The 69531-nt window shown below is 42.4% G+C and overlaps 7 protein-coding genes across 13 annotated transcripts; 3 read left to right on the top strand and 4 right to left on the bottom strand.

Annotated features, from left to right (window-relative positions):
* Positions 1-11988: 11988 nt before the first annotated feature.
* Positions 11989-14065, bottom strand: org (oogenesis-related gene). 4 transcript variants are annotated; one of them, XM_085264252.1, is made up of 6 exons: positions 13861-14065; positions 13679-13750; positions 13391-13565; positions 12499-12671; positions 12192-12296; positions 11989-12115 (listed from the first exon to the last, which is right to left on the bottom strand). In XM_085264252.1, exons 1-6 carry the CDS (start codon positions 13933-13935, stop codon positions 12071-12073), a joined length of 645 nt encoding a protein of 214 aa, XP_085120378.1. In that variant the 5' UTR covers positions 13936-14065; the 3' UTR covers positions 11989-12070. The 4 variants fall into 4 exon arrangements, with proteins under 4 accessions (XP_085120378.1, XP_085120380.1, XP_085120377.1 ...); XM_085264254.1 differs by having other exon boundaries at positions 11989-12132; positions 13391-13610; positions 13861-14064; XM_085264251.1 differs by having other exon boundaries at positions 13391-13610; positions 13861-14061.
* Positions 14066-15482: 1417 nt separating this feature from the next.
* On the top strand, positions 15483-18790 carry LOC146546784 (uncharacterized). Its single transcript, XM_085264250.1, has one exon. The coding sequence runs from the start codon at positions 15569-15571 to the stop codon at positions 16445-16447; it is 879 nt and encodes a 292-aa protein (XP_085120376.1). The 5' UTR covers positions 15483-15568; the 3' UTR covers positions 16448-18790.
* A 199-nt stretch (positions 18791-18989) lies between these two features.
* Positions 18990-23352, top strand: LOC146546783 (inactive tyrosine-protein kinase PEAK1). Its single transcript, XM_085264248.1, has 4 exons — positions 18990-19949; positions 20110-20234; positions 20836-21389; positions 21693-23352. The coding sequence occupies exons 1-4, from the start codon at positions 19885-19887 to the stop codon at positions 22722-22724; spliced, it is 1776 nt and encodes a 591-aa protein (XP_085120374.1). The 5' UTR covers positions 18990-19884; the 3' UTR covers positions 22725-23352.
* Positions 23252-28407, bottom strand: oaz1a (ornithine decarboxylase antizyme 1a). The gene is given in 6 exon segments (XM_085264255.1): positions 23252-23853; positions 24431-24516; positions 24826-25001; positions 25094-25180; positions 25182-25248; positions 28199-28407. Coding segments are annotated over 6 exon segments (666 nt in total). The 5' UTR covers positions 28318-28407; the 3' UTR covers positions 23252-23722.
* A 1152-nt stretch (positions 28408-29559) lies between these two features.
* On the top strand, positions 29560-33217 carry LOC146546781 (uncharacterized). Of its 2 annotated transcripts, none has more exons than XM_085265642.1 (5): positions 29560-29704; positions 29995-30047; positions 30132-30266; positions 30403-30479; positions 32942-33217. In XM_085265642.1, coding segments are annotated over exons 2-5 (330 nt in total). In that variant the 5' UTR covers positions 29560-29704; positions 29995-30046; the 3' UTR covers positions 33059-33217. The 2 variants fall into 2 exon arrangements, with proteins under 2 accessions (XP_085121768.1, XP_085121769.1); XM_085265643.1 differs by having other exon boundaries at positions 29586-29704; positions 30008-30047.
* A 78-nt stretch (positions 33218-33295) lies between these two features.
* amh (anti-Mullerian hormone) lies at positions 33296-36803 on the bottom strand. The gene is made up of 7 exons (XM_085265640.1): positions 36531-36803; positions 36160-36408; positions 35918-36087; positions 35396-35507; positions 35218-35317; positions 34717-35138; positions 33296-33856 (listed from the first exon to the last, which is right to left on the bottom strand). The coding sequence occupies exons 1-7, from the start codon at positions 36610-36612 to the stop codon at positions 33450-33452; spliced, it is 1542 nt and encodes a 513-aa protein (XP_085121766.1). The 5' UTR covers positions 36613-36803; the 3' UTR covers positions 33296-33449.
* A 3234-nt stretch (positions 36804-40037) lies between these two features.
* dot1l (DOT1-like histone H3K79 methyltransferase) lies at positions 40038-68649 on the bottom strand. Of its 3 annotated transcripts, none has more exons than XM_085265637.1 (29): positions 68242-68649; positions 61635-61678; positions 61468-61542; positions 61143-61206; positions 59475-59703; positions 59142-59236; positions 58374-58436; positions 58191-58246; positions 57901-57980; positions 57104-57172; positions 56912-57018; positions 56236-56277; positions 56062-56148; positions 55743-55965; positions 55473-55586; positions 54139-54230; positions 53937-54038; positions 49841-49978; positions 49556-49681; positions 48887-49326; positions 48706-48802; positions 48454-48603; positions 48203-48245; positions 47166-47779; positions 46639-46844; positions 46351-46424; positions 45566-46246; positions 44199-44993; positions 40038-44069 (listed from the first exon to the last, which is right to left on the bottom strand). In XM_085265637.1, the coding sequence occupies exons 1-28, from the start codon at positions 68320-68322 to the stop codon at positions 44353-44355; spliced, it is 4833 nt and encodes a 1610-aa protein (XP_085121763.1). In that variant the 5' UTR covers positions 68323-68649; the 3' UTR covers positions 40038-44069; positions 44199-44352. The 3 variants fall into 3 exon arrangements, with proteins under 3 accessions (XP_085121763.1, XP_085121764.1, XP_085121765.1); XM_085265638.1 differs by having other exon boundaries at positions 55743-55962; XM_085265639.1 differs by lacking the exon at positions 44199-44993 and having other exon boundaries at positions 68242-68644.
* Positions 68650-69531: the final 882 nt, after the last annotated feature.

Genomic DNA, 69531 nt, shown 5'->3' with positions numbered 1-69531 from the left:
AAATATATAGATTCAGTATATAACACTGCAAGTGAATCATGGTGAAAACTCGTGAGCTAAATGTGGATTATTATGAAGAGAATTGTGCATCGTTTTAAGCTTGTGCTTCTCTTTCAGAAAATCAGCTGCAGATGTGATGTCATTCTTTGCAACTTCTTTGCCAACACAAAAATAACTTGGATTTTTTTTTTTTTTTTAAAGCATGCAGCATCCTGCAGAATGCGTCAGCAGGGATTATGGGAGCTCGGTCAAAGTGATGCTGAGCAGTAAGTTAGAAATCATCCATATGCTTAGCACAGGGGGATAAACAGGTCAAAGGACAAAGCACAGGTCTGCCCTCTCAGCATTTCTCTGACTCATATTTAAATGCGTGAGGTCAAGTGTGACATAAAAATTGCACACTGAAAATTGGACATCAACACTGCTTGTAAATATCTGGAGGCAGCGGTTGCTTATAAAGGCTCTTCTGAGCTTTCCATGGCATTTATTTATGCTTATTGAGATAAGCATGCAAATATAAGCAAGCAAATATTGTCCCCAAACCAAATTATAGCACATCAACATCCCCAGAGTATCCTCATCTTCTGGCCTCACGTATGCAACAACAAAAGCTTCTGATTTCCTGTTTGTCGAGAAATCTTTAAATGCAGATGAACTGCAGGCAGCGAAAAGAAGTGACACATCTCTATCTGTGCTCATCGCTTTAGGCCTAGAATACGGTTCAGGTACTTTTATCGAATGATAATATGTGTGAGGCGCGTGCATACGCTTCCCATATTTAATGTGGCATTAGATCAGCGAGTTCACACAATAGCCTCCCACATTGTATGCAGATTGAAGCAGAGCAGAGGATTGTGGGTGGATTAGAAAGCTCTGGGGTTATGCTTCTCTTTTACTGTGGTTTCCAGCCAGCTTTAACAGCTCAGACAAGAAGAATCCAAATCGCTACAGATCATACGAGCAAACGAACCAGGGTAGATACAATAAAAACCAATTAGATGTGCACAAAAGGAGACGTTTTCAATGTTTCGGCTTTGGCAGAGTAGGAAAAAAAATCTTATCAGTAAGTGTAGATTTCACAAATTGGATTCTTAAAATTACTTTAAGAAGGCAGAGATATCACGTTCTCCCTTCAGCCTCTGTTGCCCCGCTCGTGACTTTCACATTGCACTGCTCCAGCTGATTATGTATATTTAGCTCCAAGCGGCACGTCTGGAACAACAGGATAAATACTTCTTTCATATTTGCATTTTATAGGCACATTATGGCACCAGTGGTCAACTGCAGGAGGAAAATATCCATGACAGGCTGATATTTCTTGCTGACCGCTGCTTGTTAGCGCTCAAGCCAGAGAGCCGATTAGGATGGGTGGCCGGTTGAGTTAAGCCGAGCGCTGCGATGCACACAGCTTAGATAAAAATCGCTTTGAAAGTCAGAAAGTGAGTGGGAGCGATAGCAAGTTCACCAAAAGAGGATTTGGGGGGTGGCATAATCAAAAGTTATGCAGTCACTTAAAGCCCAATGGAACAGGATGCCGTGACAAACTAGAGTGGTTTGGTGTACTTTCAGTGTCTTAATATATTTCAGAGAGGTGGGCGAAAAGATAAAAAAGGTTTTTCCATTGTTCCCGTTCACTCTGTGTCACCACATTGTTCTCACCTTATTTTTAGACCTGTCAAATGACCTGTGCTTTGGTGCCTCCAGGTTTCAGAGGAGCGCTCCCTGCCCGGCAGTTCATCAGTTGTGCTTGTGTGCCTCTGGCTACTCACTTCATGCTTTTTGTGTTATGTAAGCAGACTGTAGCAAAGTAGCACATCTACAGTTGCCAGGTTCTCTGTCTGCTCCTAATGCTGCAAAGCTACTCTGACTCCATCGCTTCATCTCTCTCTCCCTTCTTTCTTTCTCTCTCTAAGGGCAGGATTTTAAAAGCTCACCCTCAGCCCTAACAAGTATCAGCTCACTCTGTAGGCTTTAGTCTTTTTCTGTGTGACATGCTCATTTCTGTCGTTTTTACCACAAAATCTTGAAATTCGAATAATAAACAGAGAGGCAGTGGCTGTCAGTTTGTTCCTGGAGACACCAAATGGGCTGTTGGTCCTAATGGCCCATCGCAGTCAGATCAATCAAACAGCTGACAAACCATCTGATGGATGGGGGGCGTAGTGTCAAGAAAAAAAACAGTGGCGAGACAGCCAAGGTGAGGAGAAATGAAAGGCCATTAAACACTGGAGTCTCCAGAGAAATATATATACATATATATACATACATATATATATATATATATATGTGTGTATATATACATACATATATATATATATGTGTATATATATATGTGTGTATATATATATATATATATATATATATATACACACACACACACACACACACACACAAAGCAGTGGAATACGTGGAGATTGTAGCCTTCGGCTCTTTGAGTTGTTTCAACCTCGATGTTGAGAATCAAAGGTCTTGCCTCTTGGTTTAATTTCCTGTTGCTTCTCCAGTCGCAGATATCATCAACACCAACAACAGCCTCGGGAGGTCTCAGAGTGAAAGGATACATTCATATAGCACTTAGATCACACACGCACACACACACACAGATCTATGTTTTGGATCTAAAACAAGGCTAGGCTTTACGATCACAAAAATCTCCAATATCTCCGATATTGAAAGGCCATTTGTAATTAGCTGAACTCCTGATGGAAGTTCTCCAGCATGCTACAGTTAGTCATGCAGCAGCCATGAAACATGCGTGTCCGCGTGTGGGTGGAAATAAATGCATACAGTGAACAAGGAGCGCAATTCTGTGTGAAAAGACGACAAATCTTATTTGTTCCACTGGCCACATCAAGGATGTTTAGGATTTGGCTTGCTCTGTGTGTGAGAGAGCGGGAGAGAAAGGTCTCACTGTGACTAAGAGGAAGTTTAACATTCACTCTGCATGTTATCAGCGCTGTCACTCAGCTGTGCCTGGCACATTCTCAAAAGCACAGGACTACGCTGAGCTGCGGGGGAAAACATAATGACAAACAAAACGACAGCAGAGAGTAAACCGCAGAGAACATCATCCCAGAACTGCCTCGACATCTAGGAGAAGCGACGTGTAATTTCTCCATGATACATCGGGTTATCTAACTGCATAATGAATAGTATTTTTCCTAAGATCCAGCAAAAATCATCTGCGGTGGATGTTCAGCTTCCGACAGCAAAAGCTTTAACTGTCCTTTTATTTATCTGTCCTACTTCTGCGACCAGCATCATCAATACGGAGTCAACACAAACTGTTTTCACCCGAAGAACAAGAAAAAGCACAGAAATGTGGGTTAATTGGACAGCTGGTAATTGGAGCGTATTAGTCCCTTTGCTGCCACAGATTGTATTCTGTGGGAATAGGAAAGTGGGGCATTTTGGAGAATCTCAAGCTGTTTACAGCCTGAAAGCACTCTGCTGATGAAGGCTAGAGCATGTAGAAGTCTGGCATTCAAAACGGGAAACGAATATCACAATCAAAACATCAAATCAAAGAAACAGTTGGTTTTCCTTTCCATCTAAAAAAGAATGGCAGTGTCAAGCAGAACTAAGCATACAGATCAGACAGCAGGGCTTTAAATGGTTTCCACACCTGGGATTAAGGTGTGTATGTGTGCGTCCCTCCCCAGGGTGTCGCAGTATCTCTTAAATTAAGCCGTTTGTTTTAGAAGCATTGAAAGGCCAGATTATGTTCTGTATGCTGGGATCTAAAACAATTGTGTCTCATGTTACTTGATATCTTTAACTTGCTGTTGTCATTCACCTCACCTGCCGACGCCAGATCTCCCCACTGCAATGGTGTAGTGCAAGTAAGCATATTTACTCAAACACAGAGCACATGATGCTTGTTTTTTTGTTATTTATGGCCACTTGGGAACAGTAGATACGAGCTGTGAGCACAGCACAGACGTATCACCTTCTGAAAATGAGCTGTGAGAGCTGTGAGAGTGAATGAAAACAACAAAATTACAGAACATCTCAACAATGGTGCAAAACAGAGGTGGAGATTCAGGTGGTAATTATCACACTGTCATTTTCTATCATCTCACTCTCATTAGATAGATTACTATAGTGTTAAAAAAAAAAAAAAAAAAAGAGGGTATATGTATAACAACAACGAGAATCAACCCCACGGGCCACCAAGACCCACATGTCCATCCTAGACTCCTTCTTGTTCCGCTGCTCTGTTCTTATTCCAGGAGTTGTTGATATCCGAGAGATGGGCACAAGATGTTCTTTAAATTCCCCCCTGTGAAAAGGTCACGGTGACGATGCAATGTTGCAAAAGGGCATATTTCAACTCATTCTGTGACTATTGTAGTTTTGGTGGTTGCTCCTAATCAAGTGGCAGGTTGCCATTAAAGTAACGAGCGAGTGAAAACGAAACGTATTAGTGAGTAAATGTGAAACAAAGTAAAGTTCAAAAGAAAAAATGACACACAATGACACAAAACAACATTCTAATGGGGCAAAGGGGTAACCCTCCCCTCCTGCAGAATTTAATGCTCTTTAAACGAGTCGTCAGGTGTCTGGTTTCATTATTCATGCAGCAGGTACGACGGGGTATGAGTGTGAAAGGAAAACCGCTTTTCCCCTTCTGATTTCTTATCTTTTCTACATTTGTCACACTTTCATGTTTCAAGTTGAATAGGCTTTAATATTACAGGAACATAATTCGAGTAAATACAAAATGCTGATTTTTTTTTAAACAATTTAATTTTTAAAATAAATTCAAACCTAACTGTGTGAAAAGGTAACTAAACATGGTAACAGCTGTGCCGTCCTTGGCTGCCAGAACTGCAATCAAGTGTTTGTGATACGTTCTTTCACATCACTGTGTAGGAATTGCAGCACTTTTCTTTGCAGAATTGCTTTAATTCAGCCACACTGATGAAGTTTCTTTTGAATCATCCAAGCGTGCTTGAGCTTCAGGACATGAAGTAATGGCCGGACATCCTCCTTCAGGGTTTTCTGATATGGAGCAGAACTCATGGTTCCCTCAGTTACAGCGAGTCGTCCTGAAGCAGCAGAGCAGCCCAGACCATCACACTACCACCACCCTGTCTGCCTGCTGCTGGGATGTTCTCTTTATGAAACGCTGTTAGTTTGATGTAACGGTACTCAAACCTTCCAGAAAGTTCAGCTTCTGTCTCGTCAGTCCACAGAAGATTTTCCAAAAAGTCTTACCTTTAAGCCTTGTTAAATCACTAATAAACTGTGGCCTGATCACTGTCAGACCTGCTGAATCACTTAAATAGAAGCTGTCTCACAAAGTGAAGCAGGCTAAAAGGTTTAAAGAAACAGCTGAGAAACAAAGTCACTGACATCCATCAGTCTGGAAAAAATTACAGAGACATTCCTGAGGCTCTGGGACTCCAGTGAACCACAGTGAGATCAGATATCCGCACATGGAGAAACTGGGAACAGTGCTGAACCTTCCCAGGAGTGACCGGCCAACCAAAATTCACCCAGGAGGTCACAGAAGAACCAGAACAACATCTGATGACCTGCAGGCTTCGCCTGGCTTTGTTAAGGTCAGAGGTCATGACTCAACTATAAGAAAGAGACTGTGCAAAAATGGCCAAAACATATTTTAAGCACATATAAAGACATATTACTAGAGGTGAAATCAGACAGAACAAAAAAGTATCACCACATAATATTTTACTTACTATTCTTAACATTTAATGCAGAATAATTATTTAATGAATTTATGGATATTGCTTTAAGCAGCTGTTTGAGCAGTAATCTCACCATTAATGATCAGTCTATGTTTCAAATTCATAAATCAAGCGAAAGTAACTGTTAAAATCATCTGTGTACAAAATATGTGAACAGGTGGAGTCAATGTTGGCAGCATCAGAGGAAGCAGCTGTCCCTTTTCTAACCTGGTAGAATATAAATCCCATGTGTTTGTCTCGAAACCAGAAGCCGAGGTTATAGTTGACTGGCAGCAGAGAGGAGTGAATAGAAGGAGTTCACCCTCAGATAGAGCTGAAGAAGCACACGCTCACAAAACCTGATTTTACAAACATGAAATAAATTTGGTGTAAAGATTTCAACGTTGGGAACACAGCAATTTTTTTCTTTTGAGAGTTTTTCAGCCCAGAAACTCCAGTTTGTACCTTTACGCTCTGCTCTCTTCTTAAAATCACAAAGATAACCCTGCTCGTGGCGCTGAGGGGACCAATGCGGGGTTTAAAAGCTGCTGTTAGAATCTTAGTGTGAACGTGGAGCCGCGACCTCTGCTGCCGTTCAGGATAACGGTGGGTGGAAAGTGTCAGAGCGTCTTTATTCAAGAGCTGTGCCTACTGTCAGTACAGGTTTGAGATGCTGACATTTAGGAGTAAGAAGATTTTATACTATTCAGCTTTGACTTTGACAGAGTTTCTTACTCCCACTCACAACATGCTACGAATTTTATATTCTCAAGTAGCCCAAAATGCAGTCGTATAGTTTATTTTAACAATATTTTAAATACATTGCGCTGTTTAATACTTCTTCGTCACTTACTGGCCTTTTTCTAAAGAAAAATAGACTTGGTAGAAATAGGCAATCAAATTAATTTTAAAAGATATTCAATACAAATACCAAAAGTTTTATATTTGCAACAGTCGGGAGCAGCTTACAGCACTGCTCAGTGTCAACGATAGAGACAGAACACATTAAAAAAAAAAGCAAAAGAGTTACTTCTAATATCCTCTAAGTCTGTAACGAGTCTAACACTAAAACAGAGCTACAGTATCTATGCTGCATTGTTGTTATTCTGCATCTACCTGCTAATAAAGTTTATCCAATACATTCACTGACGAAGTGCAGGTTTGACACCGTGCCCATGAATAATTGAAATCTGCTGTATAAACTCTTCATGGTTATACTTCATATTCAAAACGTTACTCTGGCTTGCAAAATCACATCCAGACCAAAAAAAAAAAAAAAAAAAACCCACGAGGTTTTACAAAAAACTATGAGAGCGCAACAAATTTTTTAAATTCATTTAAAAAAAATGGATCTGAAAACTTTTCAAAGCTCAAATCACTGTCGTCCATCTTGTTTGGTATGAACTGCCTGATAAAATTTGATGTTTGACCTTTTCAACTCCATCCAGCTTTTTGCGAGCCGAAAACGCCACGACTCCTGCAGCTGGTGCAAACAAATTAAATAAAAGAGTCAAAGGTCAAACCACTCAGAGCAGGAAGTCGTCTGCACTGCAGATCCCGATCGTGAATTAAGATCTACAAGCTGTCAAACTGAGCCCCCTCTGCACACATACCACGAATCCACCAGTGGTCACGTGTCTTGTTGGTCTCTGTGCTCAGAATAGCATCCTAAATGTGTAAATGGATTTGCTCACTGCCATCAGCGGGGGCTGGCATCACACACTTCGAAGGCCCAACACAATTTGCTGGTGTGACTCAGAGGTGTAACCGACCTCAAGACAGACAAGGACTATCGCAACACAGATAGAAGCAGAGGCTTCAACTCCAGCCGGACTGTTCGAGAGGCACGGGGAGACCTAAAATACTATGATCCAGATGATAAGATGTGGTGAAGCTACCCGGTGACTCCGGTGGACTTTGAGGATAAGCTGGCCTCTGACGGTTCAGGGCACCAGATTATGATGTAAAATTATGTGAGGGGGATAAAACAGCATTAAGGAAATGAAAAATGCTGCCATGTCACATTATCCTTACTGGATTGTTTTGTTCCAGAAAGCCGACTTGATTTTGAGCGACAGCTCCCCAAGGCGGGAGCAAAAGTCGGCCCTTCGCTCATCCATCAGCAGCAGATCAACGCCGCTTTTACAAAATCTGCTCTTTCCTCTTACTTTGAAACTTTTTGAGAACCCTCAAAGTGTATGACTAACTAAAGGCTCTGTCTGTCTGCTTCATTTTTCATGCCTCTTTTCTTGCTCTGCTGCTCTGAAGATGATGGATGCTCCTGAAATCTACGGGGACAGCCGGTCATTAGGCTTGAGGTAAAGTGAATCACGCTGCATGACTGTGCTGCGGAGGGTGCGGAGGGCCAGCAAAGAACGCTACAGAGAAAAAGTGAGAGACAAGGGAGTTGGTTTGAGCAGTCTTGTTGGCTGACATTACAGAGTCACATTGTAATGTGGCAGATAATAGCCCGCAGGTCAGGCTGGAGGCCTGGAGAGCAGCCGGCACCTGCTGCCATTCACTCAAGGTGACAATAAGCCAATGTCGTCAAGTCCTAGATACGGCTCTGCCTCTAGGTTTGTGCATTTCAGAGAGGTTTTCAAACCATCTGTGCTGCTCACATAAATCCGGTAAAAACAAAAATAAATATGAAAGCACCTACCGCCTGCAACACAGCCACCCTGCATCTGAACTGATCTTCTCTACAAATCATACTGCATGCAACCACCCGTTACAGAACAAAAGCCCCACTATATTCTCTGCATGAGCCAAAAAGTCTTTGTTCCACAGCAGGTTTGAATATGCAAATGCATTTTTTTTTTTTTTTTGTCCCTTCCAGACTTCATGATTTTTACCTTGCACTTGAAAGGCAAAGGCAGAGCTTGTGCTTTAAAAGCAGGTCTCCAGCTGGCTACAAACAGCAGAGATAGAGGTCGATGCTCTCTAGTGCTGCCTCCGCTGAACGGTCTACCCTTCAAACGTTCAGACAGCCATGAGAGCCCCAAGAGACCATAAGTTCCTGTTCTGTAGCCAGCTCTCACTGCTGCTGCCCTTCCTGAAAACGCGCGCACACACACACACACACACACACTAAGCGTTTAATTCACATCAGTATGTGAAACTTCAGCGAAGCTGCTTTTGCACCCCAGCATCACAGGGTGAAAAACACCTCTGAGGGAAGGAAAAAAGGAAGTCACAAACTTTACTGCCAAAACAACCTCGTGTGTTTTTAGGAATTAATTGAAGGCAGCTGGATTTTTTGGCACCAACAAGCAAATAACTGATCTACCCTGGATGTGGCACCTCCCTCCAAGTAATTTAACTGTAGCACAGGTCACTGCAAGAGGGGAGAAAGCACTTAAATGTTTACTGCTGTTTATTTTTTAACTTGCAAATGATAAATTTAAAGTGAAGAATACCTGCCCTCGCTAATAATCATTAGACCTCAATGAGCTCCAAAAAAAAAAAAAAAAAAAAAGATCAAAGAAGGCGGCAGCTTCGCAAACTGAATTTTCAACAGCCAAACATACAGTAAAAACTTCAGAAAGAGACATTTGAGGAGGCAAAAATCAGAGCAGAAAGGGCCAGGACATCCTCACTTCTAGCACGGGTTCAGTGTGCTACGGTGCACTCCGAGTCTGTTAAAATTTCCAGGTCAGGCTTTTACTTTCCCTCATCAAAGCAGACACTGAAACTGAAAGAGCAAGAATTCAGTTGTTTTCCAAAGTGAATTCTTTATATGACTAATAAGTGACCTTTATGAAGAAAACAGGCGGAGTTCCCCATTTCAAATTACAGCACAATAACAGTTCAACACAGTGTTACTTTGAAGAGTGCTCCTTCCTCCAGCCTCGTTCGCATCCATCCAGGGAATGAAAACTGGATAAAACCCAAAAATAAATGAAACCATTAGCGAGCTGATCCGCTCCCCCATTACTGACAATGCAAAATCAGTACAGCGGCAGCTCATCCGCGTGGGAGCAGATTGTTGAACAAGTACCGGTTCAGTCATTTTTCAAGAGGTTTGCAGGGCTCTTCACAGCAGCCTGCCATCAGCTTCTGTAAGTACACCTCACACTCAGCAGTAAACAGAGGGACCGTGCGTGCACACGGATAGAGGTTCGGCTCTGTGGGCAGCAGAAAATGACACTCGTCAGCCTCTTATGAGAGCCACATGACAGCAGCCGTCCCCCTCACCGGCAGCACAGTCAGATGTGAGCGCTGTGGTAACAGCACTTTTCTGCTTGGATGAACTCGAGTCAAACAGCTGAAAGTCACCTGCTTTAAGTCAAAAATAGTCCTGGTTCATCTGCCGTCACGGTTTGAAAGTGTCACACCTTTGATGTGCATGTCAGACATGAATTTTTGAAACCTAAGCTAAAATCCTTGTCTTTAAATACATGCATATCAACAGTAAGACTGCACACATTTTGTACTAAGAAAAACTAAGCCGACAGCTCAGAGGCTGATCAGAACCTCACTCGTGGTGAGTCCTATATAAAAGACTCTAGCACAATGAGTCCAGAGCCTTCAACCTTCAGCTTGCCCATTATTGCTTGCAATGTTTAGTACTGATCTTGTAAAGGAGAAATATTTTAAAATACACCTGCACAACTGAAGTGCCTTAGATGTTTACAGATACGACATCAACATGAGGCTGCAAGATTTGAAGACCAGTGTGAGCATCTTTTAAGTGCAAGCTACCAGCTGCAGAAAACCTACCCTACTAATATTCTTCAAGTTTAGTGCAGAACATTTGCAAACTTGCAAGGTTTGTGTTCATGTTGTGCCGTACATGAACAGTAACATGTCCAAGCTGAAATCCAGTTCCCCTTATGCTCCCAACTCTAGTTTTATGTAGCACTACTGCCATCTGGTGGTAACACACAAGCAGGCCAAGGCAAAGGCAAGGCAAGGCAAATTTATTTGTATAGCACAATTCAACAACAAGGTGATTCAAAGTGCTTTACAGAGACATTAGAAACAAAAACAAATAAAAAGCATGATTTAAAATTGATTAAAACAAACTAACTAACTAAACACACACATTTCAAACCTGTTCGCGCGATCTGAACCCTTATCGTAAGGGGAGCTACCAGTCCTTCTGTGGACGAGCTACTTTCTATTTTAAATTCCCTGAATTTAAAATACTCTCTAGACCCAGTCTAGACCCAGCTGGGGAGCTACCCAGAGCTCTAAACCCACTTAACAAACAGTATATAAAATCAAAACAGATAAAATCAGAACAGTAGATAAAATCAGTAGTTAATGTAAGTTTTGAAATTTAAGCTTAACAAACAAAACAGTATATAAAATCAAAACATAAAATCAGAAATAGATAAGATCAGTAGTTAGTGTAAGTTTTGAAATTTAAGCTTAAAAGTGTGGATTTGGTGCTTTATTCAAATGCAGCTGAGAATAGGTGAGTCTTCAACCTGGATTTAAATAAACTGAGTGTTTCAGCTGATCTGAGGCTTTCTGGGAGTTTGTTCCAGATATAAGGAGCATAAAAGCTGAATGCAGCTTCTCCGTGTCTGGTTCTGACTCTGGGAACTGATAAAAGACCGGATCCAGATGACCTGAGGGATCTGGATGGTTCATACTGGGTCAGGAGGTCACTGATGTATTTTGGTCCTAAACCATTCAGAGCTTTATAGACCAGCATCAGAACTTTAAAGTCTATCCTCTGACAGACAGGCAGCCAGTGTAAGGACCTCAGAGCTGGACTGATGTGGTCCACTTTTTTGGTCTTAGTGAGGACTCGAGCAGCAGAGTTCTCAATGAGCTGTAGTTGTCTGACTGATTTTTTAGGTAGACCTGTAAAGATGCTGTTACAGTAATCAAGCCTACTAAAAATGAATGCATGGACTAGTTTTTCCAGGTCCTGTTGAGACATCAGATCTTTTATCCTTGATATATTCTTGAGGTGATAGTAAGCTGACTTTGTTATTGTCTTAATGTGTTTTTCTAAGTTTAGGTCTGCATCCATCACTACACCCAAATTTCTCGCCTGGTTTGTGGTTTTTAGATGTATAGATTGAAGTTCTCTGGTGACCTGTAATCGTTTTTCTTTGGCGCCAAAGACTATTACCTCAGTTTTGTTTAGTTGGAGAAAATTGTGGCACAACCAGTCATTAATTTCCTCAGTGCATTTACCAAGAGCCTGTACAGGGCCTCGGTCTCCTGGTGACATTGTGATATATATTTGTGTGTCATCTGCATAGCTGTGGTAGTTTATTTTGTTGTTCTTTATAATCTGTGCCAGTGGGAGCATGTAAATGTTAAACAGAGGGGGTCGCAAAGGGATAAAGTTTTATTGAATTATGAAATATAAACATACAAGAACAACCTGCAACAAAGACACTCAATATGACACGCTAAACAGCAGGGCAGGAGACTTCAGGAGTGGGCACATCAACTCCCTGTAGAGACAAGAAAGCTGAGCCGATTCAGCCGTTCAACAATTCGTTTACAGAACCGTGCCGCCACTCAGCTCACCGTGTTCACGTCGTCAATGACGACATCCTTCTCCGAAACCTCAAGGTCACTTTCTGTGTCATTGTGCGAGCGGTATTCTTCACTCTCCGTCTCTACAGAGCTGGGCTTTAAAAGAAAGGAAGCGGCCATGTTTTAAGATGCTCTTCATGTCTGTAACTACAATTAAAACCACAGGCTAAAGAAACCAAGCGTGTGGTCTCTGGAGTGAGTTTTACAACTTTAAATTTACAGCTCTGCATAAAACTAATGGGGGAGAAAAATACACAGCAGAGTTTGCTTCCTTGTCTCCCCCCCGCACAATACCAACCTCATAGTCAGGGTCAACCTCAGGTCCATCATCGTCAGCAGCAAGCTCCTGAGAGAGCGCCTCCACCCAAGTCTGCTGCTCCTCCACATCATCGTCCTCCTCCTCGTCATCTACGTCATCCTGTTTTCTCTTACTGCCCTTTCCACAGGGCTTTGCAGGAGACACTCTGATTTCTGTTCACAAAGCATGACCTTTCATGATGCAGTGTTCACTCAATTTCAGAGAAAACTTTAAAAGTTAATTTATATTTAAACCTTCAAGCAGGAGAAAAACACTTTAATTAAATCATGTACAAGAGTGTCCTGCTCAGAGGGGACAACAGTACAATCATAAGTTCCATATACTGTATGGCACATCCAAACACTACTTAAGCACAAACAATATAACACTTATAAACTTCAGGATCAAAGAATGAATACCTAGTGAAAGTAAACTGAACTTGCCACGAGTGTCTGAAATTCTTAAGTTTTGTTCAGTAAGCGGCTGCAGAAGGCCAGACAACTTTTTAATTACACAAAAGGCTGCTTAGTCAATCAGCTTTTTAACAAGAGGTTCAGATAAACATTGTTTTACTGCTGAATTGCTCAAACCGTTTGTTTCATGATTCTAAACAGAGTCCCTCAGTAACTCTAAAAACTGAAATATTCTGTAGGCAAAGCTGCAAGCCAGCAGTTATTCACATTAACAGTTGAAGAGTCAAAGGTAAAACGTAGAGCCAGTAAAAGTACATTTGGCCCCATTTTCAAATTCTTTTCTCTACTAATGTCACAAACTGTCATCTAATTGTCTCCACTGACTTATTTTAAGTATCAGCCGTGTCTGAACAGTGTGACAGTGGGATCAGTCCGTGTCCTGTTCATATTATTCGACAAAATAAACAACATGCACCTACCTGGGGACAGGGACAGTCCGATTCTGCTGGACACCGGATAGCCGAGGGCACTCTGCATCCAGCGGGGCAGGACGTACAGCAGCAGGCGGGTGACCCGGCTTAGGCGCTTGCGGCCTGTGAGGCTCTGGCGCCCAGGGCTGGAAACCGTGGGGTTAACGAGGACGTTTTCCTTTGTCTGCCGTAAGCCCAGCACCCACCAAAAGCCGCGGTATGCACGCACCTGCAAATCAGAGCAATGTTACTTTAGCTAAAGCTGGAGAGAGGGGTGTAACTTTGTCAGCTACGTACAACGATGCCAAAGGGCCAGAAGAGGCCGCGCAGCAGGGAGGGAAGCACCCCGTCTCTCCTCACAACTCTGTCCTGCAGGTAAGTAGACACGACCGGTGAAAAAACAAAACACAAACAACCTTCCTGCTAGTGCGAGAGGACCCGAGCAGCTAGCAGAAGCGAGAAGTCCCCCTCTCCTTTACCTCAGTATTGTTAGTCTGGACCCGGACCTGATCCTGCCCCAGCTCCACAACTTCGCTGACGCCCTCAAGACTCATTCTTCTGCGGGCTAAAACCTGAAGCTGGAGGGCTGCGATAGACCGAGGACGAACTGAGAAACCACAGCTTGTGAAGGAGTTAGAGCATGAAATGTACCCTGAAGCGTCAACGCTGCAGCCAATCAATGCAGACAAATGCACCTGCTGCAATCAGCGCGAGCCAATGAGCAAATCGCCAATTAACCTCCATCAGGCCAAAAAAGGCGGGCAAAACGGTTTGGGCTGGGAGGGATCACAAACGGGTTATAGAAAACTTAAAATGCAGCCGTGAAATATACACGTGTCTCTGCAACTGAAAAATATATATGTTTTCTATCAGCGCTTAAACATGCGATCTGTAAGTCAAAGTTTTGGGTTGTAATCTCAAAATTTCTGCTACATAACTTGAATTTCGGGGGGCCAACTTCTTGTTATTTTTACATTACTAAGTCTAAGACCAACGCTAAAATTTACTTCAACCCCAGTTTAGTTAGAAAGTTGAAATGTATTATTTTATTTATTTTTTAAAATGTATTATTCATTTATATCTCTGTCGATATAAAGCGGTCAGGGGGTGAAGGCCGGGTTCTTGAAAGATGGGAATAAACCATACTGGCCCCGTTAACAAAGACTGCCTCCAGACTGCAGGGAACTGTGCTACTGTTGGTGGAAGAGTGGATGTAAGATTGGGGACTCTAAATGTAGGGACAGTGCAAAAGGTTGGATGTCAAAGGTCGGGTGTGATGGAGGCAGATGAAGCACTGTGGTGAGTCCTAAATAGAGCAGCTGAAAGAAGGAGAAGGCTAACATTTGTAATATAAAGTTATTTCCTAAGAAAATGTTTTATTGTCACAGAAGCTTGCTTTCTGCCCACCTCTGATCAGATCAGCTGGGTGACCTGTGTGTGCTGTTTTACCGACAGGGACGTTGCAGAGCGCCCTCTGGTGGACAAACATTCCAACATCAACAATCATAAAATACAAGTGTTTGTGTTTCCCTTTTTTAATTTTTAATTTTCATTTAACGGCCATTATAATTGTAGATACCGATGTATCAGCTAAAATCAGCCCCACTTATATACTGGGTGGGTTTTACAGTTTATTAATCAACAGAACAGTTTACTAGAACTTTTTAAATATCACAGATAAATATTTACTTTGTAGAATTCATACATATTTGCAGCTTAGCTGTTTGTTTTTAAACATCCTTTTTGCAAAAGCTGCAACTTTACAAAATCTAATTTATAAGGGAGCGATGGGTACTCTTCACTGTTTTATTAGTCACTAATAAAATATGCAATAGCACCTGTGCCACTGCAAATAAAAAAATGTGCGAATCTTAAAATGTTAAACAAGTTTCTTTTCAAAATCTAAACCCTTCATGTAGTTACCAGAATACAACATCTGTCCTGCGTGCTCCTTGGCACACAAAGAGGTTTAAAAAAGAGGCCCATCATTAAGCTTCCATACTTGACAGTTTCCCTAATTGGAAACTGTTTCCGCTACCTGTCTTCGTCACATTTACGCACCCTTTGATGCATTTGCTGGAGGACAAAGGGATGTGGAAAAGCATAAAAGGTGCCTCTCCCCACTCCTATTTCAAAATCTACAGACGCTCCGAGCCTGTGTGCAGAGAGGGTTAAAGAGATTTAAACATGAATAAGAATCCCGTCACCAGAACGTTCACCATTGGAGCTATCTGCAGTGGAAGCAAAGCTTCAGATGATTTCCCCACAGGACGTAGGCACAACAGTGCAGGGATCCAGGCGCTTTCGTGGGCTACCGGCACCGCAAAGTCCTTCGATTCCCATGAGAACATTTTTCCGAATATCCTGACTCCTGACAGCATCCCACAGTTCACCATTCCAAGTCTGTCTGTGCAGACTGGCTTCAGATCACTGGACAAGGAAAGTAACAAAGAGAGAGAAGGGGGCTCAGAGATGACGCCAGAATCCTCAGTTTCTTCGGCCTGCGCCACGGTCTCGTCATCTGCATCATTCTCCAGCTTTGCTTTAGTTCTGTCAGAGCGCAAAGCTGAGCGGTGTGTTTCAGACCCTTTAACCAAGAGGAGATCTCTCCTTCAGAGGGAGCTGCACTCTCCTTGCTCCTACAGTGAGACCCAGCATTGCCTTGACCCCGCAAGCAAAGCCGCTCTCTCCCTGCCGCACTTGACCAAAATCACCACCCCCTACGGCTTCGTCACCTTAAGTCAGAGCCCCCAGATGGCAAGCGAGGAGGCACTTCTCTGCCAAGCAGGCCCGCACCGCTTAAATAAAAATGACAAGAATTCATACTGGCTCAGCAGAGCTCCCGGGAAAAGCACAGAAGACATTAAAGGCAAGTCCTCCCACCTGTCAGGGCCGGAGAAGAGACTATCCAAACACTTGGCTGACTCACAGTCTAAGAGAGCACTACAGGCTTCTGCTGTCTCCTCCACCACAGTTTCATCGTCTCCACCACCAAGGCAACCAGATGAGAGCCGTAAACCCCGCTTCTACGAGGTCATAAAGAAACACTTCATCTCCCGCCATTAGAAACATCACTATATATTTGACTGTGTGGTAACAATGCCAAGAAAATATGTTATGTATTTATTTAAATTTGCATGTAAAAATAAAAGTTTTCCTCCCGTGTAAAACACTGAAAACTAATTAAATTGTACCAGATTTTGTCACTACTCTGGTGTCACTTTCAAATATCGATTTAGTATTGAAGCACCTAGTTCTAGTTAACCAAATTTCAGAACCCTTTGGGACATTTTTTCAGGTCTTCTGGTATACCCACCACACGTCTGGTAAACACTTCCTCTTCTGTCTGCTTGTCATTGCACACATTGAATACTGAAAAAAATTTTAAATGCTTATCACACCGTCACAAGGTTTCGAGACAGCTTGTCTGTATACCTGCATGCAACTAAAACTCAGACATGATTGGTTAATACAACCAGACACAAAGCAGAAGTGGTTTGTTTCGCAAAAAGTTCAAAGTCTAGAGCTGAGCACAGAGGAAGATCACCTTTAAGATTCACTGAGGATATTCCACATCACCCGTGAGGTTAAGGTTAATGGATTCCTCTATCGCTTAAATGTCAGTCACTCTCAGTTTGCCTGCTCCTATTCACTTCCTCGCTGAACACGTATTTATGAGCCCTGAGTCCTGCAGCGCTGAATGCGTCCTTCTGCCAGATGAACCAAGCGCTTGCTCTTTAGCATATGAAGAGACCGCTGGTCGCCTAATACATCCTTGGAGCATGCGTCCTTAACCCTCCCACACACTGAAATTAAGCAGGTAAATATCATTATGGCCCAGAGTACCCTTATCTAAGCCGAGGGCGAGGGAAACACAAGGCTGACCCTTGAACACGGGAATAGATAAAGGTGATCTAAATTTAAAATCACCCGCCGTGCTGTTTCTGCGCGTGATTTAGGCCGTTCCTCGTGGCAAACAGGGGTTTCAGCTTTAATGAAAGTAAAAGAGGAGGAGATGAAAGAAAAAAGGCATGCAGAACATCTGTGTTGATTAATATAAAACAAGTTGGAGAGGTTCATATCGCAGTCCATCTGAATGTATTTTTATTGTGTTGTTATTGTATGTTCCTTAAATTGGACTCCACTGGTCAATATAACAATACAAACAAAAGCTGAATATTATTAGTTGAATTTTTTTTTCTTTTTTTTTTTTTTTGCTTTATTTTAACATGTGCTGACTGTGGAGTTTGCATGTTGTCCCTGTGCGTGGGTTAAAGTCACCTTATGCAGATGCAAGAGAGATGTTTGCATTTCCTGTCTCAGAGCGATGCTGAGAAACACGCATTCATTACTTCTAGGCTGAAATATTCATTTTATCAGGTCAATCCAAAACACCACAGTGAGTGTACTGACAGGGAAAAGAAAGAGACATATAGACAGACCTCATGGTACCTTATATCCCAACAGAGCTCTTCGCTCTCAGACTGCTGGTTTACTTGTGGTTTGTATGACATTTAAAAGTAAAATGAGAACCTGCTCCCTCTACTTTCAAGAGACTCTAAACCTTCGTGTTTGATAAAGCAACCTAGAAACCCAGAAACCTAAAAGATTCAGAGAGTTTCTCTCATCCCAACCAGTCGCAGCAGATGGCCGCCCCTCCCTGAGCCTGGTTCTGCCGGAGGTTTCTTCCTGTTAAAAGGGAGTTTTTCCTTCCAACTGTCACCAAAGTGCTTGCTCATAGGGGGTCATATTATTGTTGGATTTTTCTCTGTATGTATTATTGTAAGGTCTGCCTTACAATATAAAGCACCTTGAGGCGACTGTTGTTGTGATTTGGTGCTGTATAAATAAAATTGAATTGATTTAAAGAGGAGTGGGCCAAAATTCTCCTGAGCAACAACAAGAAACATCTCACTGCTGTTCTCACCAACAAGGGTTTCTTAACTAAGTACTCACTCATGCTTTGCTTGGGGACCAAATACTTATTTCATTCTATGACACACAGATGAGTTTGTTTTTTGAAATGTGGTTTTTCTGGATGCATACATAAGACTGGATGCACAGTGACATCTGGATTTTGGGTTGAGTTGGGAGATTTAAAAGAAATCAAACCAGAAGATATTTTAATCCAGATGAGCTCAGATATTTTGGGCATTCTAGTTTTGACACTGTGTAAGTACACTGGCTTTAAAGTTAAATGTCAGCTGAGGAGAGTTTGTTTGGCAGGAATGAGGCAGCGTGACCCACATTGTACTTGTGACCCTCTGATGTGCGCGTCCTTCTTCATTTCAGTTCTCAGACAGAAGTGAAAATTCAAAAGAAATTGGTCTGGTTACTTTCACTGAAAACACAGAAAGAGATTCAGCGCTAACGGCCTTCGTCACCGCCACCGTGCTGGAAGCCTCCATGGACTCCACAGTCAGCCATGATTACACGCTTTTACATGTGTTTATCAGTGACCTGCTGACTGCTGCAGTGAGTGTAAATATAACAGATACTGAAAAACTGCTTTTAGCCAGAGGCATTCTGGGATAGGACTACATTAAGGGAGCTTCATGGTGCAGAAACCAGCTGCACACAGAGATTAAAATATCATACAGCAACCTGTGTGCGCGCATGTGTGTGCATGTGAGGAGGGTTTCATACATGTCTCCGTTTATCAGTTGCATCACATCAAACCTTGTCCCCTGTAGTCAGGTGTTGATGCTGTCACACGGTTGTTTTTCTGTGCTGGCAGAGTGCGGTTGTAAGATTAAACTTTCTGCAGTCATTCATGTAATTAGAATATGAATATGAATTTCCTGTGTTTCCTGTCGCACTGTTTTCTCTTCAGGTGCACTGTAGTGTCAGTATTTGTGATCAGTAAACTATCCCTGGATCAAGTTAAGATTATATTCCAGACATTCATTCAAAGAGGTTTAAGGAACACCAACAGAAACACGGGCAGATGTTTATCAGAAGGCAGTTATTTGGTGTTTCCACCTGCACAAATATGTTTTCCTTCCATTTAAACCAGCGGTAGCAAGTACTTCAGAGAGCAGCGTGTGCATGAAAGCTACAAGTGCATCGGGCACATGAGAAAACCTAAACAGCACATGCAGATCAACTGCAACTGACAGAAGGGAGCAAAAATGAGTGCATGCTGAAGGTGCTCCGCTGTAACTGCTCTTCCCCATTTTGACAAGCTGAGGTTAGCTCAGAGAGCAGCTTTGCCCTCAGAACAGACATAACTTTTCCGGTGCCAACCTCAAAGTCTAACTAGAAACGATTAGAACGAAAGATAAGCAGGGCAGCCTCAAGAAGACACAAGTTTGCTTTAAAAATGTGCGACTACACGTGTGTGACTGTGAGAGGCACCGAAACGCAGCAGGGGGAGTAACTGAAGCGGATGGGAAGTGTTTTATACTGACTGAGCTGGCCCCCTGAGCTTCACATGCACTCAGTTCAGTGACAGAAGCAAAGTGTGAGAGAAGTGGAAGAGCGGGTTAGGTGTTAGAGTCCCGATGGCGTCTGCTTCAAGCAGCAGAGTGGACGAGCAGCCGCCGGCACTGCCTGTCAAACAGCACAGGTAAGCATTATCTTTCTGTCAGAAGGAGAAACCTTTATGGCTCCTTTTGACATGTTTTTCATTGAATTTTAATAATATTTTCACTCCACACCCAAACCTGACAATGGAGCAGCAGGCAGCTTTTGCTGTGCATATATTGCAATTGCATGTATTTCCTCAGGCATTCCAGCGTGGAGTCTGACTGCAGCCCTGTGGTACCACAGCATCAAAGTTCCGCATACAACGATGTCTTTCCTGAACCCACCGACTGCAATGCAGCCCAGTGCCCCATACACCAACGCTACGGTAGGTTTGGAGAACGATGACACCAAAATATCTCTGCAACAATAAATTAGGCAAATAGCACTGTGGTTTACTGATTACTGAAGTATATGGCTCGGTGTGATGGGGAAAAAAAATACTATTACATCTGGTTCTTTTTTCTCAGTTCGCCTTTCAGTTCATGAGAACTCGAGAGGAAGTCACCTTACAAAACTTTTACTTTCACTGAAAAGGCAAACGGGGTAAATGTCCTTATACTGAATGACTCCTTTGGAGGTGTGATTGTACTATGCAAGCAAGTTCCTCTCAAATAGGAGTGTCAAACTTTCTCTGGGCCACATGCATTCAGTTTCATATTAAGTAGGCTGCACCAGAAAAAGAAACTACTACTAAACAATTAATAATGAAGTACATTCTTAAAATATTCCCATTTATTGAGCCAACCCTCACCGATCAGCTCATGAACAGTCAGTGTTGTTTTTGTAAACATAAGTGCAGTTTCAGCAGTATGTCTGTTTTACAAAACTATTTTACCTCAGTGTGTCTCTGTATTGTGTTTAAACTACTTCCCCTTCTTTGCCTGCTGTTGTTGTCTGACTTTAATTCCTCTGATGGTGTTGCTCAGATCCGTGCAGACACCTGGAGAGATTTTACTCTGATATCAACCCACCGCCTGTCCCGAAGAAGAGGTTACATCGTGCTTTATCCCTCCCGCCCACCCATGTGCCTTCGTTGCCTCACATGTCACCCTTTTCTCCTCTGCAAAGATTCCCCCAGAACTTTGACAATCCGCTGTACATGATGGCACCCAAACAAGATCTTTTTTTCTCAGAGGAGCTAGAAGAGTTTAAACCATCCACAAGCAGTCCTGTCTCCGTAGTGTCCTTCTCCCAGCTGTCGTTTGACACTCCGGACGAAGATCTTCCCTACATCTTCCACAGCTTTGTCGATCAGGGGGTTGTTTCTCATGGGATTCAGCATCGCCATCTACTCTTTCTTAGAAGCATGGCACAGACTGTGGAGGCAAGGAATCTGCTAGAGGGCTCTAGAAGGGATGTGAGCTCATACCAGCCTCAGGACTTCCTCTTGCATAAGGGCAGCCAGCCAAAGGAGATTGGAAACATGACTTACTACAGCCTGCACAGCCCAAAGTTCCCACAGAGAGTGCTCGGTTTAAGGGTAATGTTGCATGTCTTTTATTCATTTTGCATAGTTTACAACCAGCTCTGTGTGCATGTTGTGATTTGTAGTTGTTACATTTCCCTTGAAATTGTCTGCAAAACCAAGTGGTAGGAATGTTGCTCATAGCAACCAGTAAAACAAATATGATCTTTATCGGCACTTGCAAGTGCTACAATGGCTTGTGGTGGCAAAAACGCTTCCTCTGAACTATAGTATACCCACGGCTGCAGCAGAGTCGACTTTTTTTGACATATTTATCACTCAGCACTTCAGTGGTTTGATTGCTGCTTCTCTGTGCAGGTACACAAACACATTGATGAGGTTTTCTCCACTCAAATCCAGCGGCAGCCGCCACACGTCAACGTGCGAGATGTTATTACTTATTTCCCAACCAGCAACAGCTACAGAACCAGTGAAACTCGAGATCCTGCTAATCCACCAGGTGGAAGCAGCACTGAGCGTGCAGCAGAAGCCACGAACCTCTGCAAGCTCACAGTTCAGTCTTTCCTCCAGAAAGGCCATGCCGTGAGCGTGGAAAGAGACCTGCCACACGCCAGCCTGGATGATTTTGTTAAAGACAGCAGCTCGCTGCAGAGCACAGACTCTGTGCGTTATTATAGACAGGTGTGTGCTCTGTTGCTGCAGATATTAATGGGTACACACCATCTATACAGTAAGAGAGGCACTGCAGCTGAGCTCAAACCCCAGGAGATCCTTCTAGTGTGGCCCGATGGGAAGAGGGACAAGGCAGAAAACAACTTGAATAAGGACGCCTCTGAGGAGAAGGAAGAAACGGAGTGGGTAAACACTCCAGAAAAAGGGAGGATTCAGACGTTATGGAGGACGAGAGGCTGTCCTCGTGTGGTGCTAAAGCCACAGACTTTCGCTCAACCCCTCACCTCCATCAAATCTCAAATTACAGCTTTAATCCAGTCCTGCTGGCAAGAGAGTGCGACATCTCCGGGTTCAGTACCAGATGTTTGCAAATCCTCCTACCAAAAAGGGCTTCTTCATCTGTCCTCTCTGCTTGAGAGCGACAGCGGGGCTCAGATGGTGGACATGGTAGCCATGCTTCAGGTGCTCCTCTGGGGCCCACACGTCTCTATCTTCAACCAAGGAGGCCCTGCAACCACCATTATACATAACTGGCTGACAGTCAAGCGGGCGCTGCTGGTTATGAAGTTGGCCGAAAAGGGGCTGATCGAGGATCGGTCTCTTCTGGACTGGGAGGACTGTATGTGCTTGCAGTATCTGTCCTTTACAGACTCTGAAACAGTTGCGAGTGTGGCCAATGAGCTGTGGCACACAGTGAACGCTGAGCAAAGTTTATAGTCGATATCAAAGGAGTCCGTCGTTATCGCCCGACTGAAAGGGAAAAACAGTCCAGATTGAGGAATAACCCACTTCAGTGCATTCTCCTTCATCAGCTGTTCATGTGCTGCACTTCATAATGTAAAACTAGTCTATTAAAAAGACTCCACTGGTTTAAAAAAAAAAAAAAAAAAGGCTGTTTTGTCAACTTCATCTGACTCTTGTGTCAGTTTTTGTCTGTACACTTTACTTCTCTCTAGTTATTGGGTGGGTTTCAAGTTTAAAAAAAAAAAAGGTGTGAAGGTGGGGCATGGTTTCTGTTCTCAAGACCTTCACAAAAATACTGTGTGTAAATGAATGCGACTTCATGCAAGTTGTTGACTTTCTGAAGGGGATTAACCTTATTCCCCGTATCCCAAATCAAGACGTTACGAAATGCAGCCAGGAGCTTACACAACTACTACTGGCTCTAGCTTTGGCTAACACAACTAAATGCTTTCTCCTTTTAGAGGGTGTAATTATGTTTCATGACACCACAGAAACCACAGTTTAAGGTGAGCACTTTTATTTAGTACAGTTACAACATGCACGTCCCTATCAAGTGTATTGAAACAAATTAAAATCATGCACACATTAAAAAAAAAAAAAATCAACAGGAGAATCAACTGAAATCTATATTTCTAATTACATGAGTAAGCTCAATATAACTCATAAATATATTTGAGATGATGAGGGTTTAGAGAGAACGAGCAGGAAGCCAACACTACACATCGGGGAAAGTATCACAGCAGTAAGGATGCATTGCCCAAATATTACGTGTCGCTTGATTTACATTCCTGACATATTAACATCTTACCCTAGTGCAAATCGTAATGAAACACAGCACGTGGCAGGTAAAACACACCTCAACCATACTGAGCTTGGATGACATTTTTATAAACAAAATTATAAAGATGTGGTTGTGGATTGAAATAAAAAACAACAAACAAAAAAAAGATTTTTAACTGCTCAGCGTAATTTTAATCATCATCTGAAGAGTCACGCTCGATGCTGTAAGCCATGAAGAAAGCGTCAGGGCGGGAAGGGACGAGGGGATGACCTGGTCTCACAATCTCAAAGCCCAGGAAACTGAATGTACGCAGCAAGGATGCTATGGAGGACGACACAAGGAGAGATCAGAACAGAGCAAAAGCAGCTCATCTTCCATGAACATATAGACACGACACTGCCACTGTGAGTGTGCTGAAAAGCACCATGCAGAGAAAAGCTCTCAGCACTGTAAACACATCAGTACAGACTTGGACCAGATGTTAGAATCAACACACCCGTGACATTTCATAATCACACTGTTCACTAACAGCATCTGTGGTGGTACAGTGGACATTAGTCTGCATAACATGAGTAAGTTAGTTAATTATTAGATAAATCAGCAAGACTGTGCTCAGAAACATCCGGCACGTGTTGCAACATCTGAGCTCTTTAACGAAGAGTCTGGCCTGAGTCCAGTGCTACTTATTTTTGGAGTCGTGAGCAGTACATCGCACATTTATTACAGGTCTGGAAACTAGTGTGAAGAGGTAATGAGGTTCATAACATCTGCAGGCAGTATGCATTTAAAACATGCTTAACAACAAAAACATTACTCTGTTTCCTGATATAGCTCAGTATTTTATATAAAGCGTTAACAGTTTTAATTTGCATCAAAGAAAAAACAAAAAACCCCTCACCTCTATCATCACGGCTCTTATGAAAACAGATGAAAACGTGGTCAACCTGCAGCTGCTCTTCTGCAAACTCCAGCAGAAGGGCAAAACTGGAAAGAAACAGAGCAAACAAGAAGGGTTAATGTTTTGTCAGAGGGTTGTTAATAATTTGAGGCAGAGCACATTTCACCCAAAGATTAGAGGTCCTTCGTTTATTTATTTATTTTTTTCCAAATACCATTTTTGCTTTTAAGATTTTTTTTTCCAGTGTGGATGTGAATATTATTATACCTGCCTATATACTGCATCAGGAAACACGAGTAGATGTGTGTTTCTGCTTTAGCAGTTACCAGTAAGTAAAAGCGTCTGGTCTACTTCCTCTTACTTGAATCACTTGCAAACAAGTTTTGCCTGCTCACCTGTCTTTGCTGCCCTCGGGCAAAGCTCCAGGAGGGATTTCAACGTACAGGTTTCCTCCTTTCAGCGCCGCCCTCCATACACAGTGCTTTCCTTCGGAGCGCCGGGGCTCAAAGAGTAAGAAGCGCACTCTGCTATTGGCAGGGGAAGGTTCCTCAAGAACCAGCAACTGAGCATCCTGGGAAAGTGTAGTTTAGGTTATGTTAAAAATTAAATTGCACATACCAGCAGGGAAATTTCTGTATTTCTTTTTAAGCTTTCATCACTTACAGAATAGAACAGCTTAGCTGAAAGATTGCGATCCCGTTGGTCATTCCCTCGCCCACCTGGGATCTTCAGGGGTGGGAGAGGGGCATCAGGAGCACCACAGAGGCCCCGGACACGGGTTACTGCAACAGCGGGAGCACCTCAAAGGACTTGAGATACTGGATAGCGAAACAAACGCACACACAGATGGAACCATCATGAGCTGGGTATTCAGTCGAGATTCTGCTACCAAACACAAACCAAACTCTTTATAAGCAGCAGGTTCGGCACAAATTAAACTGCAGAGTGACTCATCTGCAATACTGCAGTAAAACATTTGCTAACCCCGAGTGAGTCTTCAGACACAAAAGCACAAGACTGGGGGAACCGGTTCGATCAATAACCGTTCCTGTGTTGAGCACAGATGCGTGCATGACGTGCCGACGGATGAGGAACGCGTAACGGAAAGGAGAAGTGGTTTATGTCACACCACCACATCACTGATGCCTCACTTAAACTGTTAGCAATTTTCTGTCAGCTGTCAGTCAAATATTGACCACCAACTATGAGAAATTGTTTGCTTTTGTCTCACAAAGACACATCGAGGCTACGGCTCATGTGGGAAAGGAAGCAAACTTCAGAAAGCTAACGTTTGTCAGGCACACTTCTGCTGCGGTCACTTTAAGCTTGTTCCACGGTTCTCACAGGAAACCTGCCAGAAGAACGGGCTATTTTTTCCTCTAGCCACTAGCCTACTTTAGCCCTTCACTCACTGTGTAGCTCCAGTTTAAGAGACGGGGATAAACAATACTCAACAGCCATTATAATCCAGTGCTGTGTCACAGCACTCCTCAGATTTAGCTTGCTGTGACTGCATACATTTACAGCTTTGAGCAAAGGCCTGTTCACTGGGATTCTATTAGGAACAAAAATAACAGCACCGCAAACACCATCACACACAGAGATGCTCTCGTACGCAAATGCCACCAATGCGCTACATGTTGAGCAGAGGTGCGGAAACCAGTGTCATTTGCAGTGTATAATATTCAACTTATGATCTCACAGAGGATTGGGATTTTAACCAAATGCAGTTACTCCCTAAATCCAGTAATCAGATTAGGAAAGGAAGCCACTTGCCATCCTTGCAGAACCCCTCAACGCCTCCTCCCTGCGATTTAAAGAGAACACGAAGTTCTCAGTCAGTTTCTACCTTTAGCGTTCTTTGAGACTGACATGTGAACAGTAGGCAGCACCGCACAATGACACCCTGGGGGTCATCTTAATAAAAACAGCTGCCGTGAATAGTGTTTGTAGGAGAGTCTGCTGTAAATGAACATCATTGTAAAGGACATCTGCACTAAATCTCATGCATCCATCTAGCAGAGAATCATCTTTAATCTCATGTTCTAGCCTGCACTGTTATAATGAGACTCTTTAATGTAGTATGACATTTGCGATGTGGTTTTTTTAGCTCACCTAACACGTTCTGGCTTTCAACAAAAGACAAATTAGCAGGTTAAAAAGGTAACATTCTTTAATGCAGGGTTAAATTTGCACAAGTTTAAATACCTTTGATTTTATCAGGTGGTCAAAGATGAAAAGAATGAAAAGAAAAGGCCTAGCCTTCTCTTAAGGTAACAGACTTTTTTACCTTGGGAGGGGGGGAGGCTATTAGCTGCTATAATAGATGTTATTTTAATGCATGCTTTATTATTGGAAGATGTGGATGTTAAACCACCCTTATCGCACATGATAGCTCTGTGTCAGCATATTCATAAAGCCATTTTTTCAAGCTTCGGCTTAAAGAGAAACACTATTATATAATATACATACATAATATCTAACCATGACAATTACATAACTATATCCAACTTCCAACCAACTAGTTGCCACGAGAAGCAAAAATACATCAAGATTTGTGTGTAGGCCATAACTTCCAAAATTCCCCATACAGCACCCACCCTGCCCCCCTCCGTCCCTCCTCCCCCGCAGTGGAAATTTCCTATGAGCGCCTCAAACACTATAGATCAGCACAAACAGAGCGCGTCAACAAATCCTGTCAGGGCACGAGTGGTGCAACCACAACCGACCACCAGACTGGGTTAATCGCTAACAACCAGTTTCGAGGCATCCATCCCCACCAGTCTCCTCACTTCCAGTCAATCGGTACTTTAACTGCACCCAAACAGGCACACGGCTTGCTGAAGAATGGCCCCGCAGCAGCTCGCATAAATCAAACCGAATCGGATTAAAAACATTACAAAGGTTTTTCTGAACGTCGGTAAAACGTATTCCCTGTCCGCCCACCTGGAACCCGTGTTTTCCAGAAGTTACTGGGTGTCTTATCGTGGGTTCAGAAGGGCGAAAAGAAAAAAATAAAATAAAATATATAAATAAATAAATAAGAAAATCCCTGAAACCACGAATTAATCCGTACAGCCATCATTTTAACTACATGGTTAGCTAACTTTACATAACCCCGCGCAAAAAATGTCGTACTAGTTCTACATCACAAAAGCCACATCAAAAAAGATAGTAACATGGTTTCAAAGCCATTGATCATTTCCATTGCCAAGGACGAAAATATGAACGCATCCGTCAGATTACCTAATGCTAAAGAGCTAGCATTTAGCTTAAATGTCTACGCTAATATTTAAAGGGGAAACACACCTAGTAATGATAAAACACTCTTATTCCGCTTTTTAACACGCAAAATTTGTATTTTAAATGTTATAAATTATAATTCTAGTCGCAACCAGGTCTTAATAGAAAACCTTACGACACGTTAGCCCAGCCATCGATAACGCGAACCTGTGGCGTTTGACATATTAGCTGACGCGTTAGCATCTGTGAAGCTACCAAAGCGGCGCTGTCACTTCTAACATTTTGGTCATAATCCCGGTACTACGGTGTATTTAAGGTGATTAATATGCATCTTTTATGGAATTGAAATAAGCTACCCGTGATTAATAATGTTCTCTAGAAATGTCAACTGAAATAAGTGTCGCTGTTATGTAAACATGAAAGGCTGTGCTAGTCGCCCCACAGCGTATGCGAAAGCTAGGCCGCGGTTTTTAAACGTAGCTTAGCTTAGCTCACTGAGAGCAGCTGACACGGACCACAACATACCTTTCACTTTCAGGTTTATTACTGGACTTCTCGATAACAGGCATCTCGGGTAAGTTTCTCTCTTTTTCTCTAGCAAAACAGTGACTATTCAAAATCGTCTGTAGGTTAGATTTAACCATCCGGCCAGCGTCCACACCAGCTGCTCCCTCTGTCCTCTCCTCGTCACCGTATGCTGGGCTAACAAGCGGGGAGCTGCGGTATTTGGCAGAGGCGTGTTCTGTCAGTCTGACGTTTACTGTCGAAATGTGACGCAGTTACTCAGTACCATCACTTCACGGTGTAATAAAATATACAACAATAAAACAACGCGTACAGAATAAAAAGATTTATATCACAAAAGAATATCTAAGTAGTAATACATTGGGCTTTAGATTTGGCTTTAGATTGGGCACATCTTTTAAAAACAGCTGAAGACATTTTTATATAGAAAAGCTTTTGATTAATTTGTTATTACGTTGTTTTTATTGTTTTTTTCATTGGTTTACCTTGCTGTTTTATTTACTGTTACATTGTTTCCATTTCTTGTACTGTAAAGCACTTTGTGATTTTTTTTATCTATGAAAAGCGCTATATAAATAAATTTTACCTACTTACTGCGTACCCCTGGTACAGACGGTCTTGTTTTGTGTAGAATTAGCATAGCTTTTTCTATTTGTCTTTTGTTTTATATATATAATTTATCCCAAAAATAGAATTGAGTTGTATCATTTTTGCCAAGTCAAGTGGCTTTAATGTCATTTCAACCATGTGCAGTGGAACAGTAGACCATGGTTTAGCCGAGTACATATTTGAGTAGTAGGTTATTATTGCTGATCAAAAAGACTGGACTGCTCCGGTTGAGTAATTTTTTCAGACAAAGTTTGGACATGTGCAGAGCAGGGATATGGATATACTGGACAAATGCTGTTAAAAATGGAGCTGCCAGGCCGGAGGAAGGCCTGCAGAGAGTTGATGTGACAGGACGATGGTAGGTAAAGGATGACATGGATGCAGATGATGCGCTGTGGTGACCCCTGAAGGGAGCAGCCAAAAGAAGAATTGAAAGAAGAAGGAGAAGTTATTACTGATGATGATGCCTTTATTGACACTATATACAGCAATACACTGAGACTGCAGGTTCCCAATCATACACATCAGTGTCATGTGAATTTAGTAACATACAGAATCAATGAATTGGGACTAATTTATTATGTGATGAACTTTTAACAATGTGTTGTGTTTTAGGACCTCCTCATAATTAAGTAAACTTTTACCCCACCCTGGTAACTCTGGCTTATCTTCCTCTGAGCTGTGGAGGAGTAGGAGTGTTCATGGCACTGGAAGGCGGGTGTTACTAATCCTTGTTCACCTACTGGCTTACTGCTATTAAGTTTGAGTGTCCCTTTCCCTGTTTTCACACCCGTGCCTGTCAATCAAGCAAAGAAGCAGGTGCAGAGCGTGTACACAACCGCAGCAGCACAGCTCTACTATCCCTCACCTCTGTGGTTAAGCACAACTGAAAATCAGGTAAGCATATTTTTCTGTCCAGAGGTTCATATCAAACTAAACCCTGAGCTCCATATTTGTCTTTCTAAAGAGCTGCGTGTGCCTATTTTAAGCTGTGTTAGTGTCACATGTTAGTGTGTGGCTTGGAAGAGGGTGCAAAAGGCAGTACAGGGGAAAGTGGAATATGATCACAGATATAAGATATCGAGGATTATACAAACCCCACGTGTGATCATTCTGTGTATTCTGTGTACTGCTATTTTACTAAATCTCAACCACACAGTCCTACTGAATCTTTCCTCATCTTGCAGTGTTATTTTTCAGCCTTAAGAAGCTGGAGCAGGCCTGTCTGAAGGCTTCACGAGTAAGACACATGTTTCACTAAACAGCCACCAGACTGATGAAACTGAGCATGGACTAAATGCGTCTGACTCGTGTCTGTCTGCAGTGTCTTATGAGCGGATTCTGTGCATTGAAAATCTGAGCGATGTTCCAAATCCGTGGAAAGGATTCACTGTGAACCGCTGTTTAGTGGCGGCGCTGGTTGTGCTACTGGTGAGCTCAGGAGTTAACGAAGTGCATGGTGAGTGCCAGTGCACTGTCTCTTTACCCCCATCAGACATGTTTTGAGCTTGTTTCTGACAGATTGCTGTGATTTGTAACAGCCGACAGCTTCTGTGTAACACGCTCTCAGTCTTTCGTGCGATTGTGTTTTCTAGATGCTCTGGACTATTTTGTTGAAGAGACAGGTGTGTGGTCTTTCTTTGGAAGTCTGCAGAGTGCTTCAATAACACAGGTATGGTTTCTCGTGATTCTGTCAGTTAGCCTGCAACTGTTCTTGTTTAAAGACTGAGGGTGATTTTATGTGTAATGTACAGATACAGTAAAGTTTTCCTCCTTTCGATGTGGAGGAGCAGCTGCTCCTCCACATCGAAAGGAGCCAGTTGAGGTAGTTCGGGCATCTGACAAGGATGCCCCCTGGGCGCCTCCTGGGTGAGATTTCCGGGCAGGTCCCACAGGAAGGAGGCCCCGGGGCAGACCCAGGACACGCTGGAGAGATTATATCTCTCGCCTGGCCTGGGAACGCCTTGGTGTTCCCCTGGATAAGCTGGAGGAGGTGGCTGGGGAGAGGGAGTTCTGGGATTCTCTGCTTGGGCTGCTGCCCCCGCGATCCAGCCCCAGTTAAGCAGAGGAAAGTAGATGGATGGATCGACAGTAAAGTTTTTTACTCGGTTTTCTGGATCAGCCACAGCTGAATACAGAGTCGTGCTCATTTCCAGCTCGGTATTTTAGTACTTGGACTTTTAATCATATATCTTAAACATCATCCTTTAATGGGGCAACCCTTCAGTTCATCCGCTGTGTGAAATGAGCCATTTTAGCTTTTCTGCCTTTAAAGCCGTAATCCATCTTCTTCTCTTGGTGTTCAAGCATCTCAGTGACAAGCTATCAGTCTGAGAGGGCCATATTAGTGATATCTGCTTCTCCTGGCATCATAAAGCAACAACAGTAGGATAAACAGGGCAAAATGGAGAATAATGGGCCTGCTGTAAATTCACAGAGGTTTTGAGAAAGTCTTTGTCAGATTTGGAAATAAGGGAACTGTAAAGTGTCCGTTTGTATGGCTGAGAATTAACAAATACCCGGTCAACACACAGCTGATGAACCACTGGATGGCTCCATACTCCCCTTACATGTAATCTTACCGGTTTAAACAATTTTATTCCTCTTTTTTAAAGACTGAATGAGCAAACCTACCCTCTCATAGCTGAAAAAATAAAGTTTTGCAAGACTGACAGTAGCAGTATCTGTTCAACCCAAAGCATAAAGCATGAAACACTGTGTAAAGTGCACGTGTTGGTGTACTGAGCAGAGCTGACTGGTGATCCTGTAGACTAGAGCAGTGAACAGCATTTGGAGCTTCTGTGTGTTAAAAGAACAACATTAGAAGTGTATCTTATAGTGCGTCTTATTTTACATACATCGAGATTGCTATGTTCTACAATCAAGGTCACCTGTTTCTGATTCTTCCACACGTTTTTAAGCGTTAAAGACATCAGAGTGCATCCCGTGTCTAGATGACATCATCTGTGCACCCATCTGGACTATTTCGGTGTGATTTTCCCATTTTTGGAGATGTATGCCTTAATGAGACTGTTGTGAGCAGTTTCATGCTGAAAGTATTTTCCTTTGAGAGAATTACAAATACCAACCAAAAGAGGTTTGCAGCTAGCTGCAGTTCAGCTGAAGGGGGGGGGGGGGGGGGGGCACGATTACATCCTGTCACCAGAGTTATTATAGTATTTTGTATTCTCTAATAAGTTTTTATTGTATTTTGACTTTTTGTTTTTACTGTTTGAAAATTTTTCGTTTTTATTCGGTGCAGTGTTAGTTTTTATCTTTTGTTGTATGTCAGAGGTAAGATTTAGAAAAAGCAGAACATCTATTTCAATCAAACTATAAGTTTTTGTCTGGTAAAGATCCAAAGCATCAAACACGTTTATCAAAACCTCATCAACTTACAGGTTAAACAAGATTAACAGATGCTAAAACTCCACAATATTTCCTCTATATTTAAATTTTAGTTATGTTACGAGCCAGCTCAAAAGCTGCAACATAAATATGGAGACCAACACCAGAATTTCACAGAGAAGATTTTATTTTTTATTTTAAATTATATGATAAGTTAGCTAAAATAGCTGGTACCACTAAGACAAAGACTAGTGCACCTCCATGAAAACTTGCCTCAAGTATGTATAAGGTGTGGTCAATTAGCAACAGCTGAACACTCTTGCACTGCCACTGCAAAGAGATTAGGGGCTACAGAGGGGCGTAACAAGTTAGTTTTAGTTAACAGTAATAACCTTGCCTATCACAGGTTAGTGTATACTTCTTTGGGTGATGGATGCCGAACCTTTCGCAGCTATTTTTGAGAGTAACAGAGTCATTATTGTATTTTTGGTACTGCAAGATGTGTGCTTAATGATTTTCATAAATGTTCCAAAGACAGCAGAAACGTCTACAGCCGGTTTCTCCAACTCTAGGAAATGCACACTAAACTGCTCAAGCTGGACAAACAGCTCTACAGCTCAGAGGACCGAAAATAAACTGGACTTTGGATCATCTCTTTAAATATCACGTGCTCAAATATTATTATAAATGAGAATTTTTATTATGCAACAGTATAGGATTTCCACAGTATTTAGGGCTGGTTGATATGGAATCACACGTGTCTTGTCTCCCATTGTCTGCCTCCAGATCTCCATATGGGACAGCTTAACCCGGTGGTGGGGATCTGAAGAAGTCGGAGCGATTAGAAGAAGGAAGAAGCCAGTTGCTAATAAAGCAATCCTGAAACCCAAAATCAAAGCATAAAACATATACTGTAGCTTATGTAGCTGTATGGCTACGAATACAGAACTTTAAATACACTTTGCATTTAATTATCACAAGTTTGAGAAGGCTATATTTCATCCTTTTAACAGTTTAACACTCAGAAACATTATTCCAATTAAAATATTTTCAAAATGACAAGATCTGATTCATTTTAGCATCACTAATTATCAAATATCTTAACATGAATAGCATTCACATCAACTTTGTGATCTTAAGACTTGTGATCTTTAATAAAGCATAAAAGTAGTTATATTTAATTAAAAGTACATGTGGTGTATTGTAATTGATATTTCATAACTGAAACATGCACATAACTATCAGTTGTGTGAAAGTTATAAATGCTGGGGTAAAGTAGCTGTAGAGAACAGCTCTAGCGGCATCCACACTCTCTCGCAACCGCATCTGGCTTGATTGAGATGAAGGTCCCATCTGCGTTCCAGTCCACCACCTCCAGAGCTTCGTAGGCCACGGGCACGCAGCAGGGCGAACGCTCATCCGCGTTGCCGCTCTCGATGTGGGAGTTGAGCAGGATGGCGTGGTTGTTGCCGTTGGTCAGAGGGAACGCGCAGGAGCCGTGGCAATTGTTAATGTTTGCGCTGCTTGGGCCGACAAGAAGCTTCGTCAGGGACACGGTGAGAGCCCTCAGCCCACAGACGCTGCCCCTCACTGACGAACTGGGGTCTGCTCTGGTGGCCCGCAGTTTTCTTTGCGCGTCGTACGTTTGGGCCACCGTCTGCAGAGCCTTCAGCAGAAGAAACGCACGGAACTGACTCCCTCCTGGCGGACGCAGAAAGAAAACACATGCAGCACTTAAAAAGGGGATATACGTGACCTGTACAGCAGTGACGACAAAATTCACGCTAAGCAAAAAGCAAAAGTGGAAACGAGTTCCAGTTTGTAGAGTCTGTGGAGCTGATAAACTGATGAACACAGCAGAGCAAAATGACAAAATAACAAAATCTAATCAAATTAAATTTAATATAGTTGCTCATCTATATATGTCAAAGGTCACTGGTTAATATAGATCCAAATTTTACCACTGACAAAACAGCAAATGATATAATAATAGAAATGAACGTCAGCCAAGCTCACACACACTCACATGATTAGTTTTCTTAAAGACATCTGCTGATATCTAAATATTTCATGTCCAGGTTTTTGTTCTTTTGATGAATGAGATCTAATTTATTTATTTTTTAATCTGCCGTCTTCAGAACTTTTAAAATTTGAATAATAGGAATCTGTTTGTGCACAAGACTTAAAATAATCTGAACTCATAGGTCACTGGGGCCGCTGTAGAACTGAACAGACAGTCTGCAGCATGATTACTGTTTTTGGCCCATAAACCTTTGACTGCAAGGCCTGTTATAAATGGGGTTTAGAGAATCTGTGGCCACTCCCTCCACCCAACATCTCCTAAAGCTGGAAGCTGAAAGCTGCAGAGGGATACTTAACTCATTCACTGCCAGCCATTGGCAGTGAATGAGTTAAACCCATTGACTCATCCACTGCAATTGACGGCTATAGACGTCAATGGCAGTGAATGAGTTAAATGCACCCGACTGTGCAGCAGGGTGTTGTTTCATTAAAAAAAAAGATGCTTCCTATGTAACTATAACTGTTCTTGCACATGTCACCTGTGGCATGTTCTTTCTTCTGTAACGCACTCAGTTCTTTGAGCCTCCCCAGGCTCTCCTTGGCTCCCGGTGAAACCTCTTCCTCTCTGATTAGATCTGTCATTTGCACCAAAGTCTGGTCCAGTTTCTGTCTGAGCTCCTCTAACAGTGCAGCAGACAGGGCCAGCTCTCCGTGGCACACCGGCAACACAGAGCTCCAGCTCGTGAAGCCAAAGACTGTGGGAGCTGTGGAGTTGATCATTACTGCCAGCAGGGTCTCGCTGGAGGATAAGCCAAGCGAGAGGGGAGGCAGAGACTGTAAGGAGTCCAGAGGAAGTGGAGGGGATGCGAAGTGTTCCTGAGGAAGAACACCACCCAGGAAGCGTTTCATCTCACAAAGGAAGGAGGTTTGCAGAGATGCCGGGGGCGAGCCCGAAGCACATCTGGGAAAGCAAACAAAAAAACAAAGCTGAACGCGTCTCTGACGACAGTGAATGTCAGCAGAAAGAAAGCCGGGCCGACCTCGTATCAGTTCCCGTTCCCCCGGAGAAAAACAGAAGTGGACTCATGCTGATGTTACTTCCTGATTTTTCACCAATCAAGATGCTTTTTAGGTTTTGTTCTACAATGAGAGGAAATGTAAGGAGGGTACACAATGAACCACAGATGGGGAAATAAAATGAAGAAGATGATATCTCACTCATATGAGGGGGTTTTGTCTCAGCAGTAATCTGCCACCTGTCATTAACGCTCCCCTCTGATGATTTTCCTGTCAGCAGTACATACTGCGTGTCTCCTGAAATGCACACAGCCTGGAAAACAAAGCAACACAAAAACCCAGAGTTAGAGATCTGCAAACCTTTCATTACATTTTATCACCCAAGGCAGGGATGGCAAACTCGTTTTACATTGAGGGCCACTTGATGCAGCTCGATGTGAAACTCCTCTTTCAGTGAGTGTGAGAAGTTTAACTGCACATTTCATTACTGAGACATCTTAATATGAAAAAAACAAGTGCAATTTGTACACCAAGCCTCAGTTTTTGTGCATGACAGAGAAAAGTTTCTGTAGTAAATGAAGGAAATAAATGTGCAAAATTACAGAAAAACGTCCAGTAGCTCAAAGCCGTCTAGTGTGAAGTCTTTGCTGGGCCCAATCTGGCTCCCGTGCCTTATGTTTGACAGCATCCTTGAAGCAGCGTTTGCACCTGAGCTCTCTTTACCTGCGTGTTTGGCTGCAGAGACCGACTAGTGAAAGCAACTTCCAGGTCTCCTCGTGCCAGTGGACTTTCAAAGGCCAAGAGCAGCACGGGGTTCGTCCTGAGCGAAGGAGACCGTGGGAGGTCAAAGGTCAGGGTGATTGTTCCTTGCTCCTCTTCCTCTGATACATGTACTAAAAGAACAAAACCAAACAATTTACAAAGTGAAGAAAGAAAAATAGCAAGAATGCGGTTTCGGCTTTTACCTGCAGCTGGGTGCAGAACCTCCAAGCTGCTCTTCTTGTTAGCGAGGTCTAACGAGAGCGAGGCTGATGAGTGGGCAGACTGTGAGCAGAATCCAAACAGAACCAAACTGCTGTTTGTCAGTTCGCCGCTGTCCCCCACACCCTCACGCAACGCTGCAAAGATGTCCTCCACGAAGCATGGTACAGCATGAGGCGCTACTGCTGCTGCTGATGGTGATGATGGGGTCTTCGCTGATGGGAGTGAGTACTCTGAAACGGACAAATTAGTTCACGCACTAAAGAACCAGTCTGAAGCAATAACCACATGCACGCATTTTTCCATTCAAAGTTAACGAGTTATTAATTAATTAATCAGCCGAGCGGTGTCTGACCGGTTACTGTGGGGTCCTGGGCCGGTTGCAGGGTCCAGCAGAGCGTCAGCGCCTCGCTGTAAAGAACGAGCAGACCCAACATGTTTGCAGTGTCTGCGCGTGCGTCTGTGTGGTCAGATCTCTCACAGGATGGGAGTTACATCCTCGGACCTCCCATTCTCACCACCTGGGGTCCCCTTTCTGCCAAAATAGCAGCACTGTGTGTCCTTGATGACTGAGATTATCAGTATTTGAGATATTTTAACCTGACTGTAGAGAACATTCTAAAATCAGACAGCAAACGGGACATAGATGTAAACAGAAGATGACTTTGGACACACTGAACATCCTTATCTAGCAGACACAAACAGGTTTGAGAAAGAAAGTTTCTCACAAACCTTTCACAGAACACGCCAGGCTGAAAGATGAAGAGTGTTGTTTAATGTTTCGTGGCTGCAGAGCTAATATGCACGCTGCCTAACTTAAACAAAGAGGACAGTAGAACTGGAGGTTTGCTTCCATCACGTCGACAACAAAGCTCAAAACGACTTTAAAGAAACACTTTGCAGTTTTGGTATATCTGCTTACTTGTTTACGTGTTTATTGCTATGTGTCCAAAGACAAAAGGTATTTGTCTTCATCTTTGCTGTCCACCCACAGATACCGATTAATATATACAATAGAAATAGAACAGATAAATACAAATAGTAGAAATAAATAAATAAAGACAGAAAAGGAGACAATATAGTGAAGTGTGAAATAGGTCAGCTTGTTCAAGAGTCTGATCGCAGTGGGGAAGAAGGAGTTGAAGGATTTCACACTTCTAAACCTCTGTCCTGAGGGCAGAAGCGGGAACAGTCTGTGTTGGGGGTGTGGGGGGTCTTTGAGGATGGAGGCAGCTCTCCTTTAGACTCTGCGATGGTAGATGCTCTGCAGAGAGGGCAGCAGAGTCCTGATTATCTTCCCTGCAGTTGTTATCACTCTCTGCAGGTGTTTGCGGTCCATGGCAGTAGTGCTGCCGTACCATGCAGTGATGCAGCTGGTCAGTGTGCTCTCCACAATGCAGCTGTAGAACCTGCTGAGGATCTTGGCCGATATACCAAATTTCCTCAGCCTCCTCAGGAAATACAGCCGCTGCTGAGCCTTCTTGACCAGCTGTGTGGTGTTCAGTGTCCAGGTGAGGTCCTCAGAGATGTAGACGCCCAGGTATCTAAAACTGCTCACCCTCTCCACTTCAAGGCCCCGGATAAACAGCGGCTGGTGAGGCCTCCTCTTCTTCCTCGTGTCCACTATCATCTCCTTTGTCTTTTCAGTGTTGAGGGTGGGGTTGTTGTCCTCACACTATGACACCAGACTGGCCACCTCTCTTGTAAGCCACTTCGTCCCCTCCAGTGATGCGACTGATCACTGCAGTGTCGTCCACGAATTTCAAAATGATGTTATCTTTGTTGGAGGTGACACAGTCGTGGGCGTACAGGGTATAGAGGATGGGACTGAGGACATTTGACATTATATATGGAAAAACTGAGACGCAGAGTTAAAGTTGCACTTTCTTATATTGAGATTCACATGTAGTTAAGCTTCTTTACTCTGACAGAGCGGGGCGTTTCACTGGTCAGGTACACTTAAGACCAAAGCGGGCTGAATGTGGCCCACAATCCACAATCAGTTGGACATCCCTGCTTCAGGCTAACCATCTCCTGCCCCCGGCTCCGTGTATAAATGTATGATCACTAGTGACACTACTAAACACCGTTAAAAGGTTTTTATTCTACTCTAAATGAAAATCTGATTTGTTTCTATAAGACATATTATGAGCATAATAAAGTTTTATTTTGCTTAATTTTCATTCAGTTAATATCTTTTCCTAATTTTTAGAGAAGTTTTGTGGAAAAGAAACCGTTCGGAGCAAAATATTTGTTCCAATCTGTTTTAGTTTGTTGCATAACTGAAATGTCATTCATTTATTTTCATCTATGTCAGATGAGAAACAAATCAGATTGTTCATCAACTGTGTGGTCTGCCTGCATTTTGGGTGAACTTACCATTAAAGGTCATGGGAAGAGAATGGGTTATCTTAATGAACCCACACCGGAGATCTGGAAGCATTCGCGCTGGAAGACGAGCAGGAAACATGTTGTCAGAGGGAGACCTGAGTGGCTTCGAGGAGCTGTTACTCCCCTCAGCATTTTCACAGCTGCAGGCTTGTTGTGCAGACAGTCAAGGTCTCAGAGCCATTTGTGGACGTTTTCCCCCGGTGATAAAGCCAAGGTTCACCATACCTTATAAATCATCAGTGAGGAATGGCAGGAAATGTTCATTGTATCAAGGCGGTGTTTGAAGCACACCAGCTTGAATGTTTTCAGTCACACTTGTGGGAAACAAGAATTGCACTTTGATGAAAAAGTAATCAACATCTACACTCCTGTTTCTCCCCATCGTATATTCACCTCTCTACAGTGGTGAGCCACAGGTGGTAACCGGGGAACGCCACAGGCCTGGCTTCAGGTGGAAAGCTTCAGTGCACGGGCCTTTTAGGAGGCTTTCTCTGAGGCATCACAGGCATTCGACACAGAATAAGGTAACATGTCTGTGAACTGAAGCAGCAGAAGCTGTTTGTTTTTACAGACCTCACCGGACCAATAATCCTCAAGTGACCAAGTTAGTGACTGAAGCGGCTCTCTTATGCAGGACTACGTTTTTCTTCATTTATGTGTTTTATAACGTTCTCCATTTCTTTTGAAAGCTGACATATTTTTAAAAACAATGTCGTTAATTGTGGTTTTTAATCACCCATCACTTTCATATCCATCTCTCTGACTCAGGCTTGCAGGACCACAGTGAACAGGCTGTTAGTCTTTCTCGGGACTGACACACACGCACACGCACGCACGCACACACCACTAATGATGCTGACTTCTCAAAAACTTCAGTATCTTATACAGAGACACATTTTTTATCAACTTATTTTACATCGCGGGCCACTTGCAGGCCACTTTGAAATTACGTGAACCGGACCAGTGCAGCTTCTCTATCCGTCTCTGTGAAGAGATTTACCTACAAATTTGATCTCAGAGACATGTGGAAACAGGAAGTGCAGTTTTAACCACATCTGTTTTTCTACACGATAAAGAAATGCTGCTGTAATGAACTGAAGAAATCTGTCAGGACAACAGATACTGTGGACCAGCTGTTAAAAAAAAAAGGAAACTGCAATAGTAGATAGAAAAAAGAAAACAGAATTTTCTTTAAGGGTTTATATATTTGTTGGTTACTTTGTCTTTTCATTAGGGAAAAACTACCAAACTTGTGAAAGTTCATATTTTGCCGTCGAGCGGGCCAGATTGGAGTCTTTGCCAGGCCAACTCGGCATTACAAGGTAAATGCCGCCTACATGTGAAGTCTACTAACTTAGGATTTAGGTAGTGGGGCTTCAAACATGGTTCAGGTATGAAGATGTCAGCATGACACCCTCTTCCGTCACAGCAAACCAAATGGACTCGGACAAAGTTCACTCCAAACGCAAACTCAATATTATAAGAAACAATTTATTAATAATCATAAATTGCAGGGGAGAAAAAAAAACATTAATTCCATTTTTTCATCATAACATCTTAGGATAAAAGCACCAACATCAAACAGTAACAATGTTTCCATGAAAAACCGAGGGCCTTTTGGAAAGTAGGTTTGCCATTATTGCACCTCAAACCTGCCCTGGCTTCACCAATCAGAGAGCACTATACACATCCTGTAGGTCACGCGTGTCCTTGAAGGTTACCCCCAATTCAACGAGGGATTCAAACAAGACACCGAACCTCCTCCTTAGAGACGCAAATCTAGACAGAGGCATTTGTGAGATGAGGAAGATGCTGAAAGTTGTAGCCATTTCACAGCTTCTCGAGATCAGATCGCTCATAAAGCTCGGACTGATTGTCGGGGGTTGGGGTGTACGTGCCAGCAGGACTGCATCTGAGGAGATCTGATGAGGGCAGCTGATACATTTTTACCTTGAAATACACTGACTGAATGGTGGCCCTGGTCCTGAGTTGGGTCGTAGAGGGACTTTGTCATGCCACCTGAAGGTAAATTAACATAAGATGCAGCAGATTACGAAACTTGTTCTTTCAAGCAGTGTGGGGAGTTCCTGAGTTAAGACCTTTGGCAGGATTTCGAGTAAACAGCCTTGACTGCAAAGCTCTCAAAGATTATCTACGAATAATGTACCAGGATGCAGTATCATGCAGAACTGCACAGCTTTAAAGCCAAATCACACCCCAGAAATACATTTAAAAACTATAAAACTGCTTAAAATCTGTATGTAATGAATGGAATCCCTGCCACCTTCCTCAAAGTGCTCTGACAGGCACGTACACCCCCCTCCGCCCGCCGGTGTCCCTCCAGATTAAAGATTGAAAGGTTAGACTGGGCTGTGAGAAAAGCCACCAGGTGAGCTTGTGTGTAAGATTCTTAAACCATAAAACCCTGCAGCACAACAGGAGGAGTAGTATTCATCAATAGCTGCGATTTTCCTTGTTTTAAGTGAAGGAGAGCACCGTGCTGTCTGACTAGTAGTATTAAAAACTGACAAATCTGAAGACACAATCAAAAGCATAACATGTGACTGCAATCGTATCAAACACCAAGAATAAGAAAATCAAAATGCCATCAACAATAATTACAAAACACCTCTCAGTGCTGGTAACAAATGGACTAGTCTAATTCTAAAATGACTTTTTCTCTTCACTTGCACACAAGTGCACGGGACACGGTTTTATTTTTCTATAAAGCTTTGATTATTACACTAATATTCCCTTAGATATGCGCTGGCAAGTGAAAAATTAAAAAAAACAAACACAAAAACACACACGTACAAACTGAGCTTTAGTGTAATCCCACTATCAGAGGAAAAAAGGAAGCCTGTCTGATCTCACACACACACACACACTAAGACAAGTGTTTCACATCAGCTCACGCGGCGAGGTACGGCCTCGTCAGTAAGACGTCTACAGGCGGTGTGTGTAAAGAGGCTGATGCGCAGTTCTGTATGCACCAGTGAAGATTTCGATTGTAAAGTCTGAACTGCCCTCGCTTGGAAACAGAAGCACCATTTTTCCTGCAGAATCTGGGTTGGTAAAAAAAAAATTCAACACCAAAAACAAACCAAAAAACAACAACAACAAATCAAAGAAGTGAAAATACCTGAAAAAAGTGATAACAGTTCTAGTACTGGAATCTGGTGGCGTTCGAGCCGCCGCACCTTTGTGTAATAAACACACAGCCTCTGAGTTTGTGGCTGCGGGGTGTGTGTGTGTGTTTGTTTTCAGGTGCTGATGTGCAGCCATGTTAAGGTCCTCTGGTGGCAATGCTTTGCTCTGCTTCAAGCCTCCTGTTACAGGGTGAATTTAAGGGTCACAATGCCAGCACCAAATCACCCCTTTCACATATATATGTATATATATTTATATACTTATATATATTTATATAGACTGTATATAGTTACTTATTTTATATACTTTTCTGTTTATGACAGAGATGTACAATTAAAGAAAACTTATGTACAAAAACAGTGTGTCTTGTTCACCAACAGCGGGCCGATGTATGTTTAAAACATTAACAGGGGCCCCCGTGGCCGTCGCTCGGACCCCGAGCCGGCTGCACGAGAGCACTTTCATCCAAAGGTGGCGTCTACAGTTGTACAAGATGCATTGAAAGAACGAGACAATAGCATATTAAATATGAGAAAGGAAATGCCAAAAAACGGCTTTACAAATGTCCCTGTGTACAGCACCAAGTACTCGACTTGTTTTTGATGTTTTCATTACAGAATAAATAAGATCAGGCATAGTCCAAACTTAGCACCATTGTTTTCAGACTGTGAGTCAAGTACACACACACACACACTAATGCATTCTACAATGTCAACACAATTCAGGATTTAGGAAAAAAAAAAAAAAGGCAAATGGAAAGACCGACAGCATAAATATAATCATCTAAATTATCCACAACTATACAGTCAGAGAATGAATCACATTCACAGTACAAACATCGTTTACAAAAACAAATTACACCGTTTTTTTAAAAAGCAAACACAGGTGTGAAAGAAGTCCAGTAGTTTGTTGTGGTTATGGTCAACTATGTTTTCCCAGTGTGTGAGGATTTGCATGCATGACTGTGTGCGTGTATTTAAACTAAACGCAGTAAAATTTCACATATCAGTCCACTTACATTTAAACCTGCCTTTCTTAACAGCACGGATAAATATGAATGCATGGATCTCTACTGTTAAGCTTAGCTTACAAAGAGGAATATTTCTGTTGCCGTTTGTGCGACTTCACAACCCGACGGGAAAGAAACAGTTAATAAATACACACAAACTCACTGAACTCTGTTGTTCTTGGACACGTGGATTCAGCTGTTTGCTGAGCCTTAACAGAGCAGCCACAGTGACGAGTGGCTGAAGAGCACCATTTCTTTTCTTCTTTTTTTTTTTAAACAAATGTTAAATGTACTCGGCGCTGCGTTGCATTACTGACACCCAAAGGCATGTTATTAATTTACCTTATCCTCAAAATAAGGCCAAAATCAACATCCGCAGATGTTTTCCTCATTCCTCTCATCCTTCGAGAGATTTGTCTGATTATTGCTAACATTAAATATCTGACATTAGCAGAAAAACAGAAACGACTTAACTTTAAGCAAATAGCTACAAAATATTTAGTATTTTTTGAGACAGAAGGAGTCAGAGCAAACCAAACAGACACAATCTAATTTATTATTTGGCTTTGAATTAAGCACCAACAACTCATTGCAGTTTGTCACGAATTTAAATATGAAAACACAGTAAATAATGAACATGGCAGGGGTGCCAACTAACACAAGCAAGGGCTTGTACATCTTCTGCTACGTGAGCTTAATATCCAGTGCGAAGTTAGACCAAAATACAAAGCTCCTCATTTTGTTACGCAACCAAATATATTGCAGCAAATACAGAATTTCACTGAGGGAGGAAATAACGCATGCACGCAAAAGCAAAGGTCCTTGACGTCTGAGCAGAGTTCAGTGAACTGGCTCTGTGTGTCTGTGTGCGTGACTCGTGAAGTGAAACTTTGGGGGGGGGGGGGGGGGGGGGGGGGGGGAGTAGACCCTGGTTTATCCTGTCGTTAAATGATAATTCTTTTTTTTTTTTCTGATTTTGCTGGATCCCGGTCGCTATAATTGGCACCAGAACAAAGAAACTACATATGAACAGATTAGATAGCACCTTAATGTCAAACACGATATTTAAGTTCACTCAGAGCTGGACAACACTACTCCACACACAAACATGACCAGTACCTATGAATTCTGCTCAGGGTGACCATAGTGGTGGTTAGTGTGTGTGTGTGTGTGTGTGTGTGTGTGTGTGTGTGAGAGAGAGACAAAGATCCCAGTACAGAAGCCGGTCTTGGAGGCGATTGGGTAGTGCAGAGTTTGAAGCACCAGTGAATGAGGAGAGTGCCTTGGTCCACACCTGGACATTTGCATAGTTTATTTAATGTTGAGGTAGTTTTCATCAATTACCTGAAACATTCAAAGACAGACGAGGACATCATGAGTGATTCTAAGGCTTCCAGAAATAACACAGTAAAAACACAGACAGCTGATTGAGCATTGAGCCTTTACTTTTAATCTAACACCTACTTCTCTTACCTTGTTCAGTCAGACAAACAGCTTGCAGAAGCACATGGAAAACAGGCATCCTGTCTCTCTCACTCCCTACCAGCCTCTCTCGCTCACCCTCTATCCACCCTCAGATTGTTCTCCGCCCTTCCCCTCTCCTCGCCCTTCCCCTCAGCCCCAAACCCTATCTAGGTCGGGAGCTGGGGAGCTGGGAGGTGGTGTAGGTACCATGCATGCTCTGAGTCCTCCACATGCTCCCAGCACCACCAGAACTGCTGGTCGGTGGCGGAGGGGGCAGACGGGGGGAGTAGTGCACTGCAAATGGACGAGAGGAGGAGGCAGAGGAGGCTGAGAGAGAGGAAGAGGAAAGGGATGCAGCAGCAGAGACAGAAGCAGCAGAGGTAGAGGATGAGATGGAGAGGGATGATTGTGCTCTCTGATGGTGGAGAGAGGAGAGGGACAGACGCGAGGAGTGGAGGGAGTCTGATCGAGAAGATGCTGGGGAGTCAGAGTGCGTGGATGTCGACGAGGAGGGGACGCTATGCAGGGGTGGAGGAGGGGGCAGGGAGAGCGTGGGAGGAGAGGGGCTATGCAGGACTGACTGCGTGCGGCTGTGCTGGGCCTGGGATAACGAGAGGGGCATAGGCGAGGACACGGGCGCCAGGCGCGTGGAGGCTGGCTGGGGAGTGGTGTGTTGCTGGGTTTGGGAGGAGGTAGAGGAAGAGGAGGAGGGGAGACTGAGCAGAGAGTTGAGGCCTCCTGAGGTGGGGAGCGTTGCCCCAAACTGATGGGAGGACACTGAGGGAACCACGTGGTGAAATATACCTGCAAATCATACAGCAGAAATGGAGGGAGGAGGAGGAGGAGGGCGAGAGAGTGGAGACAAGAGAGAGCCGTGGCAAAAAGAGCAGGGGGGGGGGGACAGAGAGAGAAGCAAGGGCTGAGCCAGGTTGTGCAAAGCGCCAAGCAAGTCTGAGACAAGCACATAGAGAGCAAACAGAGTCAGTCCACTGGAAATGTAATGGAGCCAATTCAGCGCAGCCAGCGTAACGCTGCAGGAAGTGAAATGACTCTGATGCACTAACACACCCGGGGAAAACGCATGCGCAACAACGTGACCTCCATGAAATCAAACAGTCACTCACGCTTTGTTATTAATGATTTCAACGAAAGTTTTGTGAAAAATGGCACATTTTCCGAGGGTGTCTCCAACTGCATCACCTAAGCGGCCAGTCCACGTCAAAGCAGGGCAGCACAGAGAGTCAGTCGAGAACACTTACCTGGCTCTTTCTCTTGCACGATTCGATATCAAGATGACCCCAAATACACAACCAAGCCCTCCCTCCAACTATTCGCTAATCCCTAGATAACATTGGCTATTAATCAGTCGTGCTCACCTCCAGCTGCTCCCCCTGCCAACCCAGCACTGGAGAAGCTTCCTAGGGCAGAGTGTCCGTTGACAAGCCGAGGGGTCCCAGTCACCGTGGATCCACCAGTCTGGGCCCCAAACAAAGATTGCAAGACTGAGGTTCCTCCAAGTGGGAACTGGGCCCCCAGGTACTGCCCCACAGACGACCCAGTGCTCGAGGAAACAGCTACAGGACTGCCTCCCACTTTCCCACTAAGAATGCCTCCTCCACTGCTGGCGGCAGCAGAAATGAAGAGGTTCTGACTGGCCAGATTGCCGCTGTTCTTCAGCTCCCAGTCACGGGAGGCCTTCTGCTTCTGGAGGGTCTGGCGCTGGTCTGAATTGCTTCCTCCTTGAGCACCACCAGCACTGCTGCTTCCACCCCTGGTGCTTGCCTCCTGACTGAGGAAAGGGTTTGGATTGCTGTAGCTGGACTCTCCATCGCTCCCTTTCCTCACCTGCTGCTGTTTGTGGTCAGAATCTGAGTCTGTGCCCCGACCCGAACCCCCGATGCCAAACGGAGAGCCCCCCTGTCTCAGGTCAGAGTTGGGTTGTTTGGGATCAGAAATGGGTGAAAAGGTGGATTTCCATTTGCTGGTAGAGGACAAAGATGACGATGAGGAGGCTTCACTGCCGGTGCTGTTACCACTGCTGCTTCCTGATTTTCTCCCTAGTGGAGGAGAAAGGAAAAAAACAAACAAACACACAGCTCTCATCATCTAGCAGAAAGGCAGAGAATGATGATGATTATTTCTTAATGTATTCATTTTCTACCTCGTTCACCATCTCCGAGTCTACCAGATCCATCTCTGCTCTCCAACGATATAGTGGCTATTTTTCTTTCAATTCTGCAAAAACAAACAAAAATCGAAATCAAAATAAGCAGTAACAATATTATAAATATATGAAATTTGCAACAGAGCTGACTGAGTCATATTTATAACGGTACAACTTGTGATTAAATAAAAGCACAAACAGGAAATGCTGAATCACACTGTTATTCAGCAAGGACATTTAAATGACTTCCGATCGATGAAGACGCCATCATAAGCTTCATATTACCGAGAACTGGAGCTGTCAACAGGATAACCCGAGTCCTCATCGTCTGAGCTGGGTGCTGTGGAATATCGACCCGTGCCGTTCATCTCCAGGGGGCGCTCTCTCTTCAAGATGGGAGGTTGGTCTAGGTCAGGCCCAACGGGGCTGCGGCTTGATTGCTCTGGAGAGGAGATGGCAGAGATCTCCAGAGGTTGGTTGATGTTGTTCACCTGTTGGCAAAAATAATCACAGTTTACAGTGACGCTGGCGACATCTGTGAAAAACAAAACAGACGGATGGTTACGCTGGAGCAGCAGGTTGTCTGTACGATGGCTAAAGAGGATGTGGCACTGTTATTACGCTATTATTACATTTGTTGTACAGTTTCAAGGTCATGCCGCAAAGTGTGCCTCTATTGAACTTTTAAGACTGATGAATTAGCAGGAGCCTTTAAAACTGCTTATAATATTGAGTATATACTTAATATAGTACAATACTCATAATGTAACTTCAAAGAATCTCATATATGCTCTTTCGTCTCCAGTGCTCACCATGGAGTTGATATTGAGTGGCGATCCTGAGGAGTGGTTGCTGGAGCTGAGCCCAGGGAATGATCTTCTCTTTGGGGATCCACTGGCCATAACAGGCCCTGGGTTGCCACGTTTCCGTCTCCCCCGCTTGCGTCCCTCTTGAGAGCAGAGGCTGTGAGAGGAGTGCGATGACGACGTATGTGTGGGTGTGTGAGCGTGCTGCGTGCTGGGCGATTGGTGGTGGTGGTTTCCATGGTTACTGTGGTATCCCTGCTTGGCCGGGTTGCCGGTGTGGTGGTGGAGGCGAGATCCTCCGGCTGCGCTGCCCCCGCTGCCTGACGAAGAGGAAGACGAGGATGAAGAAGAAGAGGAGGAGAAAAAGATCCTCCTTCGCAGTTCACTCTCCTGGGCTTCTGCGTCCGATTCACCTCCTTGGCCCTCCGGTCCATCTTCTGGAACAATCCTCGGGGGTCCGTCGGCATACTGGAGCACCCCCCCAGTGCTGAGAGGGGGGCTCTGGGTCGGACCGCCTCGGCCCATTGTTAAAGTGTTGCTGTGTGGAGGTGGTGAAGAAGTGCCATTATGGTCCTCGGGGTGCAGACCTCCATTCATCATGCTGGAGATGGATGAATATCCTAACAAAGACCAAACAGTTCATGAAGCTTCACAGGAAGATCAGACTAATATAAAACAGCCTCAATTCACATATTTAACCTTAAGTAAGCAGCAGTAAGTTTTTTCCCAGAGGAATTTTTAGCAACACCCCAAGGAATATACTCACCCATTTTTAAAGCTGTAATAAAATAAAACCAGCTTTTTTTCTTTGCAAGGGGTTTATTTTGGTAATTATGCTTTATTTGTGAAATGGACAAAAATAATTGGAAAATGCATATTATTCCATGAAATCAGCAAAAACAGAATCATCCCCTTTACTGTATGTTGTGACCATGTTTACACTGCATAGTCAGAGGCTTACTTACTTAATCCAGGCAAAACCCTGACTATAGTAGAAACTCTGAAAGTCACAAGTGAAAAATAGGCGAAGAGTCCATCCTTACCATTGGTCTGACCGGTCTGTGACACAGGACTCGGAGTACTTCTCTGAAATCATGAATGCAGAGAATTTATCATTGTGAAATCTGAAGGTATTATAGATTTATTTTGAACTTTAGACAATTACATTAAATAATTGACTAGATAAAAACCTAACCTACACATCTTAATCTTTAAACATAATATTTTTATCGTGTAGCGTGGCTTCACGAGAGGTGGATCAGTGATGTACTATAGGAAAAGTCAGCACACTCACCAGTCTCTCAGCACGACTGGGTAGCACCACACTGGCCAGTGGGATGCTAACTGGTAATTTACTTGGGTGAACAGTGCTCAGTGGGATACTAATAGGAAGGCTTGTAATGCTGTTGTCTCCCTGAACAGATGGACTCCTCTCTTTAATGCCCTGTGTCACAGCACAAATGGGAAAATTACAGCAGTGAAAGACTCAAGGTGTGCTTGCAAATAAATCACAGTGAAAATGACACAGGGAAAGATGAAAATTCACCCTCTCTGAGCTTTTGAGATTATTCTGAGCATCACATCCGTTGGGAGAGGGGCAGTTCTGTTTGGCTCCAAGTGGAGAGTTAACACCACCCAGATCCCTAAAAAGATAAATGATGCTTTAGGATTCAATCTGCAAACAGCAGAAATAAAAATGTTCATACATGTTTGTAGTAGGAACAAACCTATGTGTGGTCAGCCCTGGACCTCTTAAGTGAGCAGAGGCAGTAGGATCCTGGTTAAGGTGCCTACGCAAGGCAATCTTGGCAGGGGAGAAGCGCGTGTAGTCAGGAAGAGCATGAGAGAAGCTTTGCTGCCTCTGTCGGGCATCAGGGGTGGCAGCCACTAATTCATGGTCCGGGGATATGGGCAGGTACCGAGAAAGAAGCTCACCCTTGGAGTTAACCCGGTCAAAACAAGGTGAGCTGGTGCCGTTGATAGTAAACTCTGGGCTAACACCGTTGAGAACTGGGGCTGTAGACAGGCCGAGCTTAGAAGAGTCCACGTCTGTGGAAGCGCGAGATTCCAGGTTTTTTCTATACGGGGAACTTTCGCCAGGGCTGTAGGATTTCAGCTGAAGTAGCTCCTGCTGCCTTTGACTTTTCTCCAGCTCCACAATGCTTATCTACAAACAGACACCAGGGGGAACTATTACACAGGTAAACAGGCTATACCGATGTTAAAATATTGGAAAATGTTTGTCACAATAGCTCATACACTCTTCCTGAAAACCACAGAGCAGTGAGGTGGATTAAAGGGTGGCGAGATGATAGAGGTAGAGGGGCACGCATCAGAAAAGAGAGACCAAAACACCTGGATATAGATCCAACAATCTGAAGATGTCAGCTGTGTACCTGCAACTCCAAGCAATGTCTCTGCTTCTCGGAGATCTGTTTGCGCAGGGCCTGCTTCTCTTTCAACAAACTCTCCAGACACAAAGAGCCCCAGTCCAGCTTCAACTCCTCACATCGAGACTTCAGCTGAAAAATAACAAGTTACTGTTACTCACTCTCTCTCTCCCATAACGCCGCCAGCCTGTTCGTCCAGCATTGCGCAAAAGTTAAACAGCAGGTACGATGACAGGTGAGAACCGCTGGAGACAATGCTGTAATTAAGGGCTGGAGGATCTGAAGCCTCACCAGCAGCAAGCTGTGGTCTCTCAGCAAAGCCATATCTCTCTCAAGCTGCTTGGTTTGCTCCTTCAGCTGAAGGTTATGGGCTGATATCTCCTTCTGGGCCTGAAGGAGGTCCTCCACAGTCAGGGCTTTTACTCCCAGCTGTTCAGCACACACAAAAAAAACAACACATTTTTATCAGTTGCTTTACTAGCGTGATGCTTAAAAGAATTGTGTCTAAGTGAGTCTTTGCAGACCTCTACTGGCTGAAGAGCTTTCCCTGCTGCAGTAATGTCAAAGTGCATTTTACATTCTAAGTGCTCATATACAGTCACACCTGATGCAGGTGTGCATCCACCCCCTGTTCCTTTTTTCTTTTTTTAAACTGAATTTTTATTATAATTTACAACATTGCAACTTGTACTTGTCAATGTTCACAAATAGGACAGTTACAGGAACCGCAATGCAGAAATACAGATTAAAATAAGAACTGCAATTAGGAAGCACAAAATAAAACTGGGAAGCAAAACAAAACCCAAGCAAGCAAGCAAGCAAACAAACAAACAAACAACAAAAAGCCCCAAAAACTTTATGTAATATTAAATAACATGTGACAATCTTAGCCATAAATGAACAAAACGAAACAGACCTATGCTAAATAATTGAAACAGTAAAGCATGTATGGGTCGCCAACGCTCAGCAAACAATTCTCTGAATCCGCAGAGCATATGTTATTTCCTCCATTAGGTAAATTTCTCTTACTTTATCAATCCACATATTATATGAAGGTGGGTCAAGATTCAGCCATTTAATAGTAATACACTTTAGTGCTGCTGTAAGCAAGATTCTTAAGAGATACTTTTTATTGTTTCCCGCAAAACCATTTGGTAATACTCCTAAAATGGCTAGCTGTTGGTCTTTTGTTAATGGTTGTTGGAAAACTGTGTTGAGAACTTTAAATATGTCATTCCAAAATGAGCAGATTTTTGGGCATGACCAGAATATATGTGAGTGGGTTCCTAAAGAAGTACCACAATTTCACCTGCAGGTGTCAGGATTTGTAGGCTTCGTTTTGGCAATTATCTCTGGGGTTCTAAAATATCTCATGACCACCTTCCCAGGTGTCCTCTGAGATTTGAGTGCCAGTCTCAGCTTCCCACCTTGCCTTAATATCCAAAGTTGCACTTGTATTGAAACTCATAAATGCGTTATAAAAATTGCTGATTAATTTTGGGGAGGAATTACTTTGAAATATTTTTAGAAATATTTCCTCAATGGGTGAGGGCTCCAAAACTTGCCTCCATTCTTTATGTTTTGTCAAAAAACTTCTTAGCTGCAGAAATCTATAAAAGTCAGGGGTCTCATCTGAGCTGCCCAGAAATAATTTTTCAGATTTTGAACAGCCAATCCCCCCGGCAGTTTTGACAGTTTTAATGTTTGGAACTTGATCCTTGGGCGTTTGCCTTGCCATATAGTTTGGTTTATCTAAATTATCAAATGTAGAGTTGGGAATGTTAATAGGCAGCATTTGAAAAGGGGATAGAAGTCTTGGCAATACATTCATACGTATGCTCTCAATCCGACCCAAGAAAGACAGAGGCAGGACTGTCCATCTCTCTAAATCTTTTTTTATTTTTGCAACTATAACTTCATAATTTACTTTAAACAAGTCTGATAATGAGTGAGGAATTTGAATTCCTAAATACTTGATACCTTCGTTTGGCCATTTAAAGCCACATCGCTCCTTGAATGTTCGTGAAATGCTTCCTCCTATATCCATTGCCAATGTTTTGTCAATATTAACTTTGTAACCAGAGAGGTAACCGTATGTACTAATAATTTCTTTTAAATGAGGTACACTGACTGCAGGATTTGAAATGTATAAAAGTACATTGTCTGCATAGATGGACAATTTATGCTGTTCTCCATTAATTGAAAGGCCCTGAATTTAATGTTCATCTCTAATTAACTGCACCAAAGGCTCAATACTTATATCAAACAGCAGGGGTGACAGTGGGCATCCTTGTCTTCACCCACGTTCCAGTGGAAATCTGGCTGATATTGTTCCATTTACCCGTACAGCCGCCATTGGGTTGGAATAAAGAATCTGTATCCACTTAATTAAGTTTGGCCCAAATTTGAATCTTTCAAGTGTATGGCCCAAGTACTGCCAGGAAACCCTGTCGAATGCTTTTTGAGCATCTAGAGACAGAATCATTGTTTCTTCTTGTTTAGTCTTGTACAAGGACATTAAGTTCAACAATCTACGAACATTGTCCCCATAGTGCCTTCCTGCAATGAACCTCGTTTGATCTGGATTTATAACATGTGTAATAATTTTACTAACTCTTTTGGCTAAAATCGTGGTGACAATGTGCAAATCAGTATTAAGTAATGAGATTGGCCTGTATGATTAACAATTTGTGGGGTCCTTGCCCTCTTTATGGATTACGACAATTACTACAATTGTAGTCCCATCTCCAGAGCGCAGGGGTAAGCTTTCAGTAATAAGGGTGCGACTTTGTCCTTAAGTTTTTTATAAAATTCGTTAATAAAACCATCAGGGCCAGGACTTTTTTTAGTTTTAAGGTTTGAAATCACCTGTAAAATTTCTTGTTCTCGAATTGGTTCATCTAACTCCTTTGCTACAGATTCTGGCAGTGTTTTTAAATTGATCTTTTCTAAGAAATCAGATAGTGTATTGTCATCTTTACATGCATCTGAATTTTTATATAATGACTCGAAAAAACTGGCAAAGCAACTTGCAATTTGATTTGGTTTAGTAATTAGGGTTTGATCTGACTTCAACTTTTGGACCATATTACAAGTTTGCTGTTTCCTGAGTCTTATTGCCAGCAATCTACTAGCCCTACTACCCTGTTCATAGTACTTTTGTTTAATGAATCTTAAATTGCCCTCAATTTTCTCGTTTATTAAACTATTAAGCTCACTACGTAACATTTGAAGATCGGAAAGCAAATTGGCCGTCTGTGCTTTTTTGTGTTGTTGCTCTAGGTGTTTTATTATGGCCTCCAATTCACACTGCCTAGCCTCTTTTCTTTTTTTCCTGGCACTTGCAAATGATATTATGCAACCTCTAATGTATGCCTTGGCGCAATCCCAGAGAGTTAAAGGCGATATCTCTGGAGTTGTATTCAACTCCAAGTAAGTATTTAGTTCAGTATGTATGAACTCACAAAACTGGCTATCATTTAGGAGTGAGGCATTTAATCGTCAAAGTTTTAGTTTTGGTGTCAATCCTAAGTCCCATGAGAATGATAACGGTGCATGGTCAGATAGTGTAATTGGTAAGATTTCAATATTGTCAATTCTATGCTCTTCTGTTTTAGAGGTAAAATGTCTATGCAAGTAAAAAGTATAATCTCTGACGCTAGGAAACCTATTTCTCCAGACATCAGTTAGTCCCAGTTCAGTTGTTAAATGTTTTAGAGCTTTGCTCATTTGCAACGCATGGCTTTTAAAACTTGGTTGTTTATCCATATAAGGTGACAAGACGAAATTAAAATACCCTCCAAGCAATAAAACACCAGAATACTTTTGAAGTACTAGATTAGAAATTGTATGTATGAAATTTGGCTCATCCTCATTAGGGGCGTAGATATTGATGAGGGAAACCAGTACTCCATCAATAGAGCCGTTGACCATAATGTACCTCCCATGTGGGTCTCTATATGTAGTGAGTGGGGTGAAGTTTATCTGTCTGTGTACTCTTTTCCTGACAGATTTGTGAGATGAAGGAACGTCATCTCACAAATCTGTAGGAACTCTGTTTAAAAGTTTAAGATTGTCTTTGAGAGCAGATTGGTAACTTAAGTGCCTATTTTTGATGCAAATTAAGCTGGAATGTGCAGAGGCTCTGAAGTAAGCGTGTTCACTCCATCGCGCTCGCTAGCGCCCCCCCCTGTTTCTTTTGACCATGTTTATCCTCAGGTGGGACAGAGACAGCATGAGTTTTAAGCTCGTCTACAATTCCCATCCGTTTGACAATCTGCAGTTTTTGAATATACATGCTATAAATGGTTGAATGAAGCATTTTCTGTAGATTTCTACTAACAAGTGTTACTGCATCAGGTGGGAGCAACATAGCATCACTTCTTACCTCATCCAGTTTAGTCTGAAAGAGACCTTTGATCTTCTCCTTGTGAGACTGACAGACCAAATGGAGCTGCTCCGCCTGCCCTGATAGGTCCCTGTGTTTTTGCTAGAGTGAGTGGAAAGCAGATATAATAATATAAATGTATATACAGAATTTAGCGAGGTGAAGATGACCTCACTATGCAGTCTGTTGAGACAATAATTACCTTCTCTTGGTCTAAAAGTTGTTGCAGGTTGGAGCGGTACTGAGGAGTCTTCATGTAGGCCATAAACTGGAGGTACTGAATTTTGATATTGTCTGTAAAAGAAGATCAAAGTTGGAGACAGAAAGAGACGGACAGTTTAACAAATATGTTTGCTGTTGATTGGAGAACTGCAGAACTGTTGTTTTGTTTGCCTCTTCACGTTTTGGCCTCATTCTATAACGTGTGCCTAGAAATATTCTGACCCTGTGCACAAAAAAAAGTGCACATGCAAAAATGACTGCTGGAAATAATGAAACATGCACACCAGCTAATTTTCTTCTTGTCACAGTTTAAAATGTGGATGAGGCTCAACATGTTTGTTCGTTTGTTTATTTCTCGGCTCATATCAGTCTCTGGTGTTAGCTGGTCACGTAAAAGAACAACAAAGATGCAATAAATGCTGACGTGCAACTGAAGTTGAGGATGTGGAGAAAGCCCACCAACGCTTTTATTTTTTATTTTTAGTGTTCTGTGGTGAAATGGCTGCCACTTATTTCTGATTACTGTTCTTTTGTCAGAGACCACAGACAAAAACAATGATGGCATCAGAGTGAAACATGGCAGGTACCAGACTTAGAGAAAAGCTTATTTTCATTTGCACATTTACAACACAAGTATAATAATATCAAAGACCATTCATGCAAATCCTAAAAACTCAATTTTTCAAGGTATTAAATAAAAAAGGCGAACTGTGCAAAAGCAGAGCTTCTTTAGGAGCCCTCCACTCATCCTCAGTGGCGACCTTAAAGCTAAGTTCTTATAAAGTTCTTATGAAACCTTTCCCAGTTGGACGTTCAGTATCGTGAACTATTTTGACAAGATTAACATTTCAGTACAAAATCTGGTTCTCAAAAATAAATATTCTGTACTTCCAATACACCTCTGTATGTAGGTGTGTGCGGAGGCGGAGTCATAGCTATGAGTGGATGGCTCACGATGTGAATGTATTCACTGAAAAAGATCTCATCCAAAACTTCAGCACAACAAGAATCATCCTAACCAGCAGGCAACACACAAAAGTCAGATCAAGTTCTCTTTTATTAAGTCTTTAGTTCACAACCACAAACAGAAGTGGCGTTAAAAAGCTTTATGCTTTGTTAAATTTCCTTATAGATCAATCACACCACACTTCCCAGAACGTCTGTCCATACTGATATATAAAAGCTGTTGCTTAAATCAGTAACCTGAATTTCATATAACCATGTGTATATCTGGTATGGTGCATGTGGTTTTTCAGCATCACAGTTTAAAAAAAATAAAAAATAAAAAATCAATCGGTGTCTTCATTAACTTACCTAGCAGTTTTTCCAAACCAGGGGGAGTTGGGCTCAGCAGAAGTTGACTAGGGGTATAGTGCTGGACCTTGGGAGGTAGCTGGTAGAAGGGATTCTGAGGTGGTCGGTATGCATCTGCACGCATAGTAATATTTTCATTAGTAACATCAATAAAAGTCCTGTTTAGGAAATAATACAGACAGCATATTGTGTGTGTGTGTGTGTGTGTGTGTGTGTGTGTGTGTGTGTGTGTGTGTGTGCGTGCGCGCGCGCACGCGTTAGCGCTCTTACCCTGAGGGGGTGCTGCAGAAAGGGTCTTGGCATGCAGCAAATCCAACGCACTCTGATTCTTCTTATTTTTCTTCTCAGCAGCTGGAGTAGCTTTCTTGGGTCGACCACGTTTCTTATTGTTCAGCTTGCGACCTTTGGCCAGGAGTCGCGTTCTTCTCGGTTTAGCGGAGGGCTTGACCACAGTCACCAAGCTAGGACGCTCCTCTTCACCACAGGAGTCCTGCTTTATTACACAAAGAGATAACAGTCACATAGAGAACACAGAGACCCGTCTCACAACGCTGACCAGATTGTCCGGGTTTAATTCTCATTCTTGTACCTTGTTTGGTTCCTTGGGTTTTGTAGGCGTGGTACTATTGCTTTTACTGTCCTTCTGCTGACGTCTTCTAGCTGCCTCTTGCTCCTCCTAACAGAAGATGAATCAATTTACTAGTCTGATCCAAAAAATGTAGTAAATACAGGGACTGTCAACACACTGAAGAAGAAGACTCACCCTGAGTTTAGGATTTTTGAGACTAGCAAAGTAGTTTTCAAGCTGGAAGATGAGAAAAAGGAAAATGTGGGTATTAGATTAAGAGTTCTTATTTACACGTTTGTAACAACACTTAAAGAATCAGGTGCATGCTCGTTTCACAGTTCTGACTGAAAAAAGCAAACGCACTAAATAATTAAATTTAGTACAATCGGTACATAAAATGTGTTTTGTGTCATCGCCAAATAAAACTTCATAAAGAGTGAGACAGAGAGGGAAAACGGCATCAGGTGGTGACAAGAAACACATCTGCATAATGAGACTGTCACAAGCATTTTCCAGGCAGCCTGCCAGTTTTCTCACTGGGATTTCAACAGGTAACCAGGGATTACTTTCACCAGTTACTGGAATGACACATATGTCACGGTAATCTAATAAGCACATGTCTGCCTGTGAAACCTCAGATTGCTTACTCTCAAGATACACTACTCATTAAGATGATACCAGCTGTTATTATGGCAGCTTATCTCTTGAGTTTAGGTTACGGTTCGTCTCTAATGGATAATTTATTTGTGTTGCTTTAGTAGTCAATTATTTTTTTTATTGAGCTGACGAGATCCTCTGTTAGGATTTCACGTGTGGGCGCCTGGGACCACTTCCTCTCATTACAGAGACAAAGAGAAGCATGGGTGCTTACTATGGTGCGGTCTATGGTATGCAGGTAGTAGGAAACTGGCTTTCCAGTCCAGGAAACAGAGCCTCTGAGTGGAGAAAGCTCCACCACACGCATAATTGTGCCAATATCTGCAGGACAGAAGGGAAGAATATCACACGGAAGTCTAATTGAGCCTTAAATATTATTTATTTTTTAAATAAATTGGGTGCTTACCACTCAAGTTTCGACTGTTGATTCTGAAGTTTAAAGGTGCAAAGGGTTTGGAGGATACAATTTTCCCTCCTGGGGAAATAGAAAAACAAATGCACAAAAATCCTTTACATGTGTTGTACACACCACAGCTTTTTCAGCTCATTACTTGACGCACGCATGGTAATTTACACAATCACTTTAACTATCTATGGATGGATCTCATGAGCCAATTTTAGCTTAATTAACAATGAGAACAGCTGAAGAATTAATCACTACCAACACTACAAAAACATGATGCTTTATATAAACAAAATACTACATGCACCTGCTTTCAAACTGCTTTTCTATCTTTGATTAATTTTCTCTAGTTTTCAATAAAGGGTCTCAATTCAGTTTTGCTGGGAAATTTGAAAATACCAAATTAACAGAGAGCAGACTGTAGAGATTAAAGAAAAAGTGGACACATCTCCTCAAATGATTTTTAAAAGAATGCTCTGATCCAAACATGACATACAAAAAGTGGTGGGTCTGAATATAATGCAGAAATTGTATGTTTGTGACTTTGAAGCTGAAACACTGTTGACTCTATAGAACACAAATTCATCAATGTGCCTAACAGACCGTCAGTGCAACATAATTTATGCTCAATTTTTCTGATAATTCTGATCAGAATTTAAGTGATGATCTATACATTTTCCAATTTAAGAGCCTTGTGTATGTCTGAGTGTTTTTTAACTGAAAGATAAAATAACGCAGATGTTTTCAAGTACAAACAAGTAATGAGTAAGTAGTGTAGTTATTAGCTGAAAAGTACTAACCTTCCTTCATGTTAGCAAAGCGCTCCTTCAGCTGGTGATCTACCTCTGGACCAAAGGCAAAGTTATTCACAAAAATAATACTGGAAAACAGACAAGAGGAAATACTTCACAGTTCAATTCACAGTAAAAATGGTTACCTCAGGATGTAATGAATGACAAAAACAGTTAAGGAGGCGATTTTCTGATTATATTTTGATTAGATTCAGATTCTAAACGGCCTTATTTGCAGAAAAGCATAAATGAAGATTTTGTCTTTCAGTCTGTCACTGTGATCAGGCTTTGTACACCACCTTGTGTTGGCGATTCTTTCTTTCCACTCTTCAGACAGAAAATCACCTCTTTCCAGCTGAAACAAATTGTACGGTTATGGAAAAAGTCCTGAACACCTGTGAATCTACAGAGCACCTGAATTTGTTTCTTCTGAACGTGTGTGCAATGAAAGTGCAACTTGTGTCACACAAGAACCAACTTACTGTGTACTCCCCGTGTTTCTTCCCATACCATTTCATCCATTTTTTAAACTCTTTATGCATGGTCTGAAACAAAGAACAGAAACAATATCAGAACACTTGATACGAAAATTCAAGTTTTTAAAAGTCAAAATTATGATAAAGCGAGAGTTGTGGAGGCATTTCAAGAAAGAGAGGAAGTAAACAAATAGCCCCCAGTTAAAGTTTGGATACTGGTTTCTAAAAAACGCCCTTTCAGTTACCAGAATGACTCGAGCATGAGTTTCACACTTATGATTAAGACTAAGATTTTGAGTAGAATTTCCGCCCAGTCGGGAGACATTAATTCAAAGCAGGGATGTTTATCTGAAGCTTGGGCACTACTCACCAGTCTGTTACCTGCTCTATAGTCAAACCGGCACTGATTGCAGTCATACACTACAGTCACATTATGATAGAGCTGCTGGAAGTTTGAAGACCGCTTAAGGTTCAATCCAGCTGTGTCAGACATTTACAATCTTAATTGAACTCCGTTTAGTGCTTTAGTGCAAGTGTGGAACAGGTATATGCACCTTGTTTGGTGCAGCGTGACAGGGCAAAAAAATGCTAACAAAGAAACCAGTTTGAAGGCTGATCTGAAGAGGAAATAAACAGCAGGTGCTCTTTCTGCTAGACTACGCTCTAGTTTACAGCTGTCTATAGTAAGCTTTGGCTTTTCACTAAAACAAATCTAAACGCAGTGATCTCGTGCTGCTGGGTCTGTATATCTGTTATGTGAGATAATGGAGTTACCTCTGCATAGGTAGCTGGAATGTCTGCTTTCTCTACACCGTAGTAGTGTTTACAGTTGGTTGCTGCTGCAACCTGCAGCACCACCTGCCCTACTCCTGCAAATATGAAACAATTTCTTTAAAAATACATAAACACACCAAAGCTGCCAGACTTGCTATTTATGCTGGAGTTCTGAATCTTACAATTTCAGACATTTTCATAGTTCTTAATTAGCATTTTTATCCAAGTAACCACAAACACACTTTACTGGAGTACTTTTAAGAAACAAAGACAAACTTCAGGTGCTTCTACTAAGTGGTTAGTATAGAATGAAATGTATAACAGCAAACTAACCACTGCCAAGGTCAACAAAGGTGTCTTCTTCCATCATTTCCATTTCATCAATAATCTGGGCCACCAGGTCGAAAGAGGTCTCTCCGTACACCTCGGGGGAGAAGGGTTCATAGTTGTTGAGCTTCTCTGGGTCGGTCACTGAGTGGTTGTACACCTGCTGTAAGATATGTCTCAGCAGCCCATTGGAAGGACGCTTGTTTAGCTTCATGGGCTGGGTTGTCCCTTTCCACTGTAAAACAGGATTTGCATCAATTACATAGCGCCCCCAGAGAGTGCACTCCATCCCTTTTAGGAGTTTTCAGACTCATTGTAAACGGTATCATCTTAACGTATTTAATTATTTTTCACAATTAACCTGCACACATGATAATGACAAAGCAAATACAGGCTTTTTGAGTGGTTTGTACAACTGTTAAAAATAAAAGACTAAAATATCCCATTTCAATAAATATGTGAAGCATTCACTTAATACTTTTGCAAAATAAATAAATAAATAACAGCCTCAATTCTTTTGGGAAAGATCCCACAAGGTTGGCAAACATGTCCTTTAGATTTTTCTCTATTTTTAATGGTACAGTTATTTGAGCTTAATCCCGGTGGATGGCAAGTATCAGTGAACATTTTACGTTTCTGTCTGTTTTATGTAGTTTGGGTAAAAGCAAAGGATGCACATCCACCATTTTTTAATCGAATAATAAATTTGATAAATTGCTTCTCTGCACTTTGACACTGACATAAAAAATACATTATTGAAAAATATGTTCAGCTGCCTTTCTAAGGGGTTACGAGTCCCATGGACAGGATCCAGCTTGGCTGACTTTGACCACAAGTGCTGAGAATAAACCTTGCTCTTCTCAATGAGCAGCTCCTCCTCACAGGTGGTTTCAACTGCCAAAAAACAGCTACCATAGCCTATGTCAGTCCAAGACAGTGGCGTTGGAGTACGATGGGGGAAGAGACTACTTGGAGAGGCAGAAAAATGATTTTAAGGGCTGCCAGAAAGGCACCCTGGTCTGCATGTTGGCAAGCAAAGATAAGACAGGAAAGGCCCAGGCTAGTTAAATAGCAGAGACTACAGTTTACTAGTTTTTACTCTAATATTCATCAGCAGCTGTAAGACCTTACACAGACACATATCATATTTATGACCAGCTGATTTAATTAGCCCTGTGTTAGCCTTAAGATGGGCTTGTGAGGGTATATACTCTGACTTCTACCTTTCAACAGCTGGAATAGGCTCCAGCTCTCGAGGAATAAGCGGTTAGGGAAATGTACTGTTGTATGGACAGATGATTTAATTAGTGCCAGGTAGACTCCAGACAATCTTTAGAAGTTCCTAAGTGATCTCTGAGAAAAGTAGCATGCACCAGAAATCAATAGCAAAAGGTCTGAATACCTGTGTAAGTGGACTATTTCTTTAATTACTGCAGTGGAATGTAGATAAGACAGCACACTAAAGAGTTCTTACCAAAATCCAATAACTGAAGGACAAAGATAGACCACCTTAGAGAACACTGGCTCTGATATCCTACTATAAATACTCAAAACCAGAATAAACAGTTAGGGAAAATGATTCACAAAGGGCACAGATTCAAAAGAACCAGGTTTGTGACTAATGTGCAGCCTTCTCCTACAAAACAGCAAGGAACTTTTCACATATGGACTCACCAGTTGATGAATGCTGTCAATGGCCCTGTTGTACTTGTCACAAAGTCTCTGCATGCTCTCAAAGCTGGGAGAGAGAGGCAACACATAAAATATGATCTCTATAATTTAATTTAAGTAATAACAGCACATTTCTGAGTGAAATAATACAGCTCACATGGGTTAACCCTAACTATCATGACCTAATTTGTTATCATGGCTGGGTAAAATTAATCAAGTCTTTAAATCTGACTCATAAACTAACTAAACTAATTATCAGAGACATCAATCTAACCTTCTGTCTGACTCACAGACTTTGATTTTACAGATACTGATGACATTATTTTACCTCTTGGTGTCATAGTCAATGAGTACATAATTTTCCATTGCCAGTTTGAGGTCTGGGATTTCCTCACACACCCACCTATTAAATAAACAAACATAAAATCACTACTAAATCAGGTCTTTGACAGTCATGTGCATGTAGGAGTATCGCAGGACGGAAACATCGCTTACCGAATGGTCTCGATGATTTCATGAGCAGCATCATGGTGTTTATCCTTAAAAGGGAGGGAGAAAATATTACAAAAACCACACCGAGAATAAAACATTTCACTCAGCAGCACCACAAATTACAGCTTTTAGATGTCCTTAAACTCCAAACACGACCACTCAAAACCAGTCTAAACAAAACCTCAACACTGCTGAAGCCATGATAGTTTTAGAAGACTGATGTTTAAAGTGGGGTGTATCTAATAAACTGACAGCTGAAAATAAAATACCCTAAACTGTCTTCACATCTGACCTTACAATACCACAGCTCAGTAAATCATAGGTCAAAACACTAATACAATCTCATCAACTGACAATCATGGGAGGGAAGAACTCCCTTTTAGCAGAAAAAAACTGTCAGAATCAGGCTCAGGAGGGAACAAACACCTACAGCGACCAGAGGGAGTGTGAGGGGAAAGAGAAGACAAATATTTAAATGGTAAATGGACTGAGTCTTATATGGCGCTTTTCTACGCCGGGAATACTCAAATACTAAAATAATACTCTATACAACATGCCACATTCACCCATTCACACAAGTACTGTCATCTATGCTGTTAAGTGCTTACTACCACTCACTCATTCATACCCTGACATATGCATCAGAGAGGAACTTGGGGTTAATATCTTGCCCAAGGATATTTAGGAGGAGCCAGGGATCAAACCACCAACATTCCGATCAGTAGATGACCTGCTCTACCTTCCTGAGTTACAGCCATTTACCACACTGAGTATTGTCGTAGTGATCATAAAAAGAAAGAGGAAGTTCCTCAGATGGTTCAAGGTCACCTGATTTAAGCTACATTAAACATTTTATGATGTAGCCTAAATCAGGCCTAATTTCAGAAGCACAGAGTCTCTGTCTCCTGAACCCAAAATGTTAGCTGGTTCCACAGTAGAAGGACATGATAGGATGAAAGGTGGTGCTACATGTAGGCAAATTGCTGACTGGCTGAAAAGCAGGCCTGAACAGGAAAAAGAGTGAATGGATTGATACTCATATAGTGCTTTTGTACTGTGCACTTTTTACTACAAAGCTCCTTCACCCATTCCCACACACATTCATACAACATCTAATCACACTGATCGAAGCACTGGGTAAACACACGACGCCAGTATCTTGCACAAGGATGTTTCAACATGCAGCCAGAGATTGAACCACGAACCATCTTGCTGACAGATGACCTGTCCTATCTCCTGAGCCACTACCACCACCACTCAGTTTTTTAGTGTTTGGGAGATTCTGAATGTGCATTAGGAGGATTATGTGAATGCAATCGCAGAGAAACAGGGGTATTGCTTCATCACAGTAGCTAACCGCAGGGAAAAACTCCTGATATGTTTATGGGGAAATAATCAGTTTAACAGAGTGCTTGCTGAGCCAGTATTGTACTGAGCATGTGTTAGTATAAACAAGATGTGTGTAAATATATGGTCTGGCGATGTGCGTATGCAATGAAATGCTGATTAGCCATGGGCACATGCTGCTTATGTTAATTAGCCACGAGGAACTGTTCTTGTTATTAATGCATGTTAGTCTGGAGAACGGTGTAATGTTTAATATTCAGAGTTTCCTTTAACCAAATCATGATCCTGTGTGCAACCCTGCAGCAAATGCATTTATAGCCCCTAAACATATTTTATGACTCATGAGTCTTTTGCTGCATTAGCTCTGCAACGGATTGTGTAACAGACCCTGGAAAGGTCGGATTACCTGCTGAGCGACAGTGCCTGTTAAAACAGCATTTCCAAATCCAGCAGGAATGTTAATGAAACCGTTTTCTATTAAAAAAAAGACATCGAGTGGAGGGAAAGTAAATATGACATGCACACTAATATGTGTGAAGGTAAGGTATAAAACTGCTGGATGGGAGTTTTGATCATTATAAATATAATTAAAGAGAAATTACAACAAAGAAGAAGAGAAAGAGATACTGTTCAGTGCTCGCAAAATCGCTAGCCCGACGTCCCGGAGCTAGCGATATCTCTGGTCGGGTGACCAAAATCCATCTCAGCCCCGCCCGTCGGGTTATCATATAGCCTGACGGGCAAGGCTGAGATAGATTTTGGTCGCCCGACAGGCGATATCGCTAGCTCCGGGACATCGGGCTAGCGATTTTGTGAGCCCTGCGTGTTGATTGCGCTCTTATTTCCTGAGGGTGTCTCCACAGCAGATGGATCTGCATGTTTGATTTGACGAGATTTTACGCCAGATGCCCTTCCTGACGAAACCCCTGCCTTTGAGATAATTAGTAAGAGTACAGCAGCTTGTGACCCCTTAAGGCTGGGTTTGTGTCTCCTCCCAGGACTGAACCAGGGATATTTCACATGTAAGGCAAATGTCCTAAACATTTCACCACAGAGCCACAAAAAGACCTTATAAAGAAATTATTTGAATCTTATTACCCAGTTAACGTGTGTTTAAAATAAATTAGTATATGTATCTGTCTTAATGTACTGTTCTAAGATGAGTTTTTATGAATTTCAATAACATCTGTTTGAGATGTTAATGCAGACTGTATGTGTCTATTTGAATGTATATAGGAACTTGAAAAAAATAGCTGATGCCAATGGGAACCCTAATGAAACTGGAGAGGCTGAAGCTATGCTCATGCTACATCCCGTGTCTCTGAAAATCACCCTAAGTTGGTCAGAAGCAAACTTGAATAAGATAAAAATCTATTGTATTTTACACATGCAGGGAAATTATATTCATTAATTTTAGCAGGAGTGCCTGAGCAGCTCTCTGTGAGTAACAGGACTCAAGTTGCATCCAGCACACAGGCTGCCTAAGCCTGTTGCCTGAGCTGACCCACTGACCCACTTTCCGTCTCCTGCTTTGCCAAAGAGAGCCTCTGCTGGAGAGAAAGAAAAGAAAGAAAGTAGAAAGGGAAAAAAAAAAGAAAACTGAAGGTGAAAGAGGACAAAGGCAGGGAAAGTGAAAGCGAGAAGCGAAAAAAGAACTGTGAAAGGAAAGGGGGGCCTGAGAGAGGAGGAGAGCCTGCTATTTGTCAGCTGTTTGAGGCATGGCACAGCAGCATGAGCTAACGGCTCTCAGCTCTCAGCCCACAGCTTCCAGCTTCCCGCTCAATACTACCCGCCAATACTACGCAAACTTCCGCCAAAACTAAAACATCCATGCGCACACCCTGAAAGAACCATGGCTAGACAGGAGATCTGTTAGCGGAGCACAGCAGTTAACCACATTATGGAGCTAACTATTAATGATAATGAGCTACAAATCTTCCTAAAACACACATGAGCAAAGCACTGTGTAGCTCTTAATATGGAAGCTATACAGAGTATGAAGTGAGCGAATCAGATGCAGCAGGGGGAGGTCACCTGCTCACACAAAGACGGCACACAGCAACACCAGTAGAGAGCTGCTGCTAAAAATAAACGCCGTCTGAAAGCTAGACTCAGACAAAAAGAACAGAGGACCCTCCTCTCCTCCCCACTGTGGGTTCAAGTGACGCACGTACTACTACTCCTCTCCACACTACCTCTCCTCACAGATGCACCGTGGGTGTAGGGGTTTTACCCAAAACACTGCTCAACTATCTACACCGCAACACCCAATGAGAACAAATGACCAAAGTCAGGCTTTGTATAGAAATTTGAATACATTTTATTTATCAAATGGCAAAAAAGTAGTAAGATGAAAGAGCCTTTTTGTTTTAGCTATATCGAGACTAATCAAGCTTATTTATACCTCCATTTATGCACATAAGAATTATGCTCAGTCACCACTGATTTTGTAACAAAGAAGATCAAACAGACATGAGTCAGATGTCAGTATTAGCATTTACTGCCTAAGAGCACAAGAGATTAGAGCTACAAATTTCTATGACCAATCTTTATCTGTTGTGTCACATCAATTTTGTGCTGGCTAAATACTCAGATGGTGCGACAAAGAGCTGAAAAGCTTTAAAACAGCTTGGTCATTTTTTAAATGAAATTTGTTTTTGTTTTCCCAGCACAAAAGGGCCAATGAATAAAAGCTACTTTAGTCTGCTCCCTTATTCACAAGGGGCTGCCACAGCAGGTAGCTCCACATGTTTGATTTAGCAGTTGTTTTATGCCGGACACCCTTCCTGGCACAATTCTAAAGGCATCGGTGTCTCCTCCGAGAATCAAACTGGTGATCTTTCACTTATTAGGCAAATGTCTAAACCACTACAAAAAGGGCGATGAATTAGAAATAAAATAAAAACTGGTGCCAGTACTCCTCACTAGTATAGACAGCATAACAGTTGGACATAGCCACCTCGATGTCATCCACTGGTTTGTGAAGTCCTGTTATGAAGCCTCCAGCTGAGCTTTTTCACCGTCGCCATCTTGGTGTTTTGAAGCCAGATGTGACGAGCAAGAGGTGGATATGACTGATCCTTGATATGCTCATAGCTTATCATGGCCCTTTCTGACTCTAAATCATTTTTTATAAATTAGGCTCAAAATTAATCAGTTGAAACTAGACACTGAGGCCATCAGTCTGATCAGCACAGTGTGTACAGAGCTTCTCAATGAAGAAGGAACCTATTTCTTCCAATCTTTTCTGGTATTTTTGCAACCAGACTTAGCCCCCTGGTGTTACAAAGAACACAGGCTTAAGGCACTCTAGCATCACACTTTAGACAAGGCAGGCATGTCCATCTTTGATAACATCTGTGGATATCAGCCAAACTCGTAATAATGATATCAGTGGTGATACAGAATTAAACAATCCACACATTCCTACTGATCATACACCAAAAGTACTTAAAACACCAGCGTATCTCTTAAAAGTGTTGTGTGGGGCTGCTTAGTACCAATACCTAGAACCAGATGGATAAAGAGCTGCACCACACCAGAGGTGCTCTTCATATGGAAGCATTTACAGATGCACAGATGTGGGGATTTAGTGAGCAAACAGCAGATGAAAGACTAAACAAAAGAGATCAGAGAACATCTTCTTTGCATTTTTTCTATGGGCTTGGTTCACTAAAAGCACAACTTACACATCAAAAGCCTGTAACACCATGTTGTGTCTATCATACACAGATAGCAATGTGCTCGTGCTCTGTAGGTGTGATAAGCAATCCTAATGTGGTGCAATGTAGGAGTGAAGAGTAAATGGAGTGGGATCTGCTGTTACCACCAAGAAGTTCAACAAAGGGAAAACACAATGAGTTTTAAACGTGACTGGGAACACATACTTGCATGTGAATTCTAATAATACAGCATTGCTGAACAGGAGCAGGCTCATATCTTCCTCCCTGCAGACTTGACCATATGGACAAGAGAGGAAGGGAGAGGAGAGGGGAAGTGTTTCCCCCTTTGAAAACAGGAGGAGAGCACCGCATGAATGGGCTCCATATCACACAACTCCACATGCATCAGCTGTTTCTAATTCAACACATGACAGTATAAATAGCTCACGCAGCCCAATGATGTATTAAATTCCTGACATGTTTGTCCTCCTGTTTATCTTTGCAGACCATAACATAAGGAAATGGGAGGAAGGGAGGGAGGAACTGTGAGTGTTATCAGAGTCTGGCATAGTGCAAAAAGGGAGGGTCAGCTCTGTCAGGCAAAGCAGGGAGGGAGTGCCTGATTGCATCGACAAGCAACTCTGACTCAACAGAGACTGAAACGGGTGATGGGACAAACACACTGTGATGGAAGTGAAATAACCAGACTGACAGACACAGTGCAGCGTGGGGGTGGGGGAAAGCGCCACAAAGAGACCCCACACACGCATTCTCATAAACTCCGCTATCTTCTCACCGCAATTACTATAAATGAGAAAGATAGTTCAAACTAACTACACACCACTGAAAAGGACCACAGAACTTACAACCGCTTCCCCTTCCGCTTATACTGAATGAGTCAACTGCAGGCACTGACGTGCTGACAGCTACATGGAAATAAAATTAAGAGAAGAGAGAGAAACGTGTCTCTACCAGGCATGATTGCTATCACTGCACAGAGCAGACTGACTGATGGGGGTGGTGGGTCCACCTCATGTACAGAGTTAACCCGAGCAAACACAAGTCAGCTGCTCTCGCTCCTAAAACTATGCTGGGATAACACACACACACACACACACAGAAGGCAGTCTAGGAATGCCAACACTGCTATTCAGATGTGTACAGACAGGAGTTCAAAAACCTACTGTGTAACCATCGGAGATATGGTGTGGTCTATGTGAGCAGGGAAAAAATGTTCGGCCATAAAATAAGTTAGGGACAGACTAACAAAACGGTGGTCCAATTTCAAAACAACCTCCGATCAGTGGCTGTCACTGTTAGTTTTATTAGCTACGGTCAAATGTGCCGTAGGATCTAAGTGTCTACAGTATGACAAGGAAAGAACGGATTGAAATAATCCAGGTATGCCATCAGCCATGGCAGAAGGCTGATACAGCACGTCTGTCACCATCCCAACCAGTATGACCCGATTCTCCGGACGAGCGTGCCACGGCTCTTTCTGCTAGCTAGAGTTAGCGCACAGCTAACGCGGCTAACAAAGACTAAAACAAAAGGCAAAGCTTAAAAGCTACAAAAATTAAGCTTTAAAGTTTAACACTTACATATACTGGTAACGGCCATGGATACCCAGCGGGTTCTGCTCCAACCGGCGATTTGAGCTTGAGCTCCAGCTTTTCTCCCATCCTACACTTCACGGCGGCTTGGCTGTGGTGGATAGCTAGCTAGTAACTGCTCTCTGTTAGCCAGCTGGTCGGTTAGCGAGCGACTTACAACGAGAACATTTTGTAAGAAAAACGTTCAAACGCGTAAAATTAAAAAAGACGTCGACGCTGGTTACGTGGCAGATACACTCACGATGCGTTCAAGTGTATAACTGGATATGACTCGCTGTTCTATTTTAAATAAAATGCCTTTTTTATGCCCACTGGCAATAACACCGATTCCGTATCGCCGCCATCTTGCCCGGCATGAATACTTATGGCAAGGGGCCACTGGCAGCGGAGGGGACGCAGACGTCACTGAGCCAGCTCACGAGCAAGCCACCCCTTCCCAAGCTGCGTGAGAACACCGATAACATCACGACTTTTTTTTCCATATTAACGCAGGAATATTTACGCAGAGCCGGCAGATACATGATAAATGATAACAGTTCGTTTTAATGCTAAAAACACATTCGACTCTGATTCTCAACATAATACACTTTTATTTACCCATAAATTATAAATATAAATTATAGCTTTAAGTAAATTAAATATAACGCAAATAACAATGCAACGAGTACTAATAAACGCATTCTGTTTTACACGTTTTTATGTACTAGGTGTTGTTATAGAAAGTTTATATACAAATTCAATATAAAACATTGGAAATTAGACCTAAATATTATTTTACCAGCCTTTAATTCAATTCAATTCAATTTTATTTATACAGCGCCAAATCACAACAACAGTCGCCTCAAGGCGCTTTATTACGGTGGCTGGGAAGTGCAAAGCGCAACAAATTAAAAAACGGCAACAAATTAAAAATCCACAACAAATTAAAAAACCGCAACAAATTAAAAAACCGCAACAAATTAAAAATCCACAACAAATTAAAAAACCGCAACAAATTAAAAATTCGCAACAAATTAAAAATTCGCAACAAATTAAAAAACCACAACAAATTAAAAATCCACAACAAATTAAAAAACCGCAACAAATTAAAAATTCACAACAAATTAAAAATTCACAACAAATTAAAAAACCACAACAAATTAAAAATCCACAACAAATTAAAAAACCGCAACAAATTAAAAATCCACAAATTAAAAATCCACAACAAATTAAAAATCCACAACAAATTAAAAAACCGCAACAAATTAAAAATCCTTGACGGAAAGGGATTGTCTGAAA

The sequence above is a fragment of the Mchenga conophoros genome, linkage group LG23 (genome assembly GCF_057382185.1).
Source record: "Mchenga conophoros isolate Kocher_MC1m ecotype Shallow Benthic linkage group LG23, M_conophoros_male_GT1.1, whole genome shotgun sequence".
NCBI classification, from domain to species: Eukaryota; Metazoa; Chordata; class Actinopteri; order Cichliformes; family Cichlidae; genus Mchenga; species Mchenga conophoros.
This window is presented reverse-complemented; position numbering and strand designations above follow the sequence as displayed.

Coding starts and splice junctions, on each gene's coding strand:
- LOC146546784 (XM_085264250.1), top strand. CDS start 15,569: ATGAATAAGAATCCCGTCACCAGAACGTTCACCATTGGAGCTATCTGC.
- LOC146546783 (XM_085264248.1), top strand. CDS start 19,885: ATGGCGTCTGCTTCAAGCAGCAGAGTGGACGAGCAGCCGCCGGCACTG. Junction 20,235..20,835: donor CCCCATACACCAACGCTACG/GTAGGTTTGGAG, acceptor GGTGTTGCTCAG/ATCCGTGCAGACACCTGGAG. Junction 21,390..21,692: donor AGAGAGTGCTCGGTTTAAGG/GTAATGTTGCAT, acceptor TTCTCTGTGCAG/GTACACAAACACATTGATGA.
- org (XM_085264254.1), bottom strand. CDS start 13,935: ATGAGTCTTGAGGGCGTCAGCGAAGTTGTGGAGCTGGGGCAGGATCAG. Junction 12,297..12,498: donor AGGTTGACCCTGACTATGAG/GTTGGTATTGTG, acceptor TTTCTTTTAAAG/CCCAGCTCTGTAGAGACGGA. Junction 12,133..12,191: donor TCATTGACGACGTGAACACG/GTGAGCTGAGTG, acceptor GAATCGGCTCAG/CTTTCTTGTCTCTACAGGGA.
- amh (XM_085265640.1), bottom strand. CDS start 36,612: ATGTTGGGTCTGCTCGTTCTTTACAGCGAGGCGCTGACGCTCTGCTGG. Junction 36,088..36,159: donor GGTTCTGCACCCAGCTGCAG/GTAAAAGCCGAA, acceptor TTGTTCTTTTAG/TACATGTATCAGAGGAAGAG. Junction 35,318..35,395: donor GACAAAACCCCCTCATATGA/GTGAGATATCAT, acceptor CTCTCATTGTAG/AACAAAACCTAAAAAGCATC.
- dot1l (XM_085265637.1), bottom strand. CDS start 68,322: ATGGGAGAAAAGCTGGAGCTCAAGCTCAAATCGCCGGTTGGAGCAGAA. Junction 61,207..61,467: donor ATTGACTATGACACCAAGAG/GTAAAATAATGT, acceptor TCTCTCTCCCAG/CTTTGAGAGCATGCAGAGAC. Junction 58,437..59,141: donor TTCCAGCTACCTATGCAGAG/GTAACTCCATTA, acceptor TCTTTGTTTCAG/ACCATGCATAAAGAGTTTAA.
- LOC146546781 (XM_085265642.1), top strand. Junction 30,267..30,402: donor AGGAGTTAACGAAGTGCATG/GTGAGTGCCAGT, acceptor TGTGTTTTCTAG/ATGCTCTGGACTATTTTGTT. Junction 30,480..32,941: donor AGAGTGCTTCAATAACACAG/GTATGGTTTCTC, acceptor GTCTGCCTCCAG/ATCTCCATATGGGACAGCTT.